Here is a 72,089-nt window from a genome sequence, read left to right on the forward strand (position 1 = left end):
GATTAACAACATTAACAGAACCCAACCACTGAAGAACTGTCATAAGCACAATATTTTTTTCTTCAAACTTCAGAAGTCAATATACAGTGGTCCCTGGGTTTTCGAAGGTACTCCATTCCAGAGGGCTGCTCGAGGTCCGAAACGTTCGGAAACCGAGGGATCCACAGGCGACAGTTAGGCCTCAGGATCTTGCCCTCAGAGGAAGCTGTGTGGGGTGTTCGACTTCCGAGGCGGGTTCGAAAACTGAAGCATTTACTTCCAGGGTTATGGCGTTCAGAACCCTAAATGCTCGCCAATGGAGACGTTCAAAAACCGACGTACCACGGTAGTTTAGGGAAAATAAAAACCTGCAGAGCTGGGATTGAGTTTTAGGGCCTTCCCTATCAGAAGTCACTTGACCTCCCTGAGCCTCAGCCTCCTTGTCAATGTAGATAATAACCATCTTCAGAGAATCATTGTAATAACCAAATCATTATAATGAAAATAGGTAACATATAAGAATAGCCTGTGACCTGTGACAGAAAACTAGCTCATTAAAACTCTACTTCTTCCTTTGAGAAACATGTTTCTTTAGACCTGTGCACTGTGCTTACATTGTACTAAGATCAGTGTAAACAGCTAAAGTCAAGGCAGGATGCTGAGCTTTCGACAAAGACATTGTTTCACGTTTGATTGCTCGTGGGGCAAATTAATAGTATATTCACTAAAAGGTGAAGCTGGAAACATTTTTTTACCAGTGCAGATGTTCAAAGTGCACAGTGTATGCAGATTATTATTATATGATGTCCTTTCCTCTGCAAAACTCTGGTTTTGGTTTCTAAATGGCTAGTGCATAGAGGCAACGTATAATTGGAGTTACTGTAAAGGTCACAACTAAATGAGAGCATAATTGTTCAAATATGTGGTTTTGTCAGCAAAACACTTGGTGATTTTATGATTCATTAGCATTTGTCTTATTTTGGGGAGGAGGAGGGAGTGGAAAGTAGAAAGATTTTTATCTCCTTTAGTATATAACAGACTTGGACTTAACCAAAACTCTGGTTGGTAGAACATTGACTTTCCTAAACTCTTCTGATTATTTTAAATTTAATTACATCAAGATTAAAAAAAAAAAAATAGCCTGCTACATCTAGTCTGTGGGCTGAATTCATCCAGGAGATATGGAGATATGTTTTGTTTGGGCAGCGCAGATTTTACAGGTTGGAGAATGGATGTACCCTTGGGACAGGTGTGCACTCTCCACCATCCAAAGCCCTCTCCAGCCCGTCCTATACCTGTCTTACACCTGCCACCTGACTCATTTATATAAATTGCCTGGTCCTGGTGGGCATTGGAGTTTGGGGCTTCTGATTCATGGAAAAGGGAATGAAGAAACAACTCATGTACATATTTTTACATGGCCCTGTCACTGTACAGTGGACAGTTCTATTTTTGTTATGAATATATGCTATAAATGCTGGTACTGCCTTTTTGGCTTTAAAATTCTGCCACTAAAACAATTTGAATGGGGATTAGTTTTTCCAACAATTCCTTCAAGTGCTTTGTTAAATAAGCAGTCAAAAATAAGGGGTAAAGGATCACTGGATATTCCATTAGAGAGAGAGAATTCCTGTCAACCTTACTGAAGGAGAAAAAAGGTAATGTGGCAGGTCGCGGGCTTCCTGCTCAACGGCCGTGTGTGTGATGGCCCACAGAGCTCCTGTGATCGGGTGCTGGCTACAGCACATCTCCCTATCTGCACATGCATGGAAACACTTTTTGTTGAAGCTACTTGACAACATTTACTGTTTATTGTTTATTTGTCATTCCAAGAAACCACACACAGACTGTTTAGGTTACACCTAATGACACTTCTTATTCACTTTACAGTTTAATGTTTCTTTTTATTTAGGCTCTGTTATGGTTTAACAACTCCTTTCATTTATTGGAATTATAGACTAGTTGGAAATGTGAGTTGCACCCCTAAGACAAACACACATCATTACCTTTCCCTCTCCTGGTGTGCAGCCCTTTGTGAAATCTGCCTGGGGAGTGTAGATGCTGAGGCATGGGTAATGGGCTGAGAGGGGAAGGATGGCTTCAGAATGCTCATGGGCTTCATGGATATTTCTTTGAGAAGGCTTCTCCTGGTGAGATGGTAGCTGTGAGACAGAGGTACTAGGTGGCCTACAAAGTGGAGGGAGTGGGGGTGAAGGGGGTCTAATATACGGTGATGGGAGAAGATATGACTTTGGGTGGTGGGCACACAGTGCAATATACAGATCTTGTAACATAGAAACCCACACCTGAAACCTATATGTTCATATTAACCACTGTCACCCCAATAAATTTAATTTAAAGAAAGACTTCAGCAAGGGTATTCTAAGAATATAAAGTCCCAAGGGAGAGTTAGCACTTAGTTCCCTTTCCTCCCCAGTCCTTTGGCCAGGAAAATTATAACCGATGTGTGATTAGAAAGGAATCACGCTAAAATCTATTAAGCTACACGGTAAAACAATGCAAGCCAAGATGCCATATCCTTGATGTGTAAAAGAAGGTACCCAAAGAGAAAATTAAAAATACACTTTAAGGATAAGCTGATACTCAAGCAGACTCAAAGAAATATTGACATTGCTAGTTAAAAAGTACAGCTGTTGAATTGCAGAAATTTGAACTAGAATGATACCAGTACTTTTCTGAGAGCTGCTATGCAGTCACATAAGTTTGGGAACAGAGCTAGGGCTCCCATAAGTGCCTGTACAAGTAGTGGCTCAGAATAAGACATGTCTCTAGCGAGGATAAAGGGACAGAAAAGATTGAAGCCTACGTGTAGTAGGAATCTTGTGGAGTCAGGGAGAACATAAGGTGGAGTCCCTAGGACCACACAGCCATCTTCAATCCATGGGTGATAACAAGGGATTTCATGAAAAGCAAATTAAGGCGACCATCTGGTTAAAAATGAATATTCCAGCTATTCTTTTTGTATGTATTGTTAATTTGGGTGAACCACGGGAGCAGATTTGCCACATTTCTTATGTGAGAGATTTGGTCTGTTTTTAGTGTTAATGACCTGTTTTCTAAATCATGTGTGTTTTTTTCTAATTAATTTTCAAGCCACTTAGACTTGCTCTGATATTTGTCTTCATGATTTTTTTTTAATTTTATTTTTCAGTTACAGTTTACATTCAATATTATTTTGTATTAGTTTCAGGTGTGCAGCATAGTGGTCAGACAATCATGCGCTTTACCAAGGGTCTCCCCCAGTATTTCCAGCACCCATCTGGCACAACACATAGTCATTTCAACATTAGTAGCCATATACTCTAGGCTGCACTTTGCATCCCCACACCTGTTCTGCAACTACCAATTTATACCTCCTAATTTTTAAAAGAAGTTACAAATTGTGGCAGATGAACAGTTCCAAATATGAGTTTATATTTTTACAGTTTTTACATACTTATGGATGACCTTATAACAATAAAACATTATTTTGAATAGGGTCATTAAGGCACCTACCACAGATGAGGGAATCCTAAGAGTGAAACCTTTAGTGAAACAAAAGCCAATGAGGAGTGGAGAAGGGTGAGGTAAAGAAAATGTGTCTTTCATGGGTCACGGAAGCTGTGGTCAGAGAGGGCCAGTGAAGGCTTCTGAAGAGCTCATGGATGTGTCCACATGAGAAAGAGTCCACCTTCAACATATGTCTGGCCCAGAGAATCGGAAGCCAGAATACCACTTTACCACCCAACAGCCAAATAAGAGGCATTCCACTCATTCCCCTGATCTCCCTCCTCCCATTACCTGGGACGCAGATAAGACCATGAGAGCAGCTCGTCAGGAGAGGAGTAGGTAAGAGAATGCAGAAGGCTGGTAGCATGCCCATTACAAGCTGGAGAGGAGAAGGCTTCCTTTTGAATAGAAATTGATGAATTGCTTAATGTATTAAACTTCTGAGAACTTAATATTTCTGAAATGAGACTACGTTTTATAACTAAAAATGACTGTAGGGATTTTTATTACCCGAGTGTGAGCAGAGATATCATGGGGCTTCTGGAATTTTCACACAGTGCCATGGGGGAAAATTTTCATCCACAAAATAATATGTCCAGGGATTGTAGAAAACAATATAAAACCACATTTAATCGTATCCTGTGTGTGTTTAACATATTGTTTAAAAAGTAATTAAAAGAAAACCTTCCTCAAACTGGCTTTAAAAAGGGGGAACTTATTGGGTTATGTGACTGGACAGTCCAGAGGTTGGGTTGACATCAGGTAAGGCTTGATCATTCAGCCCTTCTCTTGGTTCCCATGTGATCCTGAGATGTTTGCTCAAAGTACCCAAAGCTACATGCTTTCTGCGTTTTGCGTAGCTGAAAAGAGAGTTTCTTTGTCCTGACATATTCAACAAGAGTCCTGAGATTCACCCTAGTTCATACCACCCATGAAACTATTTTTTGTGGCCAGGGGGTAGATAAGTTGATTGCTTAGTTTAGGTCACATGCCCGGGGTAGGGTCAACTTCTCTAGAACCACACGGGCCCCAGATGGAAATCATTGCATTGGCAAGGGGGAAATGATTAATGAATTCCAGAAATACAACTAAAAATGCCTGTTAAAATCTTTAATCTTCATTGCTACAGTGTAAGTTAGGTAATATTATTACCCCATTTTTCAGATGAAAAATTTTTTCCCAAGGTCAAATAGCTTGGAAGTAGTGATTTGAAATTAAATCCAGGCCAATCTAACTTTACAGCTCAAAGTGATTCTGTTTTATTACACTGCCTATGTAGCACAAATTAAACATGTACAAAGCTCTCTGATCTATACCAAAAAGGATTTTAGGCTTTGTCTTCCATAAATTTTAGGTTGTAAAGGAATCTGGTGAGAAGCTTAAGGGGCTTGAAATAAATAAATAACTGTCTTTTCCAGGAACTGAAAATCTTACCAGTCACAGATAAGATGAGTTGTGCTTAAATTTTGGAAACTTTAAAAAGGTTCTTTTATTCTTGTTTATAGAAAACTCAGAAGAAATACATGTACCTTAAGATCAAAGCTTCTACTGATTCTAGAATTATCTAATCATCCCAAGTGCCACATGTAACATTGGTGCTTTTTAAAAACTGTATTTGAACTACATATGGCAAGATATATAGCTTAGAAAGTAAAAATAAAAAAGGGAGTATCCTAACAGCCAAATTGACTGGAGAATTCAAGAGCTGTTAACATTATGAATGGAGGAAGCTGTTACCTGAAAAAAATATTGCTGGAGGAGGTTTAGGCTGGGACATTAAAACAAATCCTTGTCCTAGCATTAGAGTTAAATAAGGGTGTGTGATAATGAGGTTTCATTGTCTTGAATTGGAGGGAAAGAGATATTCCAGGGCTATGGGCTCATAAGCATTAATGCTGTAGGACTACACCTTCACCAGTCTCCTTTGGGAAAGGGTAACTGAGCAAATTATGCTCATGGTTCGTTGGCATATCTTATAACCCAGTTCTTATTTTAGAAATGCTTAATATTATTAATTTACCTAAGTGCCAGGGGAGACAGATGCTCAGAGATTTTCTAATTGCCCAAAGAGTTATATTCTAAAACTGGAAACCCCAGGTGGTCCTACCTCAATTCTGAATGGCAGGAGAGGAGTCTTGCTATGCCCCTCTTCCCTTATCCAGCAGAGCTGAGAAGGGCAGAAATGCCTGGTCACTTTTTTCCATCCACCTCATGCTTGTTTCTCAGTAATCGTGTCAGACAAGATTCACATTGAATAGCTGAACAATGACAGCAGGGCCTTCTGGAAAATCAGGATGGATTCTTTTATATTTAACAGCCTTCTTTTCACAACTAAGTTTTTGAATTGACACTAGAGTGGGGTAGGGGAGCCGATAAACTAGGCTAGAATTCCAAGAGTGATTTTAATCAAATTATTTCAAGAAGAGCCTAATTTCTCTCTTTCTCTCTCTCTCTCTCTTTCTTTCTCTCTCTCTCTCTCTCTCTCTCTCTCTCTCTCTTTCTTTCTTTCTTCCCTCCCTCCCCATCCCTCCCTCCCTCTCTCTCTCTCTCTCTTTCCTCCCTCCCTCCCTCCCTCCCTCCCCCTCCCTCCCTCCCTCCCTCCCTCCCTCCCTCCCTCCCTCCCTCCCTCCTTCTTTCTTTCTTTCTTTCTTTCTTTCTTTCTTTCTTTCTTTCTTTCTTTCTTTCTTTCTTTCTTTCTTTCTTTCTTTCTTTCTTTCTTTCTTTCTTTCTTTCTTTCTTTTTCTTCTTTCTTCCCCCTCCCTCCCTCCCTTCCCCCTCCCTCCCCCTCTCTCTCTTTCTTTCTCTTTCTTTCTTTTAAAAAAATACGCCTTTTTGATTCAGAGAGAGGAAAAGAGAGAGAGAGATAGAAACATCAATGATGAGAGAGTCATCATTGATGGGCTGCCTCCTGCACTCCCACTACTGGGGATCGAGCCTGCAACCCAGGCATGTGCCCTGACCGGGAATCTAACCGCGATCTCCTGGATCCTAGGTCGATGCTCAACCGCTGAGCTACACCAGCCATACTTTCTTATTTTCTTAAATCCCCTTCTCTTCTGAATAAAAAAGAAAAGAAAAGAAGAGGCATGACTTTATTATTATAATATCTATATGTTCTCTTTATAAATGTTATTGTAAATGTTTTTCTTGTAAATCTGGGAAACTGATGAAGTAATAGATTTCTAAATTCTGTGGAAAATATAGATTTTTGTTCTGCCTGGGTAGGCAAGTGCCAATCATTCCAAAGAGTGAGTCTTAGGGAACTCAAAGTCTTTAGGGCCTTTAACGCTAACCTCCTTTTAGGGACACAGACATATTTAGTGAAATACATAGCACAGAAAATAAAGTTCTTTGCCTTGCTGTACACCCTGGAGTGTGATAAAGCTTTGGGGCTGCAGAATAAGCCAGTTTCCTTGTATCTCAGAGGATTTAGTTCAGTACCAGAATGTCATTGGAATTATAGTACTCCATATTTTGGCCTTTGGAATGACCATTAGAGTACATGATGTGAACTCCTCTGAAATGTTATTAATACCTTTTAACCATTTCCTATAATTATTTCAATAGCTTAAAGGAAAATTCTGGCTTTAAAAGATCACTTTTCTGGTGAAGGACAATTTATAGCCAATGTATAACTCAACAGGAAGTCAAGAAAGCAATCACCAAGAGGAAGGAGATAGTCAAAGTTTCTCCAAACTAACACATAAAAGGATTTCTTGGGAACTAAACTCAGCAGTAAAAGAATACAGAGTTAGTCACACTGGGTTGGATGCACCAGCCCCACCATTCTTTCTCCTGAGGGGAAATGCCTAGTGTTCTATAGGAAAAGAGAAAGGCCTCAGGATATATCTCAGGGTATATTCCACCAGTTGTTTCCTTAAAGGGAAAAGATTATTTGAAACAATTTGGGGCGGAACGTTGTGACAGAGGCAAATGGAAAAAAATAAGTACTGAGTCATCAAGTCCCCAAACTGGTTAATTTTTACTTTTTATGGCTATGAATATTAGGGCAAAGAAAGATCAAGTCCTCAGTTATTTTTAGATACAGAAATTAACACTTTTTTGTAAACTCAGAAAATATTTTAATAGGAAATGCCTTTCCATTTTCATCACCTACTGTGAACTATCAAAATGCAATTGGAAGTTGCTATTCAATGGGTATAAAGTTTTTTATGCCAGATAAATAAGTTCTAGAGATCTGCTATACAGCACTGTGCCTATAGTTAACAAAATTTTCGAGGGTGGATCTTATGTTAAATGTCCTTACCACAATTAAAAAGAAAGGCATCAAAGGTAACAGCAGCAAAGAAAGTAATGTTCTATAAAGTGGAGCCCTCACTTGTTTATAGAGGCAATGCTAGGTTGAGCAAAATTGGGTATCTGGTTGGTTGGATCCACTTTGAGTTCATCTTTTCTCCAGTTCAGAGGTTCCACTATGTCCACTGGGATTTCACGTTGGTCCTGAGAAGGGCCACACACAAGCCACCAGTGGAGAGACTGGGTCCTATTCCCACCTTCATACGTATTTCAAATTAAAGTTTAGTTTACAAAAGAACACTACTTAACGTGATGTGGAAATGAAAATAGTTTCCTTCTAGGTGTTTTTCAGTTTGCAAAACTCTGGATACATTCCTCAAAGGGGAACCTGCCTCTCTTTGCTTTCGTCTTTAGCCTACTTGCTTTGTTGAGACTTGTGACTAGCCTGCCTATTAGGAGAGCCTCTTGCAGCAGCAGCCTCTATTGCATTCTCCTTTTATCTTTTCCTAGATCCCAAAGCCATTTTTTAAAAATCAGAGCTTTGCAAAAATGTCTTTTTCTCTATTTTTGTGGCTATTCAGTTTAATTTTTAAAGCAAACACATTCCTCAACTGCATTTTAATGTTTCTGGTAATTTCTGTTGTTATTTTCTACTGCACAAAATTCACGCAAAAGTTGGCAATGCATGATTCCTTTAATAAAGTGGGCTCCACAGAACTGTTTGCCACAAATCACTGCCTTCTCAGTGCCACTAAGTGGAGAGGATTTTATAAACCTCTTTGGTTTTACTTAAATCAAACAACAAATTTGGGACTCATTGTTATCCAAAAACCTTGATCATGTAAACACTCTCCACTCCAAAGTCATCCTTTCTGTCCTGCTATTAAATACTCCACCGCCTCCCATTTTCTCTGCCCGAATGCACTAGGTGGAGCTGAATCTGCCCCCCACCGTCTGACCTCGTTCCTTGCTGTGAGTTTGCTATGTTGGTTCTCACTTCACGTTGAATACTGTCACTCTTCAAAATAGCATGGGATACTAGGGATTTGCTCTTAGTGATGGCTCCAGCTATTTTGATTTGCTTAGGCCATTAATCCATATTTACTTCAACACCAGTTATGTAGGATCTTTTGGAACACTTTTGTTCTAACCGTATAATTTTTTGCTCTCTCCATTTTACTTCTCCTGGTCATATCTTTGGAGGGATATCAAAGTGGACAGACAAACTGGAGGAGCAACCAGTTCTCACCAAAGACAAGAAAGTCAGATGTTAGTTCACGGTACAGAGTTTTAAAGATTACAGAGGTGCCTTGAATATTTAGTCAGGAGTCACCTGGGAACATACACTTTAATAATTGAATGTCCTGAGAAAACAGTTTGATGCGTGATGTAAGGGAAAGACAGGAAAATGCCCTGAAGTCAAAATCCCAAATTTGAGAATCTTGAAACCAAGAGAAGTTGCAGGAACCTTCCAGAATCCTATAAGGCTCAAGTTTTCACACATGAAAGAGACTTTCAAGAACTTCTCATGGAATTTCTTTTTCATGAATCAACTTTTTTTTTATGAGAATATAATTAATTTTGGACCAAGAATCATCCAAAGATTCTTTTGGAGCAGTTTGAGAAATTCAGATATGCTAGGGAAACAATGTGTAAACTCTATTCCCACATAAAACCACCCTCACCAATTCCTCCCTGGTGTCCTGAAAATCAAGGGCTGATTCTGCCAGGGACATTAGCACTGAAGGACCAGAAAAATGGGAGGAATTGATTGTTCCAGTACCTGCATTGACACCACTGGAAATTTATTTCTCTAAGTGATGAAGACTTTCTTCAAAACATGGAATTTTAGGGATGAAAGGAATCTTAGAAATATGCTCAATCCCACCATTTTATAGAAGAATAAACTGAAATATAGGACAATCACTTTTTCCAAAGTTATGGTTAGTGTGTTTGCTATTTAGCTGGGACTAGAAATCAAGTCTTTTTAAACCCATTATAATTAGATATGACTGAAATCTAACTAAAGGAAATTCACTGAAAGATTACTCAGCCTCTTAGCTTGAGTTCACTCAAAAGCAGAGCCTGACACAAAGAATTCCTTAGGATTTACCTGGGAACATGATGCTAGGGAACAGGGATATGGAGCAGAGGGACAGAAACAAGACAGGAAGAAAAGCCTATTCAAGGAAGAGTTATTATGTTAGCCACCATTACTTGCGCCAGAGGATTTGCTGACTGGTGCTCAACTTTCCAGGACTCTTATAAAATGTACTTGGGGACATAAAAAGAAAACCTCTATCCATTGACTTCCATTAGTCAGTGGTGGCTCCATGAGTTATGAAGTCCCTTGGACTTCCATTCTGAGCATGCAGGAGTATGGAACAGATTCCCACAGGCAATCCCCAGGTAAGAAGTGAGAAATACAGAGTTTGGGCCTTCCATGAGATGCCATCTAAACCTAGCTTCAAGCAGTTGATGGAAGCCAGCATTGAACCAGTGGCCACAGCATGGCTGGCCAAAGAATTCGGGTCAGGAGTATTCTGAAGGGCAGCTTGGGAGGTGTTTCCAGTTCTCCAGAGAAGCTAAAAACAGCTGTGGAAGGGCAGGGAAACTGCTTGGCCTCCCTTCCTCATCACCCTCTAAATAAGTCTTATGGAATCAGTATCCTTAATGTTTCACAAACTCTTGATGTCTCTGGTCTCTATGTATCAGTGTCATTCTTCTTTCTCCTGCATGTTGTAAACATGATGACTGATGCTTCCTAAGTTTAATATATCTTTAACCCAGGAGAGAAACTACTCTGCCTCTCTCTGTCCCATGTTTTAAAATATCAAAGGAGGGGTATTGGCTGAGCCAAGGACAAATGACAACTCTTGGATCAGACTGCATGATCATAGATGACATGGGAAATGTGGGTAGAGTATGGGGAAAGGCAGTTGTCATAAAGAAATATGGCTTGATACATGGCAAAACAGACCAGCATTTTTCCTTTAAGGTGTTTTTAATTAAAATGAGACTATGCTTGAAAGAATAATAAAAAAATTAATATTTTAGTGGTCATTCTTTAATCTTGGATGACCTCTGAGACAATGGAAATGGGACCCAGGATATACCTCTAATGGAGGGGAGTACAGACAATATCATGATGGGAGATAATGACCATTTTTTCTATTTTGCAATTAATCCTAAATTTCATCCTTGAGTCAATCCTCTTAAAAACTATGAAGGTGTAGGCAATACAATGCAATGTTAAGTATAAAAATATTTTAAACCCTTGGTTAATACTTTTGTTAAAAAAATTACTGCAGTTTTTTTCTATCTTCCAGTGTATTTTTTACTTATTGAGGTTATTTTCTTAAAGTAAAACTCACCTGGAGATGACAACAGGGAATTAAATCTTCAGATATGACAAGAATGTTGGTTTACATTCTCTCATCAGAAAATGAAAAGTCAAATGGATATTTTAGCACTTGATGTATCTAAAATACTTGCTATCCCCCAATAATTGTTAATATCTTGAATACTGGCCATGTGGCAGGCCATGTGCTTCATATTTTACATGTGTTCATTTATCCAATCCTCAGAACGACCCTGTGAGATAGATTTAATTCCCCTCCAGTTTCTCAATTGAAGAAATGGAAGCACAGAGTAATGATGTGCTCTAGTTTTAACTAGTAAGTAAGAGATGTGGGATTCCAACTCAGACATCTAGTTCCACAGCCTGTTTCCTTAACCCATTGACTATATAGACCTTCTGATAAATTATGAAATTAACTTTAAGAGACTGTTCTGAACCACTACATCCAGAGGGAAAAGGTGGGTTTTTAGTTGAATACTTATTTTTGTTTTGCTTGAGTTGTCCTGACTTCTGCCTCTACAATGATATTTATATAAAATTGGCATCTGTTAGGAATGTCTTGTTGGTACATGCCCTTTCCAGAGTTTCAGATATACTGTATTGTGGTAATATCATACCCTATATTTTCCACAGAGGTGAATACCATAAAATAAACATTTTGCAAAGTAAATCAAATAAATACATAAACAACAGTAAACCTAATAATTAAGAATCAGCAAAGTACATGGAAAAAGGAGCTTTAAAATATTTCCCACCTAAACATTGTTACAAATAAGAACCTTATCTATGCTAGTACTCATAAAATATTCCCTGTATCTTGTTAGATTATTAAATTCAAATACTGCCTATTAAATTGAGAACTACAATTCAAGAGATTCCTGAAGGGAGCAACATAAACCTAAACACTGGTCTATCAGAAAAACAAACATACTATTGCGGGGTGCCTTGTATGTTTGTGTGTGTGTGTTTAGTGGAGAGAGTTTTTCCCATTTTTCTTTTCTTTTTAAAATTTTATTTCTTAATTACAATTGACATACAATATTATATTAGCTTTAGGTGTATAATGTAGTGTTTAGACGTTAGTACACCTTACAAAATGATCACCTTGCTAAGCCTAGTGCCCATCTGACAAAATACACAGTTATCACAATATTATTGACTGCGTGCCCTGGGCTGTACTTAACATGCCCGTGACTATTTTTATAACTGCCAATTTCTACTTGCTGATCCTTTTCACCTTTCTCGCCCACCCCGCTGAACCCCCTCCCATCTTTGGTCTTTTCTTTCAAGTTCCCTTACCAGCCCTGCTTTCTGGAAACACCGGGCTCTATGAGAACAGTGTTGCATGTCATCAGTAGCCCATTCCTACTGAGCAAACTGTGCAGTGGCTGCACTATAAACTGGGGTTTAATCAGATTATATGCCATGGTGCCTGATTTATAAGTTAAATGTGGAGACAGTACCTGCATTCAAAAAAATAAACAACTAGCCCTGCTGGTGTGGCTCAGTGGTTGAGCATCCTTCCACACACCAAGAGGTCACTGGTTTGATTCCCAGTCAGGGCACATGCCTGGGTTGCAGGCTCGATCCCCAATAGGGGGCAGGAGACAGCCGATTGATATTTCTATATCTCTCTTCCTCTCCTTTCCCCTCTCTCTAAAAAAATCAATAAAAACATACTGTTTAAAAAAGATAAACAACTATAATGATAATTACATGCTGAATTCCAAATGAATGATGGTAACAATAAAAGCTATGAGAAGTGCGGAAGGACCGATTGTGACAGTTGGGGTGTGGTAGCTGCAGTAGAAGTGGAAAGGTTGGGATCTAGAGCCCTAATTGTTAGGGTCTTCCTCACATGAATATTTTCCCCAGGAGAACGTTATCTGAATTTTAAACATTCTTTTGACTTCAATGTTTTTTGGAAGATTTTTGCGGTTGAAACTGTTCAATTATCATAGTTTTGTGCCAAATTTGACATTATCACAGTTGAAATGAAAGCATTTAATTTTAAAAAAAGATTTTATTTTTGGTAGTGAAGTGGGAGCAACTTATAACAGGTTGTTCTTTGCAACATAGCACAAGAGGAACAAAGAGAGAAAGCTGCAAGTGTCTAATGAAGCAAAAGTATCTTTTATTGATGAGTCCTAGAAGATCTGAATAGCAAACTGGAGTCCACTTTTCATAGTTGGGATGAGAGATTGAGAATTAGCAGAAAAATTGGAAAATGTAGCTTTGTTCTAGAAATTGAGGGGTGAACCAGTGCCTAATAGTGATAATAATTTGAATGTATTGTGCCTATCATGTGTTGTCTACTGAGCCTACAACTGATCATATCACCTTGAATATTACTTTCCTTCTAGCTTACGTAGGTATGGGGGAAAGAGGCTAGAGCAAGGATCTGATTGATCTGATTGGCAAACAGCTTCCCAGATACAATAAAGGAATCTGATTCTTTATTTTATATATATATAATTTCTGTATGTGCCTGGTTAATGCTATTATCATTTTACTTCAGAAACTGCACATATTAATTAGGGTAAATGCTATGTTTCTGTAAGAAAAAAGATCAAACAATCTTAAATAAATAGTTTATTTATCTCTAATGTGACAGACCAGTTTAGAACAGTGAGTAGCTGTGCTCTACCAACTTTTATTTACTTGGCTTCCTTTCATCTTGAGGCTCTATCATGTACAAAGTTGAGGTTTAGGTTACTGGCTTAAAAAACAGCCCAGCTTGTGGAAATAAGGGCCAAAGTCCTAGAAAAGCAGCTTGTCTTCAAATTGGAGACAATACAGAATTTTATACATCATTTTTACTCACATTCCATTGGTTCCAACCTAGCAATGGCCACACCCATAGCCAAAGGAAATGCAGTTTTTAGCTGGGAATTTTCATAAGTGACTAGAATAGTACCTGGCACATAATAGGTGATCTATAAGTGTTAGCCATTATTATTAATATTACCAATATTATTATATCAATTCCCATTTGTTGGAGACTTGTTGAAAAAATATGTCTGGACTGTTGATTCAAGGGTTCAATTTGTGTTTTATCTTGACCTTGGAAGACCCAAGGTATTTTCCAAGACTGAACAAATGGCATTCCTTTTTACTCCTGCTCTGCCATCCCAAGTCTTTCCCATCCATCTTTATTCCTTTTCAGCTTAGAAACCATGCAATCATCCTTGATTCCTTTTTCTCACAACCCAAATCTAACCTAGCAGAAGATCCTGCCTCTCTATCTGCAAGTAGTGTTTAAAAATCCATCTGCAAGAATCTAAATACACCTCCATTGCCATCTTGGCCCAAGAAATCATCATCTCTCACCTAAATTATTGCCATTGCCTCCTAACTAGTCTCACTGCTTTCAAGGATTTTTGTCCTGTATGTAAAAAAAATGCAAAAGAGGAAAAGTGCAATGATATTTTAAAACAATATTAACTCTGTTAATATCTTGGAATACCTTGGAAGGTATTTCTAATCTTGGAATATATTTCCAGATATAAGCTCCTTAATGGCAGAGATCATGTCTGTTTTGTTCATTGCTGATCCTTCAAGGTTTAGTTGTTAATAAATACCCAATGAATCAATGAATAAAGATATACAAGTTTATTTAAAATACTCTCCCTCTAGCTCAGATTACTTCCAGAAGTAGTTCACAGATGCCAATACTCTGTTGGTACAAAACAATATTAGTGCTCCATATTGCCATGATTCCATCTGGAAAGCTATACATCTTTCTATTCACCTACTCATTCATTTATTAATTCTTCCACCATTCTTCCATCTACCCAACAAATCATCATTGAGCACATACCTAGTGCCAAGTATTGTTCTAGGGGCAGGAGACATAGTTGTGAATAAAAAATATAAAAAATATTTTTGCCCTAATATAGGTAAAATTTTTTCTGGGGAGGGGAAATACCTAATAAGCAATTACATAAAAGTATAATATTTTGATAATTGTAAGTGCTATGGTAAAATTTATTCAAGAAAAGGGAGGAATAAGGAGTATCTGGGACAGTGTGTTATTTTAAAATGGTCAGGCAAGGCCTCATTTATAGACATTTAAGCAGAGAACGAAGGAGGAAAGGAAGTACCATTTGGATATGTGGGGGAATGTATTCTAGGCAAAGGGAACAGTAAGTGCAAAGTCCTGGAGGTGGTTATGTATCAAGGGGCCAATAAGACTGGAGTAGAAGAGTGAGATAAAAGACATAGCAGGAAGCCAGCTCACTTAGGGCCCTATAGGCGCCTTGACAGAGGCTTTTTCTCTGAGTAAAGGGCATGATCTAATTGCTCTGTTGAGAATAGACTACACAATTGATTGAAAGCAGTGAGATTAGTTAGGAAGCAAGGGTAATAATCCAGGTAAGAGGTGACGGTGCCTTGGACCAAGATGACAATGGTGGAGATGTAATTAGGGCCTTGTGAATAAATTTAATATTATTTAAAAATCAACAAACAGAATTTTCTGCTGAATTGGATTTGTGTTGTAGGAAAGAGGAATCAAGGATGACTGCAGGGTTTCTAAGTCGAACAGGTAGAAGGGTGATGGGGAAGATTGTAGGAGGAGCATAATTGTCCATACAATCCTGCGGAGAGATCAAGTCACCAACTGGATATACAGTCTGGAGTTGAAGGGAGACATCTGGGCTGGAGATACAATTTGTGTATCATTGCTATTTCAGTGTATTAAATCCACTAATCCAAATGAGATGGCCTAGTACGTATAAAGAAATAATGAATACATCTTTTGAAATACTATAGAAATAATAACTGTCTATAACTGACTATCTGGCTAGGGAGAACATTCACTTCAGTTTTCCAAAGTACTTAATAAAATTTGGATTCATTTCAACCAATGACTTATGTTTATGCTAGATCCTAAGGATTCAAATATGAGCAAGATGTGTTCCAGCATTTGGGGAACTCAGTCTAATGGCAAGACAAAGGTATCAAGTTGTTCTATAAGACTTGGGTCAGAAACTATGACTGAGAGAGGTTTGGGGGTGGGGGTGGATTCTCATTCACCATAACATTTTGTGAGGATATTACCTCTGAAAGCCAGCTGAGATGATGACAGAGAAGGTATTAACTAGAAACATTACGCATATGCAACAGGGATAATACTGTTTTAAAATATGACTGCACTTTTCCTCTTTTGTATTTTTATATACAAGACTTTCCTAGTCATCCAGAAATAGTCATTTTTATCTGGAAATATTAGGCATGAAATAGACAGAATGTGAAGAGAAATAAAGAACACCAACATTTAGCTTTTCTCTACCAAAGTAGAACTTCTGAGCATCTAGTTAGAAAACAATCTTAAAAGCCACAAAAGTCTTGGGAGGGGAAAAAAAGATTTTCTAAATTCATTGGGTTCCCAGCTTTATTACATGCCGTGAATATGATGTATGAGAAGATCCTGCTACATGGTGAAGATCTAGATCTTCCAACTGAAGGGGATTTGGAAAGATTATGAGAGAGAAGTTCAAGAATGCAGTGGGATACATGCATCCAGACTTCCCACTCCAGGCCAAACTTGGGGACTAGCACTGAATGAAACATTCAGAGAAAGAGGCTTATTTTCTTAGAACTGACCAAGGGAAGGACACAAGCCTTTAGGAGAAGCCAAACTTTTATTCCAGAATCATTTTCAACTATAAGCATGGTAGAAGGCATGTTTATTTAAATAGACATGAAACAACAATCCAGGTTTCTCATGGCTGCACATAACTTTAGATAATCAAGAAATATCATAAGCGCCCGGCCGGGCGTGGCTCAGCGGTTAAGCATTGGCCTAGGATCCAGGCGATCAGGGTTCGATTCCCGGTCAGGGCACATGCCCGGGTTGCGGGCTGCAGCTGATCAATGACTCTTTCATCATTGATGTTTCTATCTCTCTCTCTCTCCCTCTCCTTTCCTCTCTCTGAAGTCAATAAAGATATATTTAAAAAAAAAAAAAAGAAATATCATAAGCTTTGGTGAGGAGAGAGAGGGGCTGAGATGATCATTGAAGCAGCAGAGGCATGGGGCTTGAAAGAAGAGGTTACAGAGTATAGAGTAAGACCAGAAGCAAATGGATAGGGCCGTGAATATCAGCCATGGGAACATAATTCCTCATGTGCCACAGTAGATATTACAAAGGGCCCTGCAAACACCCCCAGACCAGCCTGGATTGGCCACCCCTTAACTGAATCTTTCCAAGATCCAGAGTGTAAGCCAAGGGATGGTGACTACAAATCCATTCCCTTTTCCCTTTCCCCAACTCCCACAAAGAAACATAACTCACCTCCCATAGACCCCAGTGCTACTTTGGGATAATTAAAGAACAAAAGAAGACCACTTTGAAATGAAAGTTAATGTTAAACTGAAAGATAGTAAGATATACTACTTCTCACACATAATTTATAGACTGGGTGTTCAAGAAATATTAACTCAGTTATGGAAAATAGCCACACATTTAAAAAATGCAGTAGTCATTTGGGTTAATGAGCATCTTGTAAACATATAAAATGAAAAGCTTAATTTTCTTTGCACATTTTAATAATATAATGATGTAACTGTTAATTAAGAAGCACTAGTCAAGAAAGAAGACTGAGAAAAAAGACAGAATAGCCCATGATCAAACAAGGGGAAAGAGAAGACTTGTTCCCCCTGAAATGAGACTTGACCACAGAGACTAATAATTCAAGCTTGTGGCTAATTCTTCTCTGGTCAAAACTATACCAAATTGAGTTAATAATGGAATCTACAAACTTCAAAATTTCAATAGAAGCAACAACAATTTCACATAATTCTCTCCATTGGCAAATTTCATGAGGAGCACCTCTATTGCCCACAATGGCTGACTGGTTCTCTTGGCCATCATAGGGCTTGCTTGGTTAACAGTAAGTCATCCCCAAACCAGCAAATGATTGTCTATCTTTTAGCCTCTCCCTTCCCAGTTCCCTTCTGTTCTGGTTAAAATAGGAAGGGAAAAAGAAAAACAATAAATGCAATTCAGAAAAGTTAAATGCCTCTGCCTTTATTTTATTTCTTTTTAACTAATCATAGAGTAAAATTAAGAAGAAAGTTAAGACAATTAGATTTGATTTTGAAATTCAAATATAACTTAGAAACATTTCAGAAATAGAGACTCAAGTTGCTTAGCATGCCAGAGCAGAATTAGGGGTGTTCTGTAGACAAGTCCTCTATGAATAAAATGTCTCTACCTATCCATTTAAAAAATGAGCGATCCATTTGGGTTAATAAGCCCCTTTTCAAAATTGAAAATATTTATTAGGAGAATTACAGCTAGTCATGGCCCAGTGGATAAAAAAACACATGAGATTAATAAGTTTTCTGGTAATATCTAGCCTTGCCGCACGAGTGTAATGGGGACTTTTGGTTGAGTTGAGAGAGAGAGAGAGAGAGGAGTTTAGGGGACAAATCTACTTGCAGTGGGGGCTGGGAGAAGTGGTGGGTAGTGTGGGTTTTTGACCCACTCTGAGTGCCCACTCACCAAAGTAAACCACTGGTCAATAGGGAACTAAGAGGTGGGAGAAATTTTAGAAGGTGGAAATGGTCCAAAGGCAATTGTATTTTATCCTGTGTTATTTTCTGGGGAGATAACTCTGCATGCCAAGGGAAACAATAGGAAACTTGATCTTGTAACTAGTTTATCTAAAATGATAGAAACTGTCCTGACAAACTTCTTTGTCAATTTCCCTATAATTTGGGAATTGTAAGAATAGTTGAACTTCTGTTTATAACGAGAAGTTCATGATCTTCCTTAACTTCTGCACCAACAGTGAGGTGAGGCTGCTGATTACCCTCCCCAGAGGTGTTCTTGTTAAGCAGAGAAGCAGAATCAGAGAGAAGCTTGTTTCTGCAACATGAGGAATTAAGAGAAGACTTTGGGGCAGGTTTTAAATTCCTGTGTAGTAATTTTAACTGGATCTGGATGACAATGATTGAACCAGCAAGGTTCCTTAGATTAAATAAAGCTAATTTCAAGGTCCCTGCTTTCTGTGTCATGTTGTGTTTTATTTTAGGGCAACATGCCCAGTCTGAGAAAAAAATTTCAATAAAACATAGGCATTCTTAGGAAATAGGAGCACATAGATAGATTTCATTCACTTATTCACCCACTCATTCATTTATTGAAGTGATCCTGATTTCTAAACAAAATCAGCTGAAAACTGTCAAGACTAATTTAGCTAAAATTGCATCCTAAGCAAAATCTTAAAATGCACAGTTATAGTCAGAATTGATATGCCTTTTGGCATTGTCACTTCTTTCTCCACTATTTTGTTATATCCTTACTGCATTCCAGTTCTGGAGAAGGTCAGGGAAGGTCAAAGCTAACTTTTGGGATGGTGGAAATGGTAGAATTGTGTGTGTGTGTGTGTTTTGTGTGTTCCCTTTAGATGAGAAATAGAATTACAAGATCTCTGCTCAGGTGAAGAGTCTCATGACTCATCACTCTGTATCTAAATCAGCCCCCAAAGTCATAAGGGCTCCTGCAAATCCTGGAAATCTCCCTTTAATATTTACTTACCCCTGGCCTCCTATTTAGGTTCCTGTATGTAGCACTCTTCTGTTTCAGAAACAAATCGTTCTCTATTATAATTCAGAAATGCTCCGGTCCCTAAATGAACCTGAGGTTTTGGCTATTCAGCAAAATTTTATTTGCAAAGCACATGCCTGCTAGCCTGTGTGACTGCAGTTGCTATTCATATGAATGTTGGCAACATTTCATTGTGGGGGTCAATTATGGTCATTTACCGTGATGACATAATAACAACTGCAAAAATGTGAAAGCTAAAGTAGGGTTATTATTACTGTTTGTAAAGTGTGTGTCCCAGATGTTCCTGCCAGGAGAGAGAGAAGCTGGAGTGCAGAGATAGCTGACAAACGCGCTAACCATTCAAATCACCAGCGGATTGAACAATTTGCAAGATGGGGCTGTAACAAGAGGCTAAAGCTGGCATTCGAGTTGCACCACCTCCCTCACCTTGAACTGCAAGCTTTTTCCTTCCTGCATGTCAGACAGAAACACTCCCACTTACATACCCCTGCACCCTATCCCTGGCTGAAAGAAAGGGAAGCTATACAGGCAGGACATTTTCCCAGGGAGATGGGCTGACACTAATGTCACCTCTTGATTTACAGCTGAGGAGGAATTTATTTCCAACTAGTAGAGTATTGGGGGGCTCATAAAACTGTATAGCTTCAACCCAATGAAATAAGATTAGTAAAATCCATAAACTCTGATCCAGCATCGTGAAGTATGCCTCTAGTCACCTGCAATTCACCAATGGTGATAGATATTCCCAGTACCTGGCTTTCCTGTCAGCTGTGACCAGCGAGTGCCTTTCGGCAGGGCTCCCCAGCCTTCCCTCCCCAGCCTCCTTTTCCACCCTGGGCCGAGGTCTAGTGTGAGTGTACCAGCAGGTTTCCTCACTGAGAAGATGCTTAGCAGATCTTAGAGCAGATCTCTTGAGTGATAACACTCTGATGGCAAGCACCAGTACGAGACAAGAGCACAGTACTTGTCAAATGAAAAATACAACAGCAGTTGAATAGACAAAAAGGTAATAAAAAAAACACCCAGCTTAAAAGAAATGTTAAGCTCTGATGATGCCTGTATTTTTTAAAAATAGCAAAAAAATTCACAGTAGGAAAAAACTTCATTTTTTTTTTTTTTTTAACACTTCATACTTCTGTCAGTGTGATGTTGAGTAAGTGCCATTAATCAAGAGTGCTGTTACTCATTAGGAACAGTGATGTACTTGAGTATGGTTGCTCAAAGCCTCTGGAGCAGCTTTACAGAAGAAGGAGTTTACAGCATCCTTTTGAAGGAAGCTATTATTGCCCCCTTTGCTATGAGGCCAATAATACATTCTTTGTGTGAACAGTTATCTCTGATGTAGGCTGCAGGGGAGGTGACAGAAGGGTCGATGGGGAGATGGTGTGTGTGGCGGTGGTGGAAGTGGGTTGAAGAATTCTGTGTGCCCTTTGAATAACTGAACCAAACTGAATCCTTTCGCTGAGTAGTGGCTGTGACGGATTTGGATAAACGTGCTGGTAACACCAGTCTCCTTGGGAATGGGAAATTAATGATAGCATATTGTAATCAGAATGCACCTCCTGAGGAATTAACTTGTACAATGGCTGCTGGGAACAGAAAGGGCCCCTCAGGCTCTCGGGAAAATGTACCACCCCAAAGCTGGGGAGGTCATGCTTCCCAGAGTGGCTAGTTCTGGCCCGGGCCACCTGACTGCAGCTCACTGGGCCAGGGCTGGACCAATCAGACTCCTTCTCCCCAGCGTTTGGAAAGAACTGTGGGAAATTCAGTCTGATGGATTCCTGAACTCTAGTTACTTAGACCAAGCCTGTGATGACTCTGTTTGGCCCATGTGGAAATGAAGCAGAAAACAGGGAGAGGAGAGGAGAGAGAGATGGAGACAGAGAGAGACAGAGAGAACTTTAGTTCTTTATGGATGTTCTGTTCTATCCTGGTCAGAGAGCCATGTCAGTCTCTGTGGCCTGTTTCTGATTCTCTCCAATAAATTATCCAACCAGCTTAGGTGCGGGACGCCCCCCCCCCCCCAAATATATGGTCTCTAACTAAGATGGTAATGTCCCAAAAAGACTGCATTCAGAAGACTTCGTAAGGATAAAGGACCTCCGTGTATTTCACTTAGTAGGCTCGTGGCCCTTTACATACCTAATAGCTTTTGTAGGGAGTTCAGCCCAGAAGAGAACATTTAGTGAAGTTTGTAACTCAACTCTGAAAAGAGTGACCTTTTGTGTTTTATTAGCCTTTTTGTTTACTTGCACCCTTCACAAATCAGTGGGGTTTTGTTTGTTTGTTTGTTTGTTTTAGCAGCAACTTGAAAGAGCTTGGAGAACATTGACCTATATTTGTGAATTGCTTTGATCCAGTAAAGCAGGAACAACAAAAATCTCAACATTCGACACTTGAACCAGACTTTCAGGTCTGAGGGGAATGCCAGAAGTATGCTGAATTGTTAAGTACTCAAACACAATATTGTATCCCAAATTCTTGCGCTCTCGCCACAAGGAAAAGGAGCCACATTCCAATTTTACTCCTCTGCACATCTCTTCTTTTTCCTGAAGCATTTTCATATTTACATCTGTATAATAGAATAGAATAATAGGCATAGATGCTCAGAGCAGAAAAAGAGCTCTTATTGTTACTGTCGTAACAATAAGTAAGCAGTAGAGGTCCACTTAAAGACTTTCCCAAAAGAGGGGACCTGCCAAAACAGTGACCCTGTGGGTTTTCTTACAGGCTGCTGCAGGCAGGCCAAGGGCTTTGGAGTGAGACAGGCCTTCCCAGCTTTTTAAAAGAAAGACTTTGGATAGGATATTTAAACTTCCTGAGGCGGTTTTCTTGTCTTCCTTACTTGTAAAATAGAGTTAACAATAGCTACTCTGTAGACTGTTGCAACAATTAAATGAAATGATGCATATAAAATACTAGTCACTTGGTTGCAGAAATAAAGGGAGTTCTGCATATTTTGGGAAGCATTTATAATATAAACCTTCACTACCATGACTCAGATACCACAGCACTTATAGGATTGCACTGAGATTCAACATACATTTTTCCTAGATGTTTTTAATATTTGAAATTTAATGATTAAACATCAAAACAGACTCATGAAATTAGATGACCCTGTGCATTGTGTTACTAAAATAACTGAAGTGATTCATAAGCTTGTTTCAACCTCTAATTTCTCAACATGAAGATTGACGATACTAAGGATAGCATGACTTAAGCAGTAGAGGGATTTCTCTCCACAGTCATTTTGGAAGCTCTACTTGTTGCACTATTAAAATCATACTTTAGGATGAAAGGGGGCTGCTGCCCTTGTGGAGCAAGGCAGATGCATTTTATTCGTATTCCCCCAAAGTTCACAGTTTCTCTGAATCTAGAGCCCAACTTTCCAAGGAATGCCTGAAAGATACATCTCTTCAGAAACTGTAATAGACTATTGTAACTTTCATCATTTAGTCATTCCATTCATTCAAGAAAAACAATTTTAAAATGTCTACTATGTTTTAAGTAGCAATAATGCAATTATGAGCAAAGCCGACTTGGTCCTGTCCTGGTGCAAGTGATCCCCCTGTTCCTGTCACTTCAACCTCTGGCCTCTCATCTCACCACTAACAATTTATAGTTTTCACTCCTGAACTTCAACGTCCCCTTGTCCCTCTGTGGGTGGATGTCCTTGCTTGTTGGATATCATGGTATTCAAGATAAATTCTAAACTTCTTGCCAAGGCATACAGGCTGGTTATAATGTGGCCCCAAGGAAAGCCTTATAGTAGCTTCCTTCTTTCAATCCCACAATAATCAAACTGAACTCCTTGCAGTTTTTCCCAGTGAGTCTTCCTCTCCTCTCTCCCCCTTTATCCCTTTTTTGGCTGTCCGTGGCTTGTGTAAGATGTAATTGCTACCCAGAATTTTTTGTGTGATATCATAAGACAAGCAAAAGGTCTCCGATATTGAATCAATGCACTTCTGAAGGGATCACTTGGGGTGAAAGCATCTCAATAAGTTTCAGAGAAACTACTTAAAGTGAGGGATGGGAGAAGAACTTTGCTAAAATTCAGAGCTGTGTCATCAAGAGTCAAGGTGGGGGCCTGCTCAGTGGGAAAGATGACCCAGCTCTCCAGCAGCATTGTCCACTCCGGGGGAGCATTGCTCTAACCTTGAACTCTGTAGCAGAGGAGAGGCCAAGTCCTCTAAGCTAGAAGCAATGAGCTTAGCTATAGGTCAGAGAGTCAGCAGAGACATTCACATAAAAACCTGAGCCCCTCTCCTGCTACCATGGAATTGCAAACCTTCTCCCTTGACCAGATATAATTGGAGAAAGAAATGAGAAGAAAAAGCCCACATACCTGCATAGTTACTCTCCCTAAGCAACCTTGAGTGTGAAATCAGAAAAGACTAAATTACATTAAATCGGCAAGTTGATTTTTAAAAACATTCTTGCTATTGAGTAAAACTGAAAGCACCAGAAATAATGAAATCAGCTAAAGAGAAGTTGTGTGTGTGTGTGCACAGTGCAGAATATCTGAGCTGTACTGAGTAAATTTTGACTCTTCTGTATATTTCTGCCTATTCTACTAATTCGGAGTTAGCTCTTGTTCTGTAATATTGTTATCCATCCCTTGTCTAACCCCCTCCCCCCAATAGATGTTAAACTTCTTTTTGTTAAAGGTGTGTTTTACCTCTTGATGCCTCAGAATTTCCTGATGTCCTATACCAAGGAAGCTCTCAATGTAGTAATAAGCTTTTCATATCCCGTGTCATCCTACTACCTGAAGGCTATATGATAGTCTAATTCTGTGCGAGTGGCGAATGTACTGGCATGAGATGACCGCATTTGCTTCTCCAAATTGAGGACATTTTCTTAAGGGAAGTGAGTCTTGAATAAAGGAGTAAGGAAGCTGGAAAATAAGGCTGTCCATGATAGGATGCTAGTTTGCAAGCAGCCTGACGCCAGGGAAAGGATACATGTCTGTGGGGACTGACTTGGAGATCAAAGCAGACAGGTCTGTGGCATGATGTATTAAAATTGTTTTGGGAAAGAGAGATGGAAATGTGATGGTCACTGTCAGATTTTGAAAGGGATGTGGTGTGACCCGGGGACATAAAGGTTTCTCGGCATATAAAAGTATGACCAGTGGGACAAGGGGTGGGAGATATATTTGGTAAAAGCATTTGGGATGATTAGAGAAGAGAGAATACAGAAGTGGGGAAAGCTAAAGAAAAGGTGTTTTGTTTTTAAATATATATATATATAATCTGCAGGGACATGCTTTCCGGGTAGTGGGTATTTAATAAATGTCAAATGTATCAGCAAATAAGTTTACACATGAACTGAATATATAAACTTTAGTAAGTTAAATAAAATACAGATGAAAACTCATTGTGCAGATTAAAGGACTTAATTACATAGCATAAAGTAGAAATAAAAACAAATAAAAGATACAAAAAGATTTGTGAGTATGTTTATATATAAAATACTCTGTGGTATCAAAGTTTTATGTTCTTACCTACCAAATATCCATTATCAATCATTGAAGTGCTAGTTTTCAGTATGACTTCATTCATGATCACAAATATTATTAACGTTTTGTTTTTTTTATATTGAATAGCTATTGAACTTCAACATCCACTAAGTGCCATAGAGGACATCAAATAACACACTGTTCTTTCCCAGTGGGTTCATAACGTAACTTAGAGGGGCCCCTTTTCTTAAAGCTCAATGTGTGTCCATGACTCATCAAACATTTCAGTATCCCAAAGGCCAAAGGTGCACGGCACATTTATATTCAGGCTCTGATATTTATATATTGTAATGTGCTGGGACCCATATTACTTTCCAAAACACCATCTACTTTTAAAGGGCAAAGAACGTAGAATTCTGACGAAGTTCTTTTCCTTTCCTTTTTCCCCAGAGGAAGGAAAGGAAGGTTGTGAATATCCTTAGGAATTTTAGAGCAGTGGGCATGGACATGCTCTGTTAGTCACTGTTGCTTGTGCTAACTGCTTGATATTAAGGACTCTTATTTTCATTATTTCAATAATTGTTTCTTAATTTGAAATGAATTCTTTTACTCTAATCAGCAGCCACTGTGATCATGAGAGACTGATTAGAAGTGATGCACAATCTCCATTTTTCTTCATTGTCTTTACAGAATAAGAGGACTTTAGAATTAGAAAGAATCATAAATATTATTTGTTCCAACAGTCCCCAATTCCTACCCACAGACTTTTTTTTGCCACAAAACATCAAAAGACACTACAAATAAAAATTCTTAGGCTTACCTACCTGAGAGTAATTGAATCAGAATCTGCAGGGTGGGGTCCCAATATCTGTGATAAAAGGGATTCTGATGAGGAGCCAAACTGGGAACTGATGAATTGAATTCTGGATCAAGATTTTTAAGTTTCTCTCAGCACTTTAGAGATATAACACCACTCTCCTCTTGCTTGAATTTTTAGGACACACACACACAAAAAAATCTATCATCTTTATGTTTGTTCTTTTGTATATAATGTATCTTTTCCCTCTGGTTCTTTATCACTGATCTTGAACAACTTGATTATGATGCTCCTTGGCATAGTTTTCTTTACACTTCTTGTTCTTGGGGTTTATTGAGCTTCTTAAATCTGATGGCTTATGGTTTTCATCAAATTCAGAACATTTTCAGCTATCATTTCTTTTAATATTATTTCTTATTCCCCTTCCCTCCTTTGAGAAGGCTAGTCATGTGTTTACTAGGCTGCTTTATTTTTTCTCTACAGACCATGAAAGGCCTGTTTAAATTTTGTTGCGTCTTTTCCCTCTCTTTGTTTCAGTTACTACTGTTTCCATCAGGCCCGATAATTTTCTTATGACTTGTTACTACTCCATCCAGTGTATTTCCTATGACTTGTTACTACTCCACCCAGTGTATTTTGCTTTGTATACATTGCACTCTTCATCTCTGTAAATTAAATCTGCTATGTTTTCATTTTGTGTCTTCCATGTTTGTACTTAACTTGTTTACAATTTTTCCTCTGGCAATTGAGTATGTGTAATACCATTCTAGTAACTGGTTAATGTCCATGCCTGGTAATTCTAGCATCTGTGTCAGTTCTTGGTTAGTTCTGACTGATTCATTTTTATCCTTATTATGGGTCATATTTGGCTACTTTTTTGCATACTTAGAAATTTTTAATCGGATCCAGGCATTGTGAATTTGGCCTTGTTGAGCGCTAAATGTTTCTGTGTTCCTATACGCTCTTTTGAGATTTGCTGTTGCATACAGTTAAGTTACTTGGGACCAGTCTGCCCCTTTTGGATCTTGCTTAAAATTTGTTAGGCAGAACTAGAGCCCCAATTAGTTTTGTGCTCTTTAATCCCTACTACTGAAACAAGAGCCTCCACTCAGTGCCTCATGAGCTTTGAAGTTTTCCATTTTGACTACTGGGAACAAGCACTATTTTTGGCAGTTCTTTTCTTGGCCTTTGGTAGTTTCTTTACATGCATGTGGTGATCAGTACTGCGGTGGAACCTCAAGGGGGGCCTTCTACAGATCTTTGGAGCACATTCTCTGTGAACCTTTCTTATCTCTGGTATTCTGGCCTTCATAATCTAGCCTCCCTGTCCTTCCTAGATTCTCAGCAACATATTCTCAACTCAGGGAGTCCACTGAGCTCATAAGTATGATTTATTTCCTAAAGAAAAATATCAGATCATCTGTAATAATACATTGGTTTTAAAATATCACAAGATGAGCACTATTTACCCAATTTTCAATGGTGTTAATATAGGTCACTATAAATATGTATTTGAATTAGTATGAAAATATGTGTAGATATATAAGCAATTGTACTTAAAAATCTGTTATATTGGTGGCTCTTAATCTAGTAGAACAGGCACCCTTATCTGTGGGGGATAAGTTCCAAGATCCCCAGTGGATGCCTGAAACTGCTCAAGTACTGAGCCCTATATATACTATTTTTTCTGTGCATACATGCACTTTATGGATTCTCTTTGGTATATCCACATTTTCAGTATCACTGCTCTTGTGCTCTGGTGCCGTTTTTTTTAAATCCTCACCCAAGGATACATTTGAGTGATTTTAGAGAGAAAGGAAGGGAGAGAAAGAGAAACATTGATGTGAGAGAGGAACATCGGTTGCCTCCCTTACACACCCCAACAAGGACTGAACCCTCGACCTCTTGGTGCATAGGATGATGCTCCAATCAACTGAGCCACCCGGCCAAGACACTTTGGTGCCATTTTTTAAGTAAAATAAGGGTTGCTTGAACATAAGCACTGCAACAGCCCAACAGTCTATCTGATAATCAATATAGCTACTAAGTAACTAACGGGCAGGTAGCATTTACTGGGTGGATATGCTGGACAGAGGGATGATTCACGTCCGAGGCCAGGCAGAATGGGACAACATGAAATGTCATCATGCCACTCAGCACAGTGCGTGATTTGAAACTTATGAATTGTTTATTTCTGGAATTTTTCATTTAATAATTTCATATCATGGTTGACTGTGTGTAACTGAAACCACAAAAAGTGAAACTTGTAATGGGGGGGACTACTGTATGTATTAAAATCACCTGGGGAGCTTGTTTGTACCTAAGAAATTCCAGTTTCATCAATACCCTCTAGATGATTCTACAGGGTTTTAACCCACAGGTAAAAGTAGATCAGTTTATCATCTGCAAAATGGGGAAAATGGTTATGCTCTACCTCGCTGGGTTGTATGTGGCTCAGTGAAATAATGAATTCAAATCATTCAATTCAGTGGTTGCATATAGTGAATAATTAAGTATTATAAATATTATGTAAAATAGATTTTCCTGAGGAAAGCTATACATGGATACAAGAGGTCATTTGTTGTTTGTCTTTAGGTAGCAATAACTACCTAATCTCTGAAATTTCCTGTTATCTTAACCTAGAATAGTCTCCAGTGACTGTTAAATTACTGAGAATTTAAGAAATTAGAAGTTTTCTATTAACAGATGCAAATGTAAGTAACTGGGGATTAGAATCACAATGGGCAATAGGCAAGTGAGAATAACTGGGAAGTGGGCTGAATTTAACTACAGGAGTCATACAGAGTATTTTCTTCAAGAAAGTGAATCACAGGGGGTGTTCAGCTTAGATTTCTTCATAATATTGTGAAAATCCAAGTGAATCTTTTCTCTAGGCATTTAGGCGCTTTTAACTTATCTCATTTCCTTTTATTTTCTTGGATGGGACCAAGACTTGGATAATAGCAGATAAAGAGGTGAAGGAACATTAGTACATATTAGAAAAGAGCCAGTTTTCCTAATACTTACCTAGGAATCCAGGTTTTTACTAGCTATATTAAGTTATAATTCTGTAAAAATGCCTCAGGTGAACTTAAGGTGCAAATCTCTAAAAGCTCATCTGGGAGTGTTAGGTTTCTATTAACAGATTCTAGTCAAGTCCCTCTTTATTCTCATAATGAACCAGGTAATATAGGTCAGTAAGAGAAGTGGGAAAATCCCATGAACACCTAAAATCAGATCAAGTCCGAAGGTAAAACTGTTTAACAGTGAAAGTATCCACTGTGAAATGTATTACAAATGAGGGATCTCCCTTATTTCTTTATGATTATTCCACAATATGTATGTCTGGGGAGTGATTTCTTTCATTAATAATTACTCCTCTAGAATGTTTTGAGATCTTAGAGGGTGTAGTTTACTACTTTGCATTAGACATGATGGGAGTTTTCACAGGAAAGAAAAAATACATCTCTCAAACCTCCAAGAAATTGAAATAGAAAATTCAAAACTTAAAATTCCTTAACAGTATTTTAACTACATTCAACACAAATAAATGATTCACTCTTTGCCCCAGATCTGAAATCTTCCCAATCTGCATTTAAGCATATTCAGGATGTATTATTTAGTAAAACAAAAAATTATTATGTAAAAAGACATAGATCTGATGCCCAAAGATCTAAAACACTATACACTTATAATTTTCAATGGTATATTTGTTATTAGTATCAGCAAGAGCAATTATACCTACTAGTAATTAACCCCCCAGGCACCTCCCAAATTCATGATATTCTGTAATAATACATGCAAATGTATTTGGGTAATGACATGTAGAATCAATTGTTCTATGTCTAAAAATAAAACTAGATAATTAAAAGAAAAATATCATCAGTTGGAATTGAGGCATCACAAGGACACTTACATTGTAGATTGTGTCTGTGAGGATCTTAGGGGGAAAGAGTTTTACTGAAATAAATGTAAGAGAATGATTGCACTAGCTACAGAAATGAAATTGTGTTTCATTTTCAAAACAACTTTTATTTTGATAAAGGTGATGTTACCTATTTTTTTTTACATTCATTTACCCAGTTCTTCTCTTTATTCAATTATTTAGCAACGATAAGTCAAAAAACATTTAGTTTACTAAGGTTTATGTAGTACCTTTTGTTGAAATCAAATATGATTTATAGCATGCAAAAACAAATTTCTGTGTATTCAGTCTAATTAATTATATTTATAGCAGACAGTAAATATTTCTGTACATACTAATTATACTTTAACTATTATAACTGAAAACAGATAGATTGACTTAAATAGCAGATTGACTTAAATAACAAAGAACACTGTTAACAAAGTTAGGACATAAAACTAACCACATCTTTTTTTTTGGAAAGACATGAAAAATAAGTATTTTTAGGTTAAAGAAATGATTTGAATATATATCTATTTTCTGCTTCAATTTTACTACCACTTTTACAAAATTATGCACACATCTTTTAGAGATATAATATTTTCGTGGGTTATCTAACCTATTCTGTAAAGTCCAGATGTTGTGGTACATGATTAAATACCAGTGTCCAATTTGAAGCCATCATGAATATCAGTTGGCAGCTCATGAGTAGACATATTTTTTATCCTGAGGAAGTTACACTGTGCACCGCAAACACATTCGACATCAGGCTTATTGAGAAGTCATGTTTGTTAGCAGGCTGAATTTAGCAGTGGCTTCCTCACAGGTTTATGTGTTTAATCAGCTGACGGAATAGGCAAAACAGTAGCGACTGAAGACTTGCAGGGGAAAATAATGTGTGAGTGTAGTATAGTCCTTATTGTGTCACGCGCTATTAATAACAAAAAGTGAAGAAGAGAATTCACTGAACTGTTTTATTTTTTAAAGGGCCCAAATTTTGTTATTTACCTGGTTATAAATCATAGATCCCACAATCTACTCACTTAGTGAAAAAAAAGAAGGCCCTAGTTTCAGACAGTGTATCTGAGTTCAGGTCAGTGAAGCCAAATTGAAAATAGGGATGTTGTTGTGGTCCTGGAGGGAGTGAATGCAACTGTGATTGACGTAGTCTAACTCTAGCTCTCGTTTTATCTTTTTAATATATAAATGGGAGCTCAAGAAATAGTTTCTACATGTCACATGCTTTGTTGTATCCCAAGTGTTACATATGTCTCTTACTTAATGAAATTATCTTGTATTTTAATATTATACAAATCTAAAACAGTGTTTTTATGTATATATTGTTTATTATAGGAATTATCCACACAAATGTCTAATATTAATAGCTTATATCTTATCTTGAAGCATGGAAATACTATTTGATCAATACCTTTTAACTTGTTACCAGAAAAAACATGTGAGTTATAACAAAAACTTATTTGAGAAAATGTTTTAACTAGTCTCAGCACTGAGTTCACTACAGCAATTTAAATGGCTGTTACTGATAATGGTAAAAATAAATTTTGTCAAATTCAGAATTTATTTAAATCTTTTGGGTTATAGTACTTGATTCAATTTGAGCCATGTGGGAGCTTAATTTACTTTCAGATTTTTTTTTTAAAGGAAAATAAAAGAAAAAGAGAACATTTTTATTTTGAGAGAAAAAAATAGCTTTGAAGAGATTGTACCAAATATTCTAGGAATTCTTGCATATCAAATAACTTACAAAATAGGATTTTTGAGGTGCTATTTGCAAATAATTAAAAAATATTTAAATTTATACATACATGACTGGCTTTTACTTTAGGATGAAGTGCTTGGAAAACTGTTGTTGACAATTGTTATAGGATCAAAACACAGGTGGCAAGTGGGGAAATCCTTCTCTGAATCCTAAGTAATTATAGATTAAATTATACTAGCTCTTTCTTAAAATGGTCAAATCATACATTCGGGTAGTCTGCCTTATATTTCTTTGTACTGGCAAGTCCCATTGGCCATAAGGTTTTCACAGTTGGAGCATTTGGACTTTGCCTGAGGCCCATAGACCTATTTTAGGCAAGTACCCATAATACAGTGGCCAAAATTCTTTCATCAAGGGAACTTATGAAAAGTCCTTCTAGTCCTAGAGATGCTAATCCATCTCTAGGATATAGTGTTGCTTGAAGGAAATATAAATACTCGAAGATCTGTCGTATTCAGATCAAGCCGATCACCTGTACTCACCTGCCTAATAGAAATCTAGGGTTTCCAGAATCAAAGTGGGAACCTGGCAGGCATATTTATTAATATATTTATTTAAGATGACATGCACATTCATTAACATTTTGGACATCATTGGAAATTTGTTAAAGGCTAAAGACCCTCTCTCTGAGAAAGTCATAAAGTTCATGAAAGCCTGGATGTGTGGGTGTCCCTGAACCTCAAGATAAAAATCCTTGTCAACCAATGGTTATCACTGTTACCTTAACTTGAAAGACTTACCTTGTCCCTAGCAATATGTCTGGCTTGGTTTATTGTGGCCTTTTAAGATGGTGTCACCATTAAAACATGACAAAATGGGCTTTTGTTTTTGGAGTCAGGCTCTCCTTGGTAACTTAGGCTCTTGAGAAAAATAATAACTTTAGATCTATCATTTTGTGATCACTGCAATGCTTGATGAGTGAAGGCACACCAGTAAGAGTAGTATTTACCGATTGTGCTCTAATAGGTGCTTTATCCACATTACCTCATTTAATCCTCACAGGTGTCTGAGGTAGGGCTATTATGGTCCCAGTTTTATAAACTGGATTAAAGAATTAGCTCAAGGCCACAGAGCTAGAGTGGTAAATGCAGAATTAGAAGCCACGCCATCTGGCTCTAAGCCCTGATGATCTCTGTAGCTACAAGGTAGCCGTATTCTAATTGTCCTTTTGGTTGTCTGAATCCTGCTCCGCACACTTCAAGTGGGTAAGAGCTGCACCAGAGACAGTCTCCCATGTTTTGCCTTAATTCTTTGCTCTTCTTCATCTCCTGCTTTTCTCTTTTAAAATGCCCTCCCAAGCGTTCTTTTCTCGTAACTTCCCTGACGAGTCAAGAAATGGATTCCAGCTGGGGCGTGGGACTGAGGAAGTGCTTGTGTATTTAGAGGACACAAACAGGATAGGTGAGAAGGAGATAAAGTCTGATTTTTCAGCTGCATGAATGACCATAGCTCCTTTTCTATCCCACCTTAATTCTTCACTCATCAGGGAAGGGATCCACACAGAAGCTCTCCTGCATGCAGTCTAAGAGATGCAGGTCGGGACGGGCTAAGTACAGCAGAGTTTGGAAAGATGGGTTTGATGACTGGACAAAGAAGATGTGATACATATGTACAATGGATGCTCCTCAGCCATAAGAAAAGATGAAATACTGCCATTCCAACAACATGGATGGAACTTGAGAATATTGTGCTAAGTGAAATAAGTCAGGCAGAAAAAGTCAAGAACCATATGATTGCACTCATATGTGGGATATAAAACTGAAAGCAACAAATAAACAAGCAAGACAAACAAACAAAAAATGACAAACAGTATGGTGGTTACCAGAGGGAAAAGTAAAGGGGTTCAAATATATGGTGATAGAAGGAGATTTGACTTTGGGTGGTGAGCGTACAATGCAACATACAGCTGATATAGCATAGAACTATACACTTGAAACCTATAAAATTTTATTAAACAACGTTACCCCCAAAATTTAATTTAAAATGAGACAGATTTGACTATAGGGCAGGAAATAGCGGGACAAATCTATAAATGCCACATGAATAAGGCTTACCCGACTCCCTTTTAAAGTATTGCCCTGTATTTTTTTCTTGTAATTTGTCTTTCTTAAAAATAGTTGAAAATCTTTATTTCTAAATAAGCTTTTGAGATACATACAGAATGAAAAGATTTCAAGTCACCTAAAAGTTTAATAGTATCCAGATATTTCTATTACATTAGGCAACTACAAAACTTGTTTTTTGCATTCACTAAATCATCACGAACTCTTAATTTTTATCAAAAACAGACCAAATAATTGAAAACAAGACAAAAGCATGATCTGGTGTCTAGAACAATTGATATTTGAATATCCTTATTTCAAGAGAGCTGCTTTACTTTAATTAAAATAATTTAATGCCATTAACATTTTTTTCCTCAAAATAGTCTATATGATAAGTATTATCTTGATTTAGAGATTAGGAAAATAAAACAAGTTATGTTTTATTCAGGATTTTGAAGTCAATGAAAAAAGCTGGTTTTGTCCTAGGAAAATTAAAAGGGAAATTGAGATAACCATGCTTACAATAAAATCTCAAACTGCCATTTTATGCATTGACTGTATTTTGCTCAAAAGAAAGGCGGTGTTTTTTTTCTTAAGAGCAAATTCCTAAAATAGATATTTTTCTTTCTTTAAGAATGGCATTATTTAATTATGGAACAAGCAAGAAGGCTTTCGACTGACTGACTCACATACCATTTCTTTTGGTACATCTATTTAAAGAAAGTAAAAAAGCAGAAAATCACAGCATGGCAGCTATGTTAATGACTGATATAAAATATAAAGAAGACTTTTTTTCTGTACACAATTAACCCTTTAATACAACTGATTAAATAGCTGCATTTGATGACTGTATTTTCCAAAATTTTTCTAAAATGAATTCAAATGCCCAAATTTGAAAACTATACTCTACAGCATTCCCAACAAACTAATAAATTATTCTAAGGTTTATTTAGCAACAAAATGATTTTTTAAAGAAAGATTTTTGAACAGAAATACAGAAATTAAATACAAAAACTAAAACCGTGGCTGTCATTACCACTAAGAATAAGATATAAATATGTCATCATTTGCAAAAACACACAAATCTTTTTTCTATAAAGGGCCAAGAAAATAGAAACTGTATTCTTCCTTTACTCCCTTTACTCTCTAATTTGCCTCTTTGGAAAAAACACCTAACCTCTTTGTTTCCTAACATGAAATGTAAAAACATAGTAAAAATAGTATGTGATTTTCCCGTGGGAACCGTTTTCTTAAATCACAAATGAATCCAGAAACCTTGTTTGTTCTTAACTTCCTATTGTGGTATATTAGAAGTTCAAGAAAAAGAAATTCTGGTGTTTTTCCTTTTCTCCCAAGGAAAGGGTGAACTGGCTTGAAACTAAGGAAAGCTCAACACATCATGACAATTATTGGAATTAGTGAGTTGCTGTGGTGACCCCCCCGCTCCCCGCCAGTTGTCATTCAGAACATGAGTGCCAGAGAAGCTACAATGGACAGGCATCCTCTTAAATTAAGAAAAGAGAACACTATAAACTAAACATATTAATTGGCTAAAATATAAAATCAATAATAATAAATGAGCTGGGAACCAAAGCAGATGGACACTGGCAGGTCTCCTTTCTTCACCAGAGATTTTCTGTTGAAACTATTTGGGGAGATGTAATTATGTAGGCATGACCCTGTTGGTCACAAAACAGACACTACTGTTAGTTTATCATCTTGGAAAATATTCACTAAGCTAACGGGGGACTCACTTACATAACATGTTCTGAATTTGTTCAGGATAGAGAGTGATGGGTGAAAACTTAGTTTCAGGGGGCAGTCATGGCTGTTACTAGTAACTAGTCAATAAAAATTATTGTTTGAGCAATTTAAGCTTACTATCTTATATTTTTGTATGATAGCCTCCTATATCATATAAAATTGCTTTTAAGCTATGATCAAATATTGCCCCATTTCTTACTAAGGTCCATATTGGGTCAAATGCAAACTTAATTTGAAAAACATAAGATATAAAAAAAATGTGTTGTAATGGGAAGCATTTATTACATAGCATGAGGAAATCAGAATCACAGAACTGCAGAAATAGATTTTATTTTCAAAAAGATAACACTGTCCATTTTTTTTTATAAGCAATTATAAGTAGAAAAAAGTTCTCTCTCTACTGATCATTTCAATAGAATATAGACTAATGGTTATACTATTCATACACTGTCAAGAAACAGGCCTTTCATAAGCAACATCTTTTTTATTCTTACTACATATCCCAGATATAAACTAGATTATTAACTGGAAATATCATCCTAAATTATGTGGATGGTAAATGTTTCTCCAGAAAAGCACCAGTTTGATGGTAAATTGCTCTCAAATGTCCAGACGCTTTAAGTTATTATCAGTAACATGATCAATGATTGGCACATTAAGATGTGTTTTGTGCCTGATTTCTTTAAAAAAAAATCTACTTTTTAAATAACCATTTTATATATTCAGGCATGAAGGCATAAGGAGACAAAAAGCCAGAATTTGTGTTGTTCAGCATTGTTTTAACATGGTTAGACATGAAGTCAAAATGTGAAATAATTTTCAAATCTACCTGTATGTACCGGGATCATTATTTTAAGAAAGCCAGTTGACTTTTACTAGGTTCTTGTTATTATTCTGCCTCTTTCTAGATTGGGATGGAGGTGGGATCTAAATTTTCTAAGCTCTTTTAAAATAATTTTCTAATACTAAGTTCACCAAACTCTTAAGTTTAGCTCTAATAGAAGCACAAGCAGCTAAGGGCTCACCGTCTATGTAGACACAGGCAGATCCGGCCAGGCTAACAGTACCAGTGGCAGAACAGAGCAGATGTGCAGGGCCTGGGCTTAGCACTGCATCTTTACCTGGACCAGGGCAGCCATGGGGTGGGCACTGACTACACAAACCTGGAAGCCACCTTCTGTGAAGGATGTGGCACAGACCCAGGGGATCTGCTATTAAGTGGCAATGGTTCTCTATTAAATGAGAGGAGCCCCAGATGGGGAATCCAGCAAAAGGTGAGCAGGGTCTCAAGAGGCAGACAGGGGAAGTCTGCCAGGGAATTCTGTATTTTGGCATTGATCCTGTAAATGTATACAGTCCATTTGCATGAGGTAAATCCCACAATTGTTCAAAGGCTGACTCTAGCCTCAAGGGGTATTAATAAGAGCAAGAAAGGGTATGGATCTGTAAAAAAACAACAACAAATGACAGCACACACACACACTATAGACAATGACAAAGATAGTTGCCCAGACAGAAGAAATAAGACAGAAGCCAGTTGCCCAAACTGAGGTAGACAATCAGGGCAGGTAGGGTGAAGTTACTTCCCAGAGAGTCAGGCTAAAGCTTCTTAAATCTAGTCCTGGTACACATTGGCCTTCTAAATTAGACGAATATGCAACAGGCCAAATCAAATGAATCTATCTCTGGATAGAGAAAAGATTCAGAGTCTGGAAGTCTGAGGAATATGCCCAAAAGACACTGATGGTAAAAAAGGAAAGGTTTCACCAGCTGACTCTGCAAGCTGTCTTGTGTCACTGGATGTCTTTCGCTGGATTCCCTCATAGACTATACAACTTTCACTTCAGAGGAAGCATTAATGTCAGACAAGGCCTCCAACAAAGTTCCCTAGTACCTTCTTTAAACAAAATCAAATTTCAATAGTCATAAGGAGTAATTAAGAGAAAAAGCAAATGAAAGGATCTCTGCCCCCCAGAAATTTAAAATCAAATACCTATGAAGAAAGCAACATTGAGGTCCCCTCCATGTAGAAGCTAATCTCAGATGTTAGATGTTGGAGCTTAAAAATCTCTTACTGTACTAAAAATAATAACTTGGAGGCCACAATATCAGAAAAATAGTTCAGTCCACAGCCCTAAGAACCAACCCAATACCAGAATACAACAGCCATACTTCAACATGGTGATGCTTAGCAGCTGCTAAACTATTGTAAAAACAAATAACAAACAAATAGATAAATAAGAAGGAAAAAGTAGAGGAAGCCAAAAGTGGGGAGGCGGAAAGACCAGACTTATCAGAAGCACAGGAAATTGTTTTCTATATCTCCAGCAGAAGGTACCAGAGAGCATGGGTAAGGTGACATCTGTAAGCTTCAGGAGAACTGCCCTCACAGTAATTCCAAAATCCTAAGGAAAATATCTCTCCAAATCCCCACTCTTTATTCTCAAATTTGCCTTAATCACTGAGCCAGTGTGCTTGCTATTTTAGTATTTTAGGAAAGCAGTTATCCAGACCTATCTTATTTTGATGTTAAACATTTTCTCAAGTAATCCAGCTTTCTCTTTCTAAACTGAATGTATCACAGGAGTCTATAAATTGCAGTAATCAGCAATGGAGTTTTATAATTTTTTGTACTGAGCTGTTAAAAAGATTCAGCATTACATTCTTATCCAAGTCAAAAGAGATATAAAGTAACCCAAAAGGCTGGCATGGTTTTTTGCAGTCAAAATTGGAGGAGGAGCTCACTAAGAAACTTATTGTTTAAGAATCAAGGCTTGTAGGCACTAATTTCTAAGTTTTAAACCATGATATTATATACAAATAAAATACTAGGCACTTATTACGTGGTAAAGAATAACATCTAAGAATAATTTCAGAGCAACACAAATAAAAAAAGGTTTCTCCTAACAGAGAAAATCAGTGATTGGATGAAAATTTGTAGCCAATCTTTAAAATTCTTAATAATATAATATGATATATAAGAAAAAAAAAAATGAATAGGCCCATGAAAGACAACACATTCCTCAATCAGAGTGATGAAGTTCCCACCAGGATGATTATGATTTTCCTTTCAGCATCTTCTAGAACTGGAGGCGGTAGACGTTTCTGGAACTTAAGGAGTTTCATCATGGTTAACACTCTGAAAGGCTGAGAAACCTGAATTCAGTTTTATCTTTTCTATAGAAATCGTTAGTTCATAATGGTAAGATATACCAAGTTATGCACAGCCAGAGATTCTACAGTCTACCTACATTGCTAGGTATGCCTAGGAATTCTCATATACCAGGTTCATCCTGTAATTGTTTCACTGTGGTAAATTGCACTCACAAAACAGTAACAATTTTCAGGAGGGAAAATTATATATCATAACTACATGGTCTTCATTGACAATAGAGAAATTAACTATAAAACAAAGCCAGAAACTCAAAATTTGGCACATATGTAATTATAAATGTTTAATTCTTAAAGAAAAGAACATATGTAAAACAGCTGCTATTAAAATTATTGGGTGATTTTTTGAAACCCTTTGAAAAAATTTAAGCACTGGTGCATAAGCTTTACATTTAAAAACAAAATTTAAAATTTGGGGATGTACATATTGGTACATCAACTAATGTTCATATGAGTGTATTCCAAATTTGTGTCTTTTTGGACCCAGTAGTTTTTTAAATTTAAACTTATTAACAAATTCCCATGTGTGATGATTCATTGCTATGTGAAAATATATTATTAGTCCATGTGTTTTAAATTTTATCCATTTTGCAGATAAACAAAAGAGGCCTTATCATTCAGAAGGCATATATCCAAAGGGACTGTGACTATGGTGTGCAGGTTTTCAAGCCATGTTTCATGCAGAGCTGCAAAAGACTGATCTTATACAGGAGTGACAGGCAGATATTTGAGATATGACTGCAGGGCAGTGCGAGTGATTGTTTTAATTACTAAAACTGAACATTCACCAAAATCAAATGCTTCAAAACGGTCATCTTGCTAGGTATTAACTACTCATTTCAGTGATGCTACCAGGACTCAACCCAGTCCTGGACACCCTCTTTTAATAATTGCCTTCAGATGCCACTGCCCACCCTTCTGAACATTTTTATAATGGGAAACATAGGAAGACTTCAATATAGGAAGACGGACTTTGGGAAACATATGGAGTTAAGTGTGGTAAACAGATATCTCTGGTTTGGGTTTAAAAGGAAAGTATGACTATAAAATAAGAATCTTTTTCTAAAAATTATCTCACTTTGAAGACAACTCCAAAAGAAGAGTTGGATAAATGGTTTGAGCAACGGGGAGGAGGAAAGACACTGGCTTCAACGAAACCTGAGTAGAGCTTCTGAGAGGAAGAGCATCCAAATGTCCCATAGCTTCATGGTGGTCATTTTTGTAAGAAGAGACCAAAGAAGAGTGTTGCTGACTTTTCTGTAAAATCCCCCAAGGGGACCTGGGACTTTAGCATTTAGACTGGAAGTAAGAAGATTTGACTTTACTTTTCAAATTTTTCTCTAAGAAGGAGATAGGCTTCCCAGACTTGTCTTAATAGTAATGTTTCTAATTTCCCTATGCTGAATGAGAAATTAATGCATGTAGTTTGTAAATATGTGCTGAGCATGAACTGGAAGGCCTCGTCGGGTCAAAAGAATCTCTTCAGCTTCTTTATACATATATCTCTGATATTCTGATGAAATAGAAGAGAGCCCTACTGATAGTTTATTTTCACCCCAATGAATCTTAAGGAAATTATAGCTGAGTCCATCCAAATAGCTTCATGTGAAAGCTCCAGGAATAAAGTCAAGCGATCTTACAATTTTATGAAGTTCTATGTGAAAAATACTGTAAAATCTCCTTTTTGGGGCAAATTAAATTTTCTTAAGTATTTCAAACATAGAATATTGAAAAGCATAAGATTTTGAAAGAGAAGAATCCTCATATGTAGAAAGCACTTTATTGGGTACTTACCAGCTTCAGAAATAACAACTGAAATATTTTATCAAAGTTCATTCCACTGAATCTACTACCACAAATAAACATTATCATGAGTCAGATGTGTCTGGAAAGAGATGGTTAAAATGTTATTAGCAACTCAATTTAAAAACTCCAATATCTATTTCATTGAATTAATATTTCTTTTAGTAACAATATTATTTCAGTTTAAGTAAAAATTAGCTCAGCCCCTTTGTCCCAAATAATAAAGTGAGTATGACACCCATCACTAGGAAAAGTAAATCATATTTAATCTAACTGAAACTATTTTGTGAACTAGATGCTAATAGCACTTAGGTAACAGCGTGGTTATTCAATTTGGAAAATTTACTCAATATTTGTTTTTACGTCAGATGCATGAGACTGTTTGAAGTAGCATTTTTCTAAAGTAGAAGGAAACGATGCTTTGTATATACATCAATATAATCCTGCAGATTGGTTTAAGGATGGTCTTTAGAAGATATATGAGAAAAATCTATTTTTCTTTAACACTTTGATAAATGAGCCATTTAAGAAACAAAAAAGTTATATGTCATCATGCAACAACAGTTAAATTCTATAAAACAGGCTGCTTTTCGTTTTCTCATCAGTTTGAAAATACCAGGCAAAATATGTGCCTAATTTTTCTACAGTTCTAATACAAATTGATTGAAATCATTTTGCAGTATTGTTACAATTGCTAAAAAACTAACAGGGCACAGTGTTTATGAAGATGTAAGCATTGGAAATTCTAGACAAATATCACAGGAATTACTCAGAGATCATATATGTAATTTGACCACAAAAAACCCCCACACATAATTAAAAGATAAAACAGAATTAAATTTTAATTTTAAGGAAAGTGATAGAAATTGAAATTATTATATTTTAGTGTTGAAACCAAAATAGTTTATGACTTGTTTGCAATTTTTAAATGTGATGGAAGAGAAAGAATTTAGAAAATATACAACAATTTTAATATTTGGCAAACCTCAAGAACTATTAGTTATTCTCACATATGGGAGTTATTAAACAAAATTTTGATAATTTTCTTACTACAATTATTTATTAATAAATATAATTGTTTCAATATACTTTTCCCAGACAACTTAAGGAAAAGTGAAAATAACAGCATTTTAAAAAAATGAAAAACAAAGTGTACTTTAAAGACATTAAAAAATACTATTATTGAAATTTAAATAGTAAGTTATTTTATATTCCAGCTACTTGCCTAAGAGAGAGGGCAATCTAAAATTTCCAATTGATGACTGCACTAAAATTTTATTATATATTAAGAGAGTAATTTTCAGGTTTCTTTTAGGAAACACAAATCATCTAAGGACTGAACTAATCAGTACAAAATTAACAAGTAACATTTACTTGAAAAAAAGTCAAATCTAATGAAAATAAAATTAGCAACAGATTTTGTCATTTAATTATCTGTATTAAGTAGGTAGCACATGAAAATTTAAAGCTTTGAAACTGGCTTGCAGCATTTATAAAAATGTACGCACATCTTCATGCTTTAAAAAGAAAATATCATCCAATACATAGCTTGGCGACTTTTTTATTTAATTGTTCTGTTCAAAATGTTTTAAACTAATACTTAGATATGTTGATGTTAAAGTATCAGGCATTTAATACTTTAAATTTTAATTAGAGGATAGCATTAGGAAAGTATGGGAATAAAATTAGAAAAATAAAATTTACAGATTATAATATTTGATGCCAAATGTTTAAAAGTGCTAAAAGAATGTCATGTCTAATTTCAAAGTTTAAGCTAACAATTCTTACTCCAGAAATGGAAAATATTGATTAGCAATAAGATAAAATGTTGAGTACATTTTTTATCATTCAATAATAAAATCAAATTTATAATTCAATTAAAATTTTGGAAAACTCTGCTAAAATGTTATACAATATAAAGAAATAAATTATGCCTAAAAACAAAAAAGTAATTTCATACTTTTCTTTTTCTGTTTATTGTATCTGACATAAAAAATTTACTTCCTGTGCATATTTTAGAGATTTCATGATTCAGAGGTGCATTTTAACAACAAAATAAAAACCTCTGCATTCATGTCTTTGTTTTATTTTTTAAAAGAAATATTATTAATGCTTTATTTTTGAGTGGTTACTACTGTGTTTATCCATCAAGTAGAAAATAATTCACCAAGATAAAATTGACATTTAAACTTGTGTTTCTATTTTGTGCAAACCTTGATTTCTATAGTCTTTTTAAGACAATTAGAGTAGCTAGTGGTTTTTTTAAATGTTATTTTCATGGCATATAATGTTGTTTCTATAAATGATTATTTTTCTTAAACTGGAAGTTACTTACCTTTGATATCAAATTAATAATTTTGGTATCTGCTCCTTTTAACTATGATTGTTTTCAATAACATTAGCTGCTGCTTTTTAATATTTTATTTTATCATGTAACTAAAAATTGCTTTACACTGGCATCATTTTCTCTCCCCTTCTCCTTCTCCCTCCCTCCCTCCCTCCCTCCCTCCCTCCCTCCCTCCCTCCCTCCCTCCCTCCCTCCCTCCCTCCCTCCCTCCCTCCCTCCCTCCCTCCCTCCCTCCTTCTCCCTTTCTCCCTCTCTCCCATCTTTCTGTTTCTTTCCTTTTTCTTTTTTTCTTCTCTTTTTTGGTAAAGCTATTGAATCAAGTAGCTATCTAGTGGGAGGAGCAAATGTTATTACCTGTGGTCAACTGGCAGAAAAATTAAAATCTTTATCACATGAGAAGTATTTAAAGGAAACAGATTTACTCAGAGTAAGGCCTGAGAAGAAGGGGAACTTGTCGTCTAGCACATAATCTTGATTCTTTAGGAGTTTTTGGTAGACTGTCTTTCCTTTACTTTCTAAAATACACTCTGCTGACTTTAAAAAAAAAAAAAGCTGACAGTTAATTAGCACAGAGTCTTATTACAGAAGACTCCTCTAAAGCAGACATAGTCAAGTTATCTGAGGTGATTGTCATAAAGGGGTTGTTTGCAGTGGTGCTCACAGATGGCAGAAAAGACAGCCCAGGAACGCAAACAGCTGATAATCAAGATAGCCTTAAAATATGGGGGAGTTTTCCACTCTGATTCTGGCAGCAGCCTCTTTTCAAATATCTTGGGTTGTTATGTCCAAGTGGTTTACTTTAAAGCAGCCTTGTCATCAAAGGGGTCCCAGAGTCAAGAATAATTATGATAATTACCCAGAATTGCAACCCCCCCAAATAATCATAATAATAATCTTGAATCTTAACCAAGTATAATATTGTTTGTGTAATACACTGCTACATTCAAAAAGATGAAGTGCTAGGCAACTACAATCTATTCTTGACTGACAAAGCCCCTATAATTGTATGACTTTCTGAGATAATGGTTTAAACAAAAGTAAATAGTTTTTTTAAAAAAAAAATCCCCTTCACTCCCCATCCCTACCCCCCACCCCCCCAAAAAAGGATTGGAAAGCTTAGCTGTGTTTAGTGCCCATTGATGAAAGCAGTGTTCTCTGATCCATGCTGCTATTGTTGGTCTTAGTTTAGCTCTCTCTCAATCAATATCTAACAGGGCATGATTTAATAAGGTTTTATAATCTCCAAAAATGGGGGAGGGGAGGGTGGTTGTGGTATTGTCATTCATCAAAGGGGGCTTTCAGGTTTCTTTGCTTTCACCTGCTGGGACCCATTTGGTCTCTTTCAAAGAGAATGAAATGACAAAATGAATGAGAAATGCTAGAATAAGAGTCCCTTATTCTGCCCAATAGTATAATCACAGAGGTAGTTGTAAGACAATTAAATCTCGCTTCTCAGGCAAATGGTTTTGGTAGTTAACCTGAAACAGCCAACAATATTGAAGAGAATGAATGCATTTGAAGCAATGATGTAATGGGATGCTGCCTGGCCAGAAAAGCACACATGGACATTGATGTGTGCATGTTTATCTCAGTACTCTAGGCCCAAGGTTTTCATGGCTCAGAGTCCCTTAAATATTACATTGGTAAGTGGCAAAAATTTTAAACAATTCCACAATCTGACTTTTAATTTTTATTTTATATGGACATGAAAATATTCTCATTTTTGCAGCATTATACACTCTAAACTGTAGTTTTATAAACAGAAAACATTTACATAGTTAACATCAGTTTGATGTGACAACCAATTTAGTTTTAATTTCATTTGCATCAGCTAAATTCAATTTCTCTTTCCCTGCTTACTGAGTCACTTGAATGTCAGAAGGAGGCTTGTAGTCTTTGGAGGACACATGCACTCATTTCATTCTGCATTATTTGTCCACCTTCAGTTATGTGGACTTCATATTCTATTTCAAGTATTGTCTGTCAAGAAATTTTACGGTTTACCCTTTTTAAGAAAGAATAAAAATGTGCCTAGTGATAAAGCTACAGCACAAACAAATCCTAAAAGATTTGTGAAGAAGAGTATACTGCTGTTAAGTCCTGTGCCTACTAATAAATATTAAAAACCAAATAAAAGGAGCAAAGTGATTGTTAGATCAGAGAGACAAAGATGCATTTAGTTAATAATTTAAAAATAAAAGGACTCTCCCATTAACATACATATTCTTTTATTTTTCTTACATCACATTTATATTGAAAAATGCCCATATTCCTTTGCCAAACAAAGTTCTCCAGGAAACCTCAACTCTCAACTCTATTCTTTAGGAAAAATCTTACATTTAATTAATACACAAACATGGGATGAACACACTTTTATCTCTGGAAGTACACATTTTCTTCCCCACCTAAAGAGTTTTTAATAAAGAACTATTAATTTGGGAGATCTGTACCCCAAAAATATATTGACCCAGACACAGATATTCACAGATGTGTGCCCTACACACAAGTGCATATGTAATTTGATTAAGTTATGCAGATATGTAGCTACCTTATAGATAAATAAAATTAGCTCTTCATTAATGGTTGTATACATAATTCTTTCAGTTATCTTTAAATATTGAAAATCAGCTCTCAGGGAACTTGAAATGTTGTCCTATAGGAATTGCAAGGCAGAAATACATGGTATCAGAATTCTACATACTTGTAGATTATTTTTTAAACCAGTTAATTTGCTATGTTTAGATTATCCAGGAATAAAGAAATCCACTAGAAAAAAAAAATGTATTCACTCATAATGCTGAGTTTAGCAAAGAGTGAGACACCTGACTCCTCCAGATACTTCCAGATGAGCCGAGCTAATTGGGGTAACCCAAGCCAATGGCCATTTGAAAGACTCAAGGTCAGGTGTTTTATTACTGGCATAGTATTCAAAAAAATGACTGTCAGGGGTGAACGAAGAATTATGTCAAGAGCATTCAGCATTACTGCCACTAAAGAGAGAGGAGGGGAAAACAATGTGAAGAAAAACATGTCATTTTCTAAATGAGCTAGGGGAGGGAGAGGGCAATACTGTGGCCTTCAGCTGGTGGTTTATTAGGTTTCCATTCGCATGATCCGCATCTGCGTTAGGCAGAAATAGTTTTACTTTTAATACAGTTGCACTCTACCGCGTTGCTCTCTTGCAGAGTAAAAAATAGCTGTGAAAAACATGCAGAGGAGGCTCGTTCTTTGTGGTTGTTTGTTTCTCCATCGCCTGTGCTATTTTCCTGGCTCTATAGCCAATCTTAGCATTGTTGTCTGATTTGCTATGGAACAGTGAGCATTGCTTTTCCTAGCCAAATCAGCCAGTGTTAAATGGTATGTGATACAGATCAATAGGGCATCTACAGCTGTACAAAAAGGGTAATGTTGTTTCTATTAACAATTTTGAAAGAGAGTGTGGCCTAGTGGTTAAAGGATTCAATTGGGTATTGAGTATTTTAATGTTTTGAATTCTAATTCTACATAAGCCCTTGGATTCCTGATGAAGTTGTTAGCAAGTATTTTCATGTCTTACTCTGTTTCCGAAAAATGATAAAAGTGATTTGCAACAATATATTAATGAGTTATCTACTTAGTCTATCATGTGATCATTCAATAAATGATGAAAATCTGGAAGACTGATGAGGAAGATTGAAAAAAACCTTGGTGGCTTCAAAATGTGTATTACTTCAAATATTCTGTCAGATTAATTGTTCCTATTCTATACTTTCTAATGCCCGTTTCTGTGCTTCAGGCTGTTCTTCCATCTCATCTGGGCCCGTTTAGCAGCAACTGCACATTTATATATTTGGAGTTTCAGTCAAACTGGGGCAAGCAACGGCTTGTTTTGGTTCTGGTCACCTGCATTCTCCTTCTGGACCAGGATACCTTTCTGTTTCACACGATCCCTTGTCATGGCATTTTAACGAACTGTGATGCAGAAAATAGCTTTGGAGGAGCGGTCAGCTTTTTGTTTCCATTGCCAATGCCGGCTGCAAAGGGTCATTCATAAGGATTAGCAACATACACTCCCCTTTATTTCGGTTTGGGGTACAGGCCTGTGTGAGTGCATGTGGGCATATGTGTCCCTGTGTGTGAGAGAAAGAGAGACAGAAGCAGACAGAAGCATAAAGTTGTATGCTATTAACTCAATAGGCCCTTACATTGTTTGTCCTGCTCAGATTTCTAGATTCGAATTGATCTGAATCCTTTCTTCCTCCTCTCCTTCTCCCCCCCCCTTTTCTTTTCCTTTCCCCTTTCCTCTCCCCAGTTCATTTCAGAAAAATGTTACCTGTTTTGTAAACAAGTCACTCAAGCAACAATTCAGAGGAGCCAAATGACATACCCATTCTTGATGTGATCGAACAACATGGGTCCAAAATTAATTTTATTCAAATGTATGTGGTTTTGTTTTTTATTTTATTTTACTTTATCTTGTTTTATTTGTTGGGCACTGTACTCAGCAGAAGGGGAAATGTAGTCCTCGATAGATGAAGATTGGTGAAACACTAGAAGTTCTGAGGCTGAAGAGATTGTTCAGGGACCCTGAGATTGTGGCTCTCACTTCGGGCGTGGTGGGCAGCTGAACCTTGGTCATAGATTAAATGCTTAGGGCAGACACTTTGTGAAAACACTTGGGAAACTAGAATTAATATACTGATAAAGAAGCTGCTTTGATTTTTAGGATAGTTGACTTAACCACTTAAGTTTCTGTGAAGAAAGTAGGTGAAATAGCCAACAAATAAATAGTATTTTCCCCCAAAATCAATGGTGAATTTTTAATCATTTCATCTATATTTTGCATATTAAAGACATGAGTTTTAGTCATCTAAAGATGCTGCAGTGTTTTCTATGGCCTTCTTTAAACTTTATTTTCTTAATTTGTTTCAATTTAAGATTTTTATTAAAAAATTATATTTTTTATTTATGATACTCCCAATCACTAACGGGTAATTTTATGTTTTCCCCCCAAAAGAAGTATATATTTTATTAACAGTTTCCAAATTATTAGTGGGTCTCTGTTTAGTTTTTCTTAAAGCTAAACAGTGATTGTGTAGAATCTTGACAAGTATGAAATACAAAATCACTAGGCAGGAGTAGCTTAGGAGCTTATTTCTATGTTATCACTACTCTGCTATTAATATGTGCTATTAATTAGCACAGAATAAATGTGATATTCCATTATTTTAATATGTAATTGTTAAATTATTTGGTATTCAGTTAATTTGGCCAAATAAGCCAACCAATATTAAAAGGAAAAAAGCTCTCTCAAAATAATCTCCCTAAACAAACAAACAAACAAAATCTTATTTTTTTGTGAAATTCTGATCAGTATATTTTCTTTTATATTTTGAAAATACTAATATTACAGATAATCATTGATACTTGAGAATAGAATGCATTACTAATCATTTCAAATACTATTTAAATTTGCTTGGTGTGACTCCAAATACAGTTTGAATGTGGACTTCTCTGCTTAACCTAGTGCAACTACAAAAGCATTTACAAAGTTCTTTTTTACCCAGGTTCTTTTTGCATAAAATGATAGTGCAAGTTTTATAAAACTCTCTGATTATATAAATGCAAAAAGAACAGAACAAAATATTAGTCTGTTGCTTCCATCCCTCTACCATGAAAACTTGGAAGTGTCTTTGTTTTTCATTTTATGAAAATAGTTTAGTAACTTATTCATACTGGAGCCCAAATAAAAAAAAATTTTAAAGCTTTTATTGAAATAATTGCAGTAATTATGAAAGCAATGTCCCTCTCAGAACTAGCAAAAAGCTATTAGTTTTCAGCAAGTGATCAAACAGAACTGAGCAGGAAGTTTCTGTAGCACAGAGATATACTCCCAGGTGGATTTTCAAGCATAAACTAACTTTATGCTCCTCTGGTGTCAAATAGATGCCACACACAAAAACACACACATAAAAATGTAGTGGCTAGTCACAATCAGTTAAAATCATACTTCTAGAAATTATTTTATATCTGTATATAAAATTACTTACTTTAAAAGTATTAAACCATTAGTCTGTATTATATCCCTTATGACCAATTGTGGATTACATAGAATGTCTAAAGACAGCAAATCAGTTTTATACACATATGTTCTTATTTCAAGATATCTTACCTATATCTATGTCATCTATATCTATATCTATATCATCTACATCTATATGTCATATATCTATATATCTATATCTAATCATCTATCTATATATCTATCTATATGTATCTGCCTCTCCATCAATTTTATAGCAATTCATTGCATAACAATAATGGAGTTTTTGGAGATTCTACCTAAAATGAATATTTTAAATAATACCATTTAAAACATGACTCACAGGACTCATTCCATGGACCTATTAATATAACAAATTAATTTATGTTCACATGAACCAGAACTACATAGGGTAAAAATTAAGATATAACATCGCCTATAAAGCAAGTTTCTCCAAGTTGTCCATTTGGTCTCTAATATTTGTATTTTAAAGAGGTGAGATTATATTTTATTTAATTCTTATTTTTTTTTAATGTTTTAATTGAGTGTCCTCATAAAATCTCTGGTTTTCACAAATTTATTAAAATTGGGGCTAAGAAGATACTTGAAAATGATAATCTTTTTCTGAGATATTATACAAAGAAATAAACTTTTTCAAGGGTGTCTCAAAACTAAAAAAAAAAAAAGAAACTTTTAATAACCTTTTAGATTTTGAACTGGTATGATATAACAAAACTATAAAACCCATTATATGTATAAACATAGCTGTATCAGTAGCACACGAAATAAATTATGCCATTCAGTTTGCCAATGTGCAATGTAATTTTTGATCATATGCAAATTTGCTATAAGAGGTTTAAAAGGAATCTTTTAAAGTATATTTCAAACTACAACAGATTTGTCATTCATGCACTGCTGAGCATGGAGGCTAATTTTACCTTTTTTGCTATTATTTTAAATTAAGGCACTTATCCAAAAGATCAAAACAGCTTTTACAATGGACATTTTGTGAAGCGAAAGAGTGATAATATCTTGAGAAATATGATAATTGTTTCTGCTGTGGAGGCCCAGGGAGCTATATGCCTTATTCATATACCGAGAAGTTGGAAATACACCCAATATAAAAGTACATCTCAAACTTTGGAGGGTAGGTGAGAAGGTGCCTACGGATCAGGCAGAGCGTTAAATGGAGCCAAAGCAGGGCCTTGAAAAAGGCAGCGCACAGACGCCTCCTTTTGCTGCTTGGGGAAATCATATTGGCCGGGGACAGCCACCGACCTGACAGCAGTTTTAAATTCAGCCTTTACGTTTCAGTTTTAAATTCAGTCCCTAATGAGGGACCCCAAAATATCAGATGAAGAAAGGCAAAGAGAATTTTTGATGAAAAAAAAAAAATCAGGGAAAAGAGAGAGAGGACTGAAAATGGGCAAACTTTGCCCCCCGTTGTTTGCGCTCGGGCTCCAAGCTGAAGGGGCGCCCCCGGCCCCCCCCCCCCCCCCCCGGCCCGGCCCTGCCCCTGAGGGACGCTGCGCGGCACAGGGCGGGCTGGCCCCTCGGGAGCTGCAGGAAGGCTCTCAGGAAGTCCCCCCAAAGGCCGGGAGGGTTTTCGCTCTTCCACACTGAATCCCGCATTTCCTGAATGTGTGTGGGGGCGCGCAGAAAACCCCCTTTATGTCCTGAAAAGTGTCATGAGACCCAGGAAGGTTTCTCTGGGAGAAAATGCATCTTCCCGGACTGAACCCTGAGCTCTCAGCAGGAGAACCGAGGCCCGGAGGGAGCGAGGGCCGGCCGAGCGCCCAGGGCGGTGCTTTCGCGCCATCTAGTGGCTCTGCGAGGAGGCTCCGAGCACCCCTCTCGGGGCGCTGCTCCCGCTGCTGAGCGTCTGCAAGGCCACAGCGATGGGCATCATCGTTCAGAGAATTCAGGCAAAAGGAGCTTTTGTGTGTTTTTTGAAAAAATATGAAAGATTTAGGTTAAGATATATCAGAAGTTTAAGTGACCTGGCTTAAATTTTTGGTGCCATTTTGGTTTAGGTGGATATAGTCCAAAATTAGGGTTATTTTCCTTTCCCTTTTCTTTTTTCTTTTCTTTCACATTCCCTTCCTTTCCTTTCCAATTCATTGTTTCTCCCCCACTTCTCCTTAAAATTTCTGTTTTGATTTTCAATTTCTTAAAGATTTGAAGCTTTTTTTGGTTTGTATCTATCAGGCTTTCTTTTCCAATAAAATGTCACCTTCAGCACAAAAAAATGGGGATATTGGTTAAAAAAAAAAAAAGCTGTAGCATTATATATGTTGAAATATTGAGAGGTGATAAAGTCAAAGAACCACCTTCTTGGAAACACCTAAACTAGTTATGTTCCCTGACACTCTCCCATTACCACCCCTCTGACGTGCGGCCCTGCAAGCAGCATTTGAATCACCAAATTGTAAACATATTGTTTACAAACTCGGGTATCTTTGTCACTCTCAGAAATGTAGCTTTCCATTGTTATTTTTGTAAAATGTCATTGAAATAGCCTTATGGAAGATGTACTTACTTGTTTTTCACAAGTCAATCTTCAGCTGCTATCAAGAGCACTTAACCAAAATCACACTTTTTTATCTTTCCTATTGGAGATTTACTCCATAGGCATGGAAATCCTCCCTTTTGAGTGCATTGATCCACACATTTTAGTATTTCATTTATTGTACCCACAGACATAAACCATTCTACTCTGGAAATACAGAACTGCTTTCTTGGATAATATGAAAAGACTAGATTTACAATGTTTTCAGTGATGAAGTATAGATGGCTCTTAATTCTAAAAAAATAGATTTCTAAATTTGTATAACAAGCAACTGCATAGTTTTTGTCATGGATCAAGAATTAAAGTTTTTAAGTCACCAAAAAAGTGGGGCTATTAGTAAAAAAAAAAAAAAAAAAAAAAAAAAAAAAGCTGTAGCATTGTAATTATGCTATAAGTATGGAGACCTCACAGCATAAGAAATCATATATTTTTATTATGGTTGGAAATATGAACAATAAATTATATATTTATTTATATGCATGGTATTTAATGGCTGATCAATATTTTTCATAACATAGCTCTACTTGGAAGGATTTAATAAATAAATTTAATACTTAATGAAGAGGTGTGAAAATTTTTTATATATTATAAATAATATTGCAGTGGGAAAATAATTCTATTGGTTATTTTTTTTCTTTGGGGTATATACAGGGTATTCCAAAAAAATGTATACACACTTTAACAGCTGATAGCTAAATTTTGAAAATGAAATGTATTTTAATAAACACTGCCTTTATAATTATTCAAACTGTGTGTATAAGTTTTGGGGGACACCGTATATATTAAAAAAAAAACTTTCAAAGATTCAATTCTGAACAAACAGATTTATAAAATATGAATTTGACATTTGTCTGATTGATATAATGTGTTTGCCTTAGTTGTGTTCTTTTTGAATATTTGTTTTTTCACCATTTAATTTAGACAATGTACAGATATCTTAAAGTGAGGATGCTCTTTTTAAATGCTGAACCAAACAGAATGTTCTTTAATTTCTCTACTTTGTACTAAAAGTTAGTGTAAATTTGCTTAAAAAGAGGTCAGGTCTGGGTTGTCATCTTTCTAATAATTTATAGAATTTAAACATCTGTAGGGGAAAATTCATGTCACATAAAATACTGAATATTTCCCCCCAATTTTTTCTCTTTAAATGGCACTATTAGATCCTAAATAAGAAATATTTATATACATTGATAAATATATAAATATATAATATATATTTTTTTATTGTGGAACTGTTTAATAATTACTTAAAAAGATATTTTTTATATATTTTTTTACCTAAACTGGAAATTTTAAAATTTTACTTAATTTTTACATTTTCTACTAATTATTACATATGTACTTCAATTTTATTTCCATATGTAAAAAGAAGTAACATAAAATCTGAGAAATATTGGTCCAATTTTTTAATGTAATATCTGTTCTAATTTAACATATACATATTTGAAACTCAGCAGCTTGCTATGCTTTTCAATGTCAATAACGGTGAGAACTGTAGAGAGTCATGTCCCTTAAAACAGCGTTCAAGAGAAAGAAACTTTGGAAAGCTAGAAACTTTTTTGTTGGGTAGCAGAATTGTGTTTTTCTGCATTTCTTCTAAGTAGAGTCACATAAAAAGGGAAAAATAGACTTCCTTTCTTGATAAGGATAAATTCAGTATAACTATATATATTCACTGTTTAAAAAAAAACTGGAAAAAAATCTCAGGGAGGTTTTATTTCCGAAAAGAAGGCATATGGGCATCACACACATAGCTTTCTGAGGAGAGTCCTGAATTTTGATGAGAACAAGGAGCTATAATTGCAGTGATAATTTTTTACACCATGTTTAATTGTAATCAGCGAAGATGTTTGTAGCTTCATCATAGAGAAGCTGATGCTTTAAAATGTGTATAGTTGGTCATTTTTTAGTCCACAGGCTGCTCAAGTTGACTCATCTTAAAAGATAAATTTGATATTCAAAATTACTGAACAACAAGAAATCCATAGTATTTTGAAACAAAAAATCAACCATACGCAAAGAATTAAAATGTATATGTTTTAATTTTACCAAGCTTCCATAGGTAATTTTTTTTTTAATTTTGTATTTTTTAATTATGTGGGGGAAAAAACAAAGAAGCTCCATCTATAATACTAGAGAAAAGTAGAATCTGTATTAGGGTTAAAACTATTTTGATACAGAGAATATTAAGATCTTCATAATTTAACTCTGATCTCTCCAAGGATAAAATAATTTGGCTCATTCTTTAGGTGTTAGACTTGAATTTGAAAGAAAACAATCCTATGCAAGCATTATACTTCGCATCTCTTTCTTTTTTGCTTATATTTATCTTAGTATGAATTTACCTGATATGCATGTCTTCAGGTAAATTCAGATTTAGATTGATACAGATGCCTGAATTTTTCAGTTTTTATTCAGATGCTTTTAATGGAATTAATAGAATTATGTGACTTTGGCATTTATATACCTGAGGGAAAGTCTTTCTATATTTTCTGGAGGAATGATTTGCAATCTCATAAACACAAACTAAAGGGGCCCTTTTCTCTCTTGATGTGTAGGAGTGTGTTTGGTGAGAGAAATTTCCTAATGAATGTCCTTGCTCAGGTGTCCTCCACCTATCGGTGCACTCAGAGAGACATTATGGATGGTGGAGCCTCCTTTCACTGTTTTCTGGGCTGTTACTCTTTGGGGCTACACGGCTAGGATGCAGCACTGCCCCATTCTATCTGCCTCATAAGTGAAGCAGAGGAAAACCATGCCCCACACACAAGCATCTGCTGTATTTAAAACAATACATGTGTTCAAGACTCAACAAGGCATTTTGAATCACAGTAAGGTTTAGAAATCAGCAGATTAATTTTCCACAAGAATCCCTAGGGGAAATTGTCATTTTTTCTTTGTATCAAAAACACAGTAATTTAAGCTATAACAAATATCTGATTATATTTTGTATAAAAGAGAGCGCATATATGCTGTAGCTAAGGTTTTTAACTGGTTATTATCTAAATTAAGATTTAAAGGTAAAGACATTTAAATAGTATATTTCTGCTTACAAATTTAGGAACTAAATTCCTAACTTAAGGAAGATGTCCTCTTTTCATTACAATAGCAATTTAGAAATCGATGAATCACTAGAGTGCTTATGAACTTTATAAGGGAATTTACAATTGTTAATAACTACTAATGATAATTTTATATAATATTAGCTGCTATTTAATGCCATCTGTCATGATGTGCATTTTATTTTTGCTCATCTTTAGAACAATCTCAAAATAGGAACTATTTATACTTTACACACGAGGAAACTGAGACTCAGAGAATTTGGTTAACTTGACCAAGATCACCAGGCTACTGAATGACAACAAAAATTTAAATTCATGTCCACTTCATTCTAGTACACACTTTCCTTCCTGTATGCCATGCTGATTACCAAGATGAGTCAGAGACTTTCCATGTTCTTCACACAGATCTTCTGTTTGATTATAGAGCCTGTGATTTTTCCTAAATGCTTCTTAAATAAAACTGAACATGGATTTGTAAGTAGCAATATATTTACAATATTCACTTTTCAGAAAAAGCAGACACAGAACTGTAGTCAGGTATGTCAATTATCAAAGCACTATTCTTTGGTCAAAATCAAGGCTCTTAATCCTAACAAACTAGATTTAATACAATATTAAGATAAACTCTAATGAATGAATTTGGTAATTACTCTCTTTCACATATTGTGTATCAGTACTCCATTTTATGGGTTGTGGAATGACACCATTTCTCCCTTGTTCATTTCTGCTGTCATTTATCTCATCTGCCTAGAGATTCTTCCACGTGATCATTCATGTGTCTTAGCGCTTTAAACATACACACCGTAGGCTAGACTGGCCTGCTAGGCTTTGCCTTGCCTGGCTTCCTACTTGCTTCAAAGTTCAATCACAAGACTCACCTCCAGGGAGTTTGTGGTGGTTGATCACACTTGACTGGATTCCTCTCTGCCTTGACACTGCTCAGCATTAACTTCTACCATACTAGCTTGTATAATAACCTTGTTTTTCCATTTCATATATGTGCTTGATGTCCTAAATCATATTTGAAGCCTTTAAAGTGGAAGCAATTTTCATTTCTTACATTTCTATGATATCTATCCAGTGTACTCAGTGGAATGTTCCAAAGAAGAGGTACCATGTTCAAGAGTTAAAACTGAGCCAGATGGATAGCAGATCATCAAGTCAAGTCCCCAGTCTTAGAATAAAGGACTAACACTCAATTCTGCCATGTATGTTAGGAAGACAGTGTTAAATAAGATGAGGCCAAAACTAATCCTTATAGGATATTATTTGTTAAACATTTTGTAGGATAGTAAGAGTCTAATAACTTTTCTACAGGTACAGGTTTATACCCACCTGGAAATTTTTACTTAATCTTAACTATAGTTTATGGATGAGCAATTACGAAGAGCACAGTAAAAAGTTTTGTTGAAATTACAGTACATTATAACTATTTCTGTTCCTTCATCTACCAAACATTTCTCATAAAGCATCTAAGAGGAATTGTTTTTAATTCAGCCACACTGAGTATGACTGAATATTTCTAATTTTAAAGGGCTTTTGAAAGAGTATATGTCATATATATATATATGTGTGTGTATATATATATATATACACATACATATATATATGTGTGTGTGTGTGTGTGTGTATATATATATATATATAATGTTGCGTGGGTCAAATAAGCAGGTATGGATCATTCAGTCCATGAGAGCAAACTGATCACTTCTGGGCCAGATCGCCTCATAATGCTTTGCTTAGCCTGCTCAGTTTTCCAAAAACATGTTTTTTAAATTTGAAAACCAGGGCATTTCACATTTTAAAAAAACTTTGCTTCTCATGAAGAACTGGGAGGTTTTGTAACACCAAGTCCTCTTTCCTGTAGGGTAAAATCACCTGGGACTGAACATTAGCTGTTCCTTTTAGACAAGGCACACATTCTCCAAACTGTCCCAGTCCTCAGTACTTCTTAGAGAGATTTCCACTAAGGCCACTTCTAACATTCATTACCTGCCTTCCATCTGTAACCATTTAAGTGGTTTTTTATTTAGTCTAAGCTCTGATTTTAAACAATTAAAAGGAAAGCTGAGTCATTTATAGTGATGCATCTAAGCCCTGGGTTTATCCACTGGTTGATTAGATGCTTCAAGAGTGAGTTACTTTTAGAAATTTCAAAAGGTTGTTTAAATAGTAAAAGCATTCTATTATAAATTCATACATACATATGTAATAATGTAATTACTCAGATTGGCTGTAACATGATTTGTTATAGAAAATGTCTTCCTATCACATTTTTCTGAAGGTTGGACAATAAAATGGGTAATATGTGTTTTCATTAGACATGAGTGCTCTGTGTATATAAGAGAAGAAAACATAAAGGGTTTTCGTGTAGATAGTTGTGCCTGGCAGAGAGAACTGATTTCTCAGGCATATGGGTGATGCTCTTTCCTCCTCGTCTTTCTGTCAGTTGGTGCTGGAGTGTCTGATGTGAGGAAGGATCCAGCCCCTGAGAGATGTTGATGGGCAACCTGACATTGGCCCAAGTACTAGAGACTTTTACTGCTCTGTGTATCCCTAAGAAGGATTAAAGGAACTGAAAGATCTTACTGTTCTCAAGAACTGTCTAGTAATCTGAATCCTTGACATTTTCTTGGCCTCCTTGAGTAGAAATCCTGACTCTGGATCAGGAAAAGATTCTTGTCTAAATAGATCCTTTCCTTGAGAGCTAGCTAACCCAGTAACACTGTATTTATTTTAAAAAAATGTTAATATAATTTATTTTTTACCATTCATATCCAAGAATTTCTTAGATGAAAATAAATACTTTCTTAAAAAACACACATGGGCACTCACCTGGAGTAATATCTTTTCACTGCCTATCAGATTTACCCCAGGCAAACTGAGAAAATGTAGAAGCCAGTTTCAGCATGGTAGCAATAGCTGATAAACCCACCTGCCACCATATACAGGAGCTTTTATCAAGACATAATAGAATGTTAGAGAACTAATTATAGTATCATTTTTCAAACATGACACTCTCTAGAAGTTCAGGTTAATTTATTCCTTCAATAAGTATTTCTTTCATGCAAACTTGATGAAAGCCACTGGCTGATGTGCTGAAGAAGATAAAACAAAAATGTAAGATCAAAACCCTACCCACCAGTGGCTTACTGTCCAATTAGAGAAGAGTCGTAATGCAAAATTGTGTATGACCAACACAAAGAAAGTGGGCAATGAATGTCATCTAAGGCAAGAAGAGCTTAATGAATGTATTATAGGAGAGATGAAATCTGAGCTCATCCTTGGAGAATGGGGAAGATGGAGTATGAAAAAGGCCTGAGGTTAGAAATATGTTTTGTTGAGTTGACAGTAAAGATTCCCAGCTGTCTATACAGGAAGGTGCACAATTGCAAGTACTGAATTAGGTAGGCAGGAGGGAACTTCAGGGCTAAAGACTTGTGCAGGGTTAAGCTGCTTTAGTTCGAATTCTGGATCTGTCACTACTGTGCAAACTTGGGCTGATGACTTCACCTCTTAAGCTTCAGTAAAGCACCTGTAAGGGATATGATGAGAACAGGAACAGTCTTATAGAGTCATCTGAGAGACTCTATGAGTCCACTTATGCGAAGCACTTAGCACAGTTCCTGGCACATTAATGCAACCCCATAAATGTCAGCTACTCTCAGAAGAGGCAGTAGAGAACTCAATATTAGATGGATTTGAATGCCAAAATGGGAAGTCTAAACTTACCCTGTAAGTAAAGTAAAAGCCATTAGCTTTCTTTAAAAATGGATTTGAGACATGATACAGATGATGTTTTAATAAGATTGATTTGATGGTATTTGCTCTAGAGGAAGTGTTAGAAAGAGAAGGCAAGTGGGAGAGAAGGCATCTGGGAGACATAGCCACGGTGTGAAGCACTAAAGATCTAGATAGAGAAATTGTACAGGTAAAAAAATCATTGGGAAGTTGTTATTAATTAGCTATAGGATGCTGAATCTTAGCCATTTGGGGGCATAGGCTTTTTAGAGTATCTGACAAAATTTATGGATCATCCTCTCATAAGTATACAAATACACTTGCATTAAAGATCTTCATGAAATTTCATTGGGTCATGGGGCCCTGAAAGCCCTCTCTTGGACACCAAATGTAGGGGACGAAAAAGAAAAGGCTGAGAATAAAGGCACTATTGTGAAGAAATGCAATAATAAACACAGCATAATGATAAAGTAAATGTGATAGATCATATTACATATTTTATATTTTTACTTTGCACTTATTAGTTTGTAAGCTGTTTTGCAATTTCAGTTTGCCCCATACAGTAGTGACATATTTTTGCATCTTGATTTATAGTAATCGTATTTCCCATTATCCTTAATTTTTTCCTCTTGAAAAATCTTACTTCACTTAACTGACAAGTCAAATGCTACTTTCATGCTCAAAGAGTAAGCACAGGATATCGTAATGCACTCCACACTGAAAGATTATGCTTTTCTCTCCTGTTCTGAAAATTCGTGTCTTGTGTCTTTTCTGTTTAAATTTCAAAATCAGGTCATAAACATTGCCCACAATTATTTTTTCAGTTTGAAAATTATAAAGAAATCTGTACTATAATCTTCCCTCTTCCATTTCTAATACCAATTAAGTTTGAACACTGGGAAGAAGGGTATATGAGGAGTCTATTGGATCAGTCTAATCTTCACTTACCACTGATTACCCTTCTGCCCACTTATTCCTATGTCCCATATCATAATTAAACTGGCTAAATAATAGCTAATGTACCCTTAACTTTATTGTCCCACATTGTTTTCATACAAGGAGAAAAGAAAGTCTAAGCAGCAGATATGCATTTTCTTTGGATCAGCTCTCTGATTCCCAATAGTCACTCCAAATGCCTATCTAAAGATATTTATTATTTATAATAAATATAAAGATATTTATTATTTTTTTAATGTCTAGAGCAAGCTCATCCATACTTAATTTTGTGACAGATACCAAGAACAAATTGTGTCTTAATTAAAGGCATCCATATATCACACAGGATGTGAACATGGTGCTTGTTTTTTTTAAATAATGTATCCATTTTATTTGTCAGATTGATCCTTTAGGAAATCTCAAATAATATTTCATGAATATTTACAAAGCTTTCATCATCCATCTTGAGGATCAACAATCTAATACTACCATTTAGGCTACATCTAACATAAGACTGGATCCACCATTGAATGAAATAGGGCAAAAAAGTAGAGTAGATAATAGACCCAATGACCAATTGACTCAGGTCAAAATTTTTATATTTTCATGAATGTTAATCACATAATATACCTATAAAAGGTGTGTCAATTATTATTACAAATGTAATTCTCTCCCCAAGAACATAGACATTGGCTTTTGAAAAGGAAGTGTAGTGCTTGAGATCTTTAGTAAGTCCTGCTGTAATTACCAGAAACATGTGGATGTGCCATGACTTAGAGGTGTCAATTTTATATGATGCTAGATATGTTATAATAGAATTTGTCTATACTTTTTCAATAATAATAGGTATTTTGTACATTCATATATGTTTAAAGATAACAAACTAACAGCAATTTAGTTTCGGTAGGAACACTTAAATTTGAGATATCAAATTTATGTTAGACCAAGACTAATTAAAATAAGCAAACAGCAAAACTTTCCCAGTCTCACTGACCTAAAAGAAACAAAAGCTCTAAGCATAGTCAGCTTGCTATAATGGAAGCCTCACTAAACTGAGGTTTGAGGATTATGTTCTCAGTCACTTAGCATCTCTGAGGCCATTTCCTATTCTGTAAAATGGGGATTAAAATACCTTTCATTGTGTGGTGTGTGTTTTTTGCAAGGTAATTGTAAGGATCAAATGAAATAAAGGGTGGAAACACTCGAATAATGAAGTATTAATCTTAGATGACACAAAGTTATGTAGAGTGAATTATGCTATTCCAAATATTGACTTGTTTTCTTGCAGTGGTCATTTTTCCCTTTGATTTTTCTTGATGGTCTCTGCCTTCTCTCACTATGGATAAAACCCTGGAATTATTTTTTGTAGTTGAACAAAATTAGTAAGAATCCTGTATCGAGTAGAAAGATAACCATTATACATGTAAAATTTCAAAGAAACCATGTAGGCCTGCAGGTCCCATTCCGGAATTTCTATTTTATAAGCGATATTGGTGCGGAAGCCTGTGAGTGGAATTCAATGTACTACACTTAACCTTTACCCTAACTAAACAGATAAGTCGATGTGAAAGGAAGTCCAAATGTCCACTCTGGTTTCATGCTAACAAAAAGAACTGTGTCTGTGCATTTCAATAAATTCAAAGGGGGAAGCTCTTTTTCCTAAGCTCCTCTAACTGGCCACATCCTGCACTGCACTGAAATCCTACCAAGGTTGTTCCGCAGACACAGGCCAGCCCTGCGCATCCTCTCCCCCGCAGGCCTGGCAGGGAACTTGGCCCGCACCCCCAGGACCTGGGGGCTACGGAGCTGGGAGGAGGGTGTGGCTCTGGGCTCCCCCAGCACATACCGCTTTGCTTTCTAAGTGATTCTTGAGTTACTCTGATTTTGGTTTAGCCATCGCGTGAGTTAATCACAATGCTAATTAGCCCAGTTTGCGGGGACCGCGTGCACTTGTTCATCAGGGCTCTTTGTTTGATCTGCTACATCATAAGCTTAGTCATCTGCTCACCAGCACGGAGGGATCGCATGTATAATAGAACGTAGAAGAACACACCTTCATCTGATTTAACGAAGAAAACCAGCAGACTAATTAAGGGTAATGATGAACAATTTTGACCAGCAATTATTTTTTAATATTGAAGTTTGCTACTGGAAAGAGTAGGGGGGCAGGAGGAAAGCTCGTTTTCCAGCTTTCCACCCAGAAAGGTAAAGAGAGAGATTCTGCTCCATTTCCCTTTCTTTTCCTACAGACTGTTTTAACATATAATTGAATCGATGCCTTTATTTCAAAAGAAAAAAGAAATAATTATAGAGCTTGTTGGGATCATTTTCTGAAGAGAGGACATTATGCGTGTATGAATTCCACTGGTGATCTGAGGAAGAGCAGGCTGCTTGGACCATTACCCATCATTGTTGAACAGCAGAGTAATTAATTGGGCAAATATATCCAGATCTGGCAAATTCACATGCACAATAACTGGGCAGCAGCAACATATATACTTTTAAAAAATATGAATAGAATAGCAATAGTTTTATGTGTTTGTGTGCAATGTCAGATGACGATTTTTTCCTCTTGGCTTTACCCATTCCAGATTATTTTGTCCATTTTTATGTACTTGCTTAAGAAGGAGTTGTTTATTACAAAGGAAAGAAGATACGTAGCTGAGCAATTTTGATTTGCATGTGTCTGTTTATTTTTAAAGGAATGATTTTGGTTCACAATTCCTCCATTAACTAATTCTAAAAATAATGCGATATTGGCACTAAAATGGGTTAAGTCAGCATTCGGAAAGAATCTTTTCATGTTCCAAAGGGTTTTTCAATTAACCACCAAGGCCTTCTAATTGCTATTCAATATTAAACAAAAGTTCCATTTTTCACTTAAAAGTTATCTACAAAGGTAGAAAATAAGGCACTGTGTTTGCCTTGGCTAAGGTGATAAAAGATGTTTGATCACCACCTTTTAAAAATAGTGCTCTATTAAAGTATAGGCAATCAAAAACATCTAACAATTTATTTGAAGATTACAAAAAAGCTGACAAGGATTTAGAGAAAGTTTTTATTATTGTTATTGTTTTTTATGTAAATCATCTCTGACATTTAAATCTAAATGTAACAAGAAAGCTTAGGTTTTGATTTAAAAGGAACTCAATTCCCTAGCATCCCTACCTCTCAAGAGTTTAAATGATGGTATTTTTTTTTTGTTCTGATCACATTTTAATCCAGATAACAGGGGACTTGCACTTCTAATTCAGACTTTCTAGTAAGGCTCAGCTTGTCACAATGTATAGCTTTCTTTCCTTTGATAAGGTCAGTTTGCCAAAAAGAACGAAGTACATATGAGTAATACATTACTCAACCACTTGTATACATACGTCTATTTTTCTTGCCAGGTCTCACTGTTGAGAAAGGCACAGACATGGCACCGTGATAAAAAGGGTCATTTAAAAGACTTCGCAGAGGCTCTGTACTGTGAAGGATTGAATTTTCACTTGAATGCCTACATTTTCACATCTTTTTCTTTGCAGAAATATTCCTTTTGAATGGCAGACCGCAATTGGGTAGGTTTTTTTTAAGTCACTGACCAGGAATATATAAAATATTAGGAGGCGTTTGTCCCAGTAGAAGAACACAGTTCACTGAAAAGTCCTAGGTGGTTATTAAGAAGGTTATACAGCTTTGCCTCTTCAGACTGGAGGGCTCCCTTTGACAAGAGCCTCAAGTTCAACCAAGGTGGAAGGCCAAGGTATGCCACTTCTAAATAATAGACAATTTAAATAGCTTGTGAAATCATTAGTCCCAAAGCCATCAACCGGCTAATTTTTTTATACTCACATCCAATGTATGGTTTGAGGACCACACAATGCTGATCCCAGTTTATTTCATCTTTCTATCTACTTCAACATCTGACCAGAATATTATGAGAAATATGCTCATGACCAGTTTTTAAAACCTCTAATTTTTCCCTAGTGATTTTAAATATCCCATGTTCACTTAAAAGGAGAGGAGGCAGAGAGACAGAGATCTATTTAATAAATCCACTAAAACATTTCATCTTGATTATTAGATTCTCTGTGGAGTGTGTTAATTTAGTTCAGTTGAATGTAACAAATATTTTTTTGATCTCCTACAAATAAGACTTGTGCTAGGGAGATATAAAATGAATTCTACCCTTAAGAATTTTATAATCTAATGAAAAAGTTAAAGTGCACAACCATAATAAATGGTAGACTATGGTGAGTAAGAACAGAAAGTCACAAAATTCCTTCAGAACAAATCAAGGTGATTTCTTCTGGCTGAATTAAGAAAATTCTCAAAGGAGAAATCATTTAAACACAGCCTTGAAAGATGCATTCAACTGGGGTAGCAGTTGAAGAGGGACAGGAATGGTCGCATAGAATGATGTATCCCAGGTAGGAAAGTGGAGAAAAAGCATCGGGGTGGGCACATGCAGGACATTGTGTGACACAGAATACCTGGAGTGGGTATAACATGAGCTTCTTGAGGAGAAATGATGGAAGTTAAGAGTGAATGGCTCTGTTTACACTTGATGTCTTTGCTAAGGGGTTTGGGTTGGTTGTGATTCCATAGGCAATAAGGAGATTTTGAGCAAGAGTGTTTATCAGAACTGATTTGTATAGCTTATAAAATATTGTTTCTTTCTTCTCATGTATAATTTATCTGTTTTTACCTACACTTCTGAAGGTTTTTTTGAACTTTAATTCTCTTTTCCCCCCTCTCTTGTTAGAACTAAATCAGGGAAATGTAGAGGTTACAGACAATCTATGTCACACACAAGCATTCATGTCCATTTAGGAACCAAACTAAATCGTTAAGAAACTCCATAGTAACAATAATGATTTTGTGACTCTAACTCTAGTGGAAATTGCATATTGTTATTTTATAAAAATACTCAGAATTACTTCTGAGTTACATGGAATCAGAAACAATTTTAAATTCCTTTGAAAGCAGAACAAGGACAACTTGTTCACATTCTATAACAAAACTGGATGAAAAAATATTTTTCAGGCTTTTAAGAAATAAACTAGCAAGCCTACCTTAAGTGTAGTCAATTTTATTTCTAAATGTTGACCTTTGGAAAAGCATTAAAGAGTAAAATTGTCCATATACAATGTCATCATATTATTCAAATGAATGCTCAGTAAGCTCCACCCACTGTCATCCAATTCTCTCCCTAACACGTTTACAGCTAACTGAAAAGGTGCCTACATTTTACAAATACCAGCTCTGATTAGTAAAGCAAGTATAAATGATCCCTTTCTAAGTTTTATATTATTCTTAGCTATGGAAAATAAAGCAAATGCTATTTTGAAAAAGATGAGACCATTGAAATGGGAGAGAAAAAATAGCAGCAATGGAGAATTTCAGCTCAATACTGTTTTCAGGCAAAACAGGTTATTGTACATGAGATTAATAGAATTGGAAGGTGGGCTAGAGCTATTTTGGCAGCCTAACAGATCAGTTGTTTGTAGTGTACATGGGTGAATGACAGATCAGACACATTCTATTCATTTTGGTGTCATGTGGTTTTTTTATCCAATCAATTGCTAAATATTTTGCCCTTATGACAACTGAAACAAACAATTTGACACTAAAATAATTGAATTAGTGGCTACACATTCATACTTCCTACTTGGGGTGAGCAGACAATGGGAAAGTGTGTCTTTCATAAGACAATTGGATAAAAGGAAATGCTGTTCTTTCATTTATACATAAGAGTGGAAATATTTTTATATAGAAGCTTGAAAGTATGGCATTAGTCTTTTGCAATTTCAAAACTAAGAAACCATATTTTTAAAAAATCTGACAATAATGGCATTAATTTAGATTAATGTCATGGTTTGAAATATTGACCCCAGTGTACAAAATGACATTTCTCCTTATACTACAAATTGCTACAACTAGAAATTACAATCTAGCAAGAGAAAATAATTGCAATCTCTGTGAAGGTAATAGATTGACAGACACTGCAACCAGCAAAAAGACTGGATGACTCATATTTTCCAGTTTCGTAAAATGTATTATACTTGCCTCAATGTAACAGTCTTAAATTTGGACATCCATGCTCAGTTTGAAATATAGTTCAACTAGGAATTTCTACCTTTATTTAAATCTCCAGATAAACATCTGATGAGGACGGCAGTACCTAGTCAAGAGTCATTCTTTTTAAGAATTCTAATATTTTTCTTTTCCTCAGTACCTCAAAGCCCCTGGAATTTCTTGCTCTTTTATCCCAGAAGAGCTATTTTATCTACATCATATTCCCTTGGTGGATGTGTTATCAACACATCTTATGTCTGCCATAACCAGTCTTCTGAGGAATGGTAGATGTCTTGCTCCAAATTATTTTTGTAAGATTCCCACTTCCCACCCCTTCTTGGTTTATAGTATATTTCTCCTTCTGTCCCTTAGAAAATCACAACTCACTGATAGTGGGCTACTTGCATAGAATAATTCAGAGGCGTCCTGATCTCTGAAAATATTTGATTATGTATAGGTTTCCTTGGTAAGAGTTTGTATCTCACCTCTAAGTACAAGAAAATACCTTCCTGTCCTTCCAAAACATTTGGTCTGGCATATACAAATGTGATAAAGTTAATAATCATTGGATAGCTATTATGATGGGATTACATCTTGATAAACCCATCTTAAGTTGAAAATATCAAAAGTCAAAAATGCATTTAATGCACCTAACCTACCAAACATCATAGCTTAACCTAGCCTACCTTAACCATGTTCAGGGCACTTACATTAGCCTACAGTTGGGCAAAATCATCTCGATACCACTGCCCAGCGTTATGAGAGAGTATCCTACCACACACTGCTAGTCCAGGAAAAGACCAAAATTTAAATTCAAAGTATGGTTTCCACTGAATGCAAATCACTTTCACACCATAGTAAAGTTGAAAAATCATAAGTTGAAAAATTGTAAGTCGGGGACCATCTGTACTGTGTTTGACAACATGTGAAATACAAATCAGGATCTTACAGGTGTTGTATAGGGGCAAGATTTGTAGAGAGATGACCTGAGTTTGAGATCTAGTTAACACTTAGAAGCTCTAACTTGGGGTAAAACACTTACACTCTCTAAACCCCATTTCCCTCTTTTACAAAACAAAGACAACCATCCTCTCTGTAATGCATGATTCTTGAGAGAGTTAAAGATGATAATGTATGCAGAAGTTCTTTATAAATAGTAAACTATTCAACAAACATGATCCTCTGGGAGGAAGGCCTGAATTTAGGAATGAGCTGGGTGGAGACAAAGATTTGCCTTGGGGAAGCCCCAGTCCCAAAATAATAAGGGAGACAAGAAAAATACCAGTTCCCTCTAGAGGTAGAAGAAAGTTCCCAAGGCTTTCTGGTTTAATTACAAAGAACAGGAAGAAGCTTGAGAGAGATGTCAGCTCCCAGTGAAAGAAGTTCCATGTCCCAGGCTCGGGAAGTGGTAAAGGCACTCTCCCCACTCTCAGCGCTGTACTGAAAATAAGCACAGCCGCAGCATCCAGCGCTTCATTTCAGTAGCTTCGCTGCCCGGCCCACGGAGGGGTAAGGTGGGGGGCTGCCTCTGTGCCGGGCACTGGAACATGTAGCTGACTAACGAAGCCAAAGCAGCACGGGAGGAAGGAGTAAGTGGAAGCAGAACCTGTGAAGGAAGGGACTCGGGAGAGCCGCTGCGATTACTCCACTGAGGCCGCAGCCTCCTCGGTCTGTTCTATCGCTCCTTCATTTAACCCTTTGGCTGGTAAAGCCTGGACAGCCCCTAATACAGGCAAGAACAACAAGTTGAGAACCTCCTCTAGGGACGTTCAGCATGATGAGGCTGAAAGAGCTTCCTGGTGTATGGTCTCCACTTTCCCGAATCTTGATTGTTCTCCGTTTTGGCAAGATGATGAATAAATTGTGTTCTATACCTATTGATAGACATATTTGCCCTTCACACACCTTAAGGAAATCGTCAAGTCCTTGTCTTTCTGTGACTCAGTAGTTGTTAACTTTCCAGGAATCCACAGACAACCCCTACCCAATACTTTAGTTTAAAAAGCCCAGCCTCTTATTCATGATGGGCTGTACTTGCCAACAGGGAGGAGATCCTCAAGGGTTAAGACAGTCCAAAGTGAGCCGATCGAAAAAGCGAAAGAGGTTAGGGGAGTTTTGGAGGACTCGTTGGTTCTGTAGGTGACAGAAACAGAGTGTTGGTACCATGCAGCATCACAAAGACTTATCTAGAGCCCAGATGGAAGCAGTTACGGCTGTACCTGGAGAGGGTGGACACTAGGTTCTAAGTCTTCAATTTGGAGAAATGGAGCTACCTGTTTTTAAGGGATCTTGCTGTGTCAGGAAATGAGATGATCAAGGGGTCAGTGTGGACTGAAGAACAGAGGGTATTTCATCAAAAAGTCTGCAGTGGGTAAGACCCTAGAATTCTAACATGACCTAAGGAGTAGCAGCTTCCCAGGGTATCACTAATATTGATTTGCCCTTTGTCCAGTTAGGTAGGGGCTTAAAGCGGTTTTATCTGCTTTAGAAAACATAAAATTAAAAAAACTGACGACTCTTAAACTCCATGAGCTATAGAAGAGAATTCATGCCTACTGTGTCACAAGGGGTGTCAGTATTTTTAAGTACCTACATTTTAATAGTGACTGTGTAGTAGATACTGATTTATATTTTGAAATGTCTCAATAAGATAGGTATTACCAAATAATGTTACAGATGAGGAGAATAAAACTCAGAGATATCATTTATCTTGCTCCAGGTTTCATAATTCATAAATTATAAAAGCATGATTTAAGCTTAGATCTCAAGCCATAAAGTCAAATTCCTCCACTAACTACACTGCTTCTCTAAAGTGTAGTTTTCAGAGAATGATATGGCTGGTGTTAGGAACAGTTCAAAGGGGAAGCCATTCACTCACTAATTCATTCATTCATTCATTCATTCATTCATTCATTCATTCATTCATTCATCCATCCATCCACCCATCCATTGATTCCTTCAGCTAACACTTATTGAGGTCTCCTATGGGCCAGGCACTGTTCTGGGAGCTAAGGAAACAGCAGCAAACAAAACTGGCCCTTGTGAATCTCACATTTTAGTGGTGGGGAGTTTGGGAGGAGACAAATATATAATGTGTCAGATGGTGATGCATGATAAGAAAAATAAAACAGTGGAAGAGGGACAGAGGGCGATAGGGTACTGTTTTACAAATGATTATTGGGGAAGACTTCTTTGATGAAATGACATTTAAGTAAATTGGGAAGTTATTGATGGAGTGAACCATAAAGATACAGGGGAGAAGCTTTCCGGGCAGAGGAAGGAGCAAGTACAGAGGCCCTGACAACAAAGGGTGCTTGGTGTGTTGAGGGACAGGAAGGATGCAGGGTGACTACAGGAGGGGCAGAGAAGCAGAGGGGGAGATGATAAGGTGAGTGAGGGTGGGGTGGCAGGCTAGGCCAAATAGGGCCCACAGGCTGTGCTGAGATCTCAGATTAACTCAGAAACTGTCTCCTCAGACGACTGGTAGGCTTCAGATCTCGACAAAAGTAGTTTCTAATGCTCTCAACCAATTTTGGGTCCTGATGAACTTGGTGCATTTTTATAGTTACTTTGTAGACATCATCTGTTAAAGAGCCAAGTAGAATTACTTACTATGATTATTTTGGTTGCCTTATGAGCTCAAATTAATGAGCCCTTCAATCCAGTGTTTGTTCTCTGAGGGGGCATATTTTGTAGAAAGGATAATTTCCATTCATGATGACAAAACACAAATAATCAGGGATGAATATCAGATAGTGAAATATGATTTTAAATTTAATAAAGCCAACAATACACCTTGGCTTTTGCATTTGGAAGTTGGAAATCTTGTGATTTCCAAAAATAAATCTTATTTTGTTACTTATTTTGTGCAGGTGATTATCCTTAAGTTCTCCTCTGCCCCAATCAACTATGCTTTATGAGGGCAGAGTAAATCTTCCAGTGGGGTAAAAAAGATTTAAATAATACTGCATTCTGGCAGTTTGGTCACATAATGTTAATTAGGAAGATGACAAATAGAAAAGTTAATTTCAATTTTACATGACCCACTGTGTATGTCAGCTTCCAGTTCATTCAAGTCGCGTCCTTCACTTCTCCCACAGACCCGGTACTCCATGTGGGGACGCCATCTGAATAGAAATTAGATAATCCATTCTCTCACCAGTGCCTAAGGAATTTCAGGGGTAACTTTCATTAACCTTGATGGGTCTTACACATAAAAAGCCCTTGAATGTCAACAGGAGACTAGACTCCAAAGAGGTTCTTCTACTTTCCTTACTATTATCCATTTACTCAATGAATGATGATAAAGCATATATCATTAAAAATTTATAAAGAAGTACTTTAAAACTTTGAATGAGACCAACAAATGATTCACTAAAACGTGTCAAAGATGATTACTACACTTTCAAAAATATTTATAGGTAAGAAGCCAAACCAAACCAAAACACAGTAACTGCTTCTCCCATTTCTTCTTCCAATTCACAAGTGTTAAGGTAATTCCTTTAGAGAAATGCATAAATCATCTGTGCCAACACTTGTCATTGATCTGAGTGTAGCCCTAAGCCTTAGTTTTCCAGCGCATCATCACCATGTCTGAAAGCTACCACGGTGCACTGTACTTTGCATCATTATGGAGCTCCCTCTGCATGGGGGCCTCTTAGTCTCAAAACTGCCCATTTCAGTATCACTAAGGTAAATATTAAATACATTAAGAGAAAGGGCAGTGCCTCTTGCTCTCCCACTATATCACCCCTCACTCACTCGCTCACTCATCAAGCACAAGAGCTCATTGACCCTATTGGTAAGAAAAGGCCACAGAGGATTGCAGAATTTTACAAATTAGTTTGTGTCCCCTGTGAGCTATATAGTAATTTATACTTAATGGGAATTATAAAGAGGCCTTCCACCAAAATGTGTCAGAGAGGCAATGGGTTAATAAGAAATGTGAACTTAAATTCCATAGAGAGGAGGCTGAAAGGGCCCGCTCCAAAAGGCGTGGAAGCATGAGGGAATGCAGGAAATGCAGCGAGGGGGCTCTGGGAAGGAGCGGGCAAAAAAAGGGGAAGACTGAATTGGTTGAAGGAAGCGTTAAGCCATTGTCAAAGCGAGTGACTTTAGTAGAAAGCCGTCAATTTGATTTAAAAAAATCAGTCAATTTAATTGCTTATGGGTCTGACCTCTCTGGTGGCAGGAGAATAGTGAGATAAATTGTTAGATGTCAGAGTCGACGAAAATATTCGGTGAACTGATGCAGCTCTTCACCTTCCGACAGACTGCTGTGGTTTGTAAGCGCAGCATCGGTACGCGATTGCGCGTGGCTGTGTGCCTACACCTGTGTGAGTGAGGTGGCGGGAGGGAGGCAGGCAAAAGACGTCCTGATCGCGAGGCGCCTGTGACAATGACAGGTGGGACTTCAGCTTTCCTGAGGTTCATAGTCCTAACCTTACCTTAGTGACCTTTGCTTAGGGAACAAAAGTTAGGTATCTGAAATGTGAAGTAGATCATGATGTCTTAGTTTCGAACATGAACTCCCAGTGTGTGTTAAGCTATTGGTAGCTGGCAAGATTATCTTTTACATACCCCACCCCCACCTCACCCCAATACATGGAGCTACATATGCATGCAACATTATTGGGCCTGTGTCATCACGTTGGATATGAGCAGTGGAAGACACTTTCAGAACAAGAATTCTCAAAAAACATGGGGAAATACTCCTCAAACTACTCTCTCCGTCTCTCCCTGTCTCTGTCTCTCTCTCATTACTTTATAATTCTTAAAGCTGACTCTTGTTAATCCAGTCTGAAGCAAAGATTATAGCTCAGACTTGGCTGTTTAATCATTTGTTCTTCAAGGAACTTTAAAAAGCAATGGGAGATCTTGGCAATTGCTTCAAATTTACAGTCATTTTTAAATAAACCAATATCAATAATGATTTTTTATACCAACAAAGATATAGCCATTAAACTGTTTATTCAAAATAATATATAATTCAAAGTCACTGGTAGCCCTTAACTGATAAAATTTTATGCATTCTTTATAAATACTGAATATTTTGGAAGAAACCTCAATTCAGTTACCTAATGCTGTTGAATTCTGGTTTGCTCCTTGTTGAATTAATAATTAATCAGTCCTAGCTTCACCTTTGGGCCTGAAAGGATGCCAGATATGCACTCTGGTGGTTTTGAATGGGTGACAGTAGGTTCTCTTTCTCTGCCCCATTTTCTCCCACTAGTCAATTCCATTTTTCACTTAGAGGAAAGACTAACGCTGCTTGCTAGAGAAGTTGCATGGCCTGGTGGTTAAAAGTATGGACACTGGAGCCAAACTGTTTGAGATTGCAATCACAGCTCAACCACTTCCTAGCTGGGAGACCTTAGGCAAGTATTTAATGGTTCAGTGCCTCAGATCATTCACCTGTAAACTCATAATAAAGGTACATGACTGATAGGGTTGTTACGGAGATTAAACGAGTTACTGTTCATAAGATGAACAGAGGGGTGCCTGGCACACAGAAAACTCCATTAATATGTATAATAAAATAATGCTCTCAGCAAATATGATGTGACCAAGGAATTATGATTACTTTAAATGACCATAAAAAATAGCAGAAGTCAAAGAAGACAAAGTCCAAGTTCTGCTGTTTTGGCGTTCTCCCACTCCATTCCCATCTGCGTTAGCCCAAATGCCTTGAGGCTCAATTATGGACAGCAAGCTTTCTTTCCCAAGCCTCTCCCCAACCCAGAAAAAAAGAGAACAGCTTCTCTTGTTGTTCTTAAAAATATCTCTTCAATTAACACTAAACTTTCAATTTTAGAAGATTTGTGTAGACAGACTGCTTATATGGACTCAAAAAAATTGCCCAAATTTACATATCCTCTGATATTAAATATGTCCCATATATGTCTGCTCTGTCTCCACAAGGAAC

Source organism: Miniopterus schreibersii (genome assembly GCF_964146895.1).
Source record: "Miniopterus schreibersii genome assembly, chromosome: 3".
NCBI classification, from domain to species: domain Eukaryota; kingdom Metazoa; phylum Chordata; class Mammalia; order Chiroptera; family Miniopteridae; genus Miniopterus; species Miniopterus schreibersii.